Below are 72089 nucleotides of genomic sequence, written 5' to 3'. Positions count from 1 at the left end.
CGGCCATCCGGACACCCCCTAATCCAGGACTCCCTCAGCCTGCAACAAGTATCAGGAGGTTACAGACATTAACATCGAGAAGGAGTTGTGAACAACTCGTGCTCAAGCTCATCGTGACTTCCTCACGAATCCCATCAACATATTTACCGAACCGTGTTGTTTTCCAGAAACATATGGACATAGTCTAAGCAGCACCACCCAACTGTCCTTGACCATGGACACGGCTATTCGAATAGTTTTACACTCTGCAAAGGTTGCACAGTTTACCCACAAGATCCGGGGAACTTCCGTGTCATCCACGACCCGCGGTACCTCAAGTACCCAGGGTAAGCACCCGATCACTATCTTTCCCTAGACGACACTAACAAGGAGTCCACTCGTTGTTCCATATCCTGACGATGTACATCATACGAGACTCACTCGAGATCGTAACATCCGAGAGGGGACACAACGGTGTATCCGGTGCCCTATGAAAACAGTCATGGCCGCCCTACCTGGCACGACCCCATCCCGAGAGAGAGCACCAACTCTCCCCCGTCACTAGTAATGCGGGCTCCAAGTTAGTATCGGCCTAGGTAATCAATAATGCCCTTTCCCATATAAGGGTAGAGTGGTCGCGCATGTTTGGTTGGGACGGTCGACAAATCTTAAATCTAATCCATCTCTGTAAACAACACTTTTATCAAGCCTCAGTACACTACTTCTCCACCAAGTAGTGACCTAGTTCATCATCATCTCCCAGGGGCATTAGTGGCACCCACTGGGTTGTTTGCAAGTATGTCAAACCACACTTGTTTCTTTCCATGCATAACCCTGATCCACTTTCCGTAGCAACTACTTTAGCATCCTATCTACTCCCACCGGCATAACCCTCATAGAAAGGTAGGGTCATGCATCATGCAAGTGTCAACGAGAAAAGCAATGGAGGCACCACCTCAAGTGGCCACCATTTTATCATGACTTCGATGCAAGCAATGAAAGTGTCATATGACATGCACAAAAAGGGTTTCTTAGACATGGTCAAAGGGCTGCTTGCCTGTTTTAATAAAGTCTTCGAGGTCTTCAAATATCTCTGGTCCAACTCCGAGCATTTCGTCTACTTCGTCAACTATCATCGAAAGCAACCATAATAAGCAACACAACAAGGCAGAAAATAAAACTGCTCTAAAAATATTAATTTGACTTTTCTAGGGCATCTCAGGTTATATGAAAAATAACCAGAGTGGTTTCATTGGAATTGGGTCCGTGGATATTTCTTAACATTTTGATATGATGGAATCAAGGGGTTTATGGATTTGCAAGAAGTGTACAGAAATATATTTTTGAAAAATGAGCAAAGGCACCCATTTAACAAAACATGATTTTAGAAGCATCTAGGAGTTGGTTTCACTGGATTTGGGGTTCAAATGAATTCCCTATGAATTGGCAAAGTTGACAGGTATGAAGAAATGGCTCATTATTTTGTGTGGCACTTAGAATCATCTTGGAGCTTCAACAATGGAATTTTGATTAAATATGTGCTCTCTGTGATTTTCTAAAGTTTGGCTCAAAAAAGGAAATATAGGTTTATTTAAATATGTGTGAAGGAAACTTTTCTAGAAAACAGTGAATGTTGTACCATGAGGTAGATCAGGAATTTAGAAGACCCTAGGATTTTGAATCATCAAATTTGGAACTTATTTGAAAATTTGGGAGATTTTACAAGTTTTACAGAAAAGAAAAAGGAAAAGATTTTTACCCGAATGGGCTGGATCTGGGCGGCGACAGCGCGCAGCGGGCGAGATATAGTGCCGAGCGCACTGGGCCTGGCCCAGTCGCTCAGCCGCGCAGAGGGGGGAGTGGCGGCGTCGAAAACGCCCGCCAGGAGTGCGCCTTGGCCGCGAGGAGACGGCTTCCGAAGAAGTCGTGTCCACTTAACTCGTGGGCCCGGCCCTCAGGGACACATGGGGCCCTCAGGGACGGTGCCGGCGTTCTCCCCGGTGGCACCGGCCATATCTGGCGACGCCCAGCAGACCAGCGGGTCCAGGAGACAACGCCGCATCCGCCAAGGTGCGCTGCGACCGCAGGGGTGGTCGGACGCGGGCCCTTCGTCGGTCATGGCGGGTGGGGCCGGAGGTGGAGATGGGGCTCAACTGCATGGTCACGGGAAGGAGGGGAAGTAGCAGGGGAGAGTTCCACGATGGTCGTGGTGATGCGATGGGATGATGAGGCGAGGAGGAGGGGGCTCGGGTGGCGCGAATTTAAGCCGAGGCCGACGGAAGGCTCCGGCCATGCTGGTGGATGGAGGGCACGGGGATCCAGAGGGAGGCCTGGGACGGCTTTATATAGCCGGCATGTGGCTCACCGTGGTCCAGTGCGCCGGGCGAGGCTGTTGCCGTTGCTGCAGGTCACGGGGGCTCATGTGGGCGTGTCCGGGGCGTTAGTGGAGCAGGTCTACGACCAGGGGAAGGGAGATAAGGAGCGGGGAAGTGCCAGGGAATCGCATGTGTTAGGCTGCCCATTGGAGCGCTCGGGCGGCCGGTGCGCGTGGGAGAGGAGGCAGGAGGAGGGAGAAGGAGGAGGGGTACCAGGCCGTGGCATGTTGAGGACGCCGAGGAGCATCGTCAGGCGCATTGGGGAGGCCCGAGGTGGCCGGAGGCGCTTGGCAGGGGGCGGCTACAGTGCGGGAGCGCACTGTAGCGCGCTCCAGAGCGCCCAAATGGCCGGCATGGCCATTTTCTATGCAATGTGGGTTCCTCCAAGCAGGTCCATCTGGTCTAGGAGGGAGTAAAGAAAGGGGGAGGGGCCTTGGATGCCATGGGTGGCCAGTAGGAGAAGAGTGGGGTTGAGAGAGATATGGAAATGGGCTGTCCAGAGGGGTAAATGAGGTGGTTTCACCCCTCAATCATTGAGCTGAGATGCAACCATAGTTACTGGAGGTAGAAGAGGGTCAGGAGTAGCTGTGGAACAAAGTTGAGCCCATGATGATTAGTGGAAGAGGTCAAAAATGGCATTTTGGAAAAGTGTCAGAAGGTGTTTGATGTAGGTTTGGGCAAGCAAATGGACTTCCCTTGTCATGACGCTTGACAGGGTCAAATGGCCTTAGAAAATAAGAGGCTCCACCAAGATTGAGTTCATTTGGGCAAAGTTGCCAATGCAACTTTTGTAAACCCTAGAAATCAACAGAAATGTACTTTCCAAGATTTATTCATGCAAATCTATTCTCCTTGATGCACCACTTAGTGTAGTGTCATAATTTGAGGTTCTGAACATGTGCACAAATGTTGAGATGAAAAGGAGAAAGTTTCCAATGTAAAGTTGTTCAAATTTGGTTCTGGATAGAGAGGGTTTTGGGACACTTTGATCAAGATAACATTCTCTCCAAGTTGTTCCATTTGGTGTAGATGCATTATTACACCATTTGAGAATGTGCACCAAGTTTGAGAGCATTTGGACATGTTTGACAGTGCAAAGTTGTTCAAACTTGAAAAAGGAAAGAAGTGGTTTTGAGAGGTTTTCATGGGGTTATACTATTCTCCATGACATGAGACTTGGAACGATCATCGAACATGTCATATGTGACATGCTAGAATTTTCTTGGAATTTTTGGGGAATATTTCCTTTGTAAATATTTCAAAAGCTTGAAATATCCAGAAAGGGTTTTTGAGGGATTTGACCAATATCTTGAACATGACCATGTGTTGAAACTCTTATATATGGACAATATATGTCCACTGAGTTTCCCTAGGTTTTTCCCAAATATTTTTAAAGTATTAAAATAATTTTAATCTATTAAAGACCATTTCTGGACTTAAGAAAAAGACTTTAAATAAAATAGGAAAGTAACTTTTAAAATTATATTTTTGTGGTTTCTGGGTGTCCTATAGCTAATAGGAAACAAATATATTTTTATAAAGATTTTTACTGCCCTTAATTAAGTACTTGTAGTGCAAATCTCAATTCAGGGGTTTTTGAAAACTAATTTTTGAAAATACTATTTGGCCAAATTATTTTTGTAAGAAATTATTTTTATGTCCTATACACATGGCATGATCATTGGGAAAGGTTTTTGGATCAAGGAGAAGGAGTATAAGAGTTCAAGAATTTATTTGATTTTTAGAGCACTTGCAAACAGCTGTCAAACATTCAATCAAAGCAAAGACAAAACACTCAAAAGTTTTTGTCATACCACATTTTATCATTTTTATTAGATTAAGTGTTGTGGCATGAAAATCAGGGTGTGACAGACCTACCCCCTTACAAGAATCTCGTCCCCGAGATTCCCAGACTAGGCGCGGAAAGGGACAGAGAAACTTGGATCTGGGGTAGTCTTAAAGTCCTCATGTTGCTTCTGCTTCCATGTGGTGCTCCATTGAACTTGAAGTACTTGATGGTGTGGCTTCGTGTATGACGTTCTTCTTGACCCAGGTTGCTAATGGGTAGCTCACGGTAGGTTAGATTGGGCTAGGGGTCGATGGCTCGATGGCCGATGCCCTCGTAGAGATCGGGCTAGTTAGGAAGTTGGAAACACTTCCGAGGTGTGTCGCGTGGAAAAATGCTGTGCACAGTGGGTAACTCGGGTGGTATCTCCAGCTGGTAACTATCTTTTCTTCGTCTCTTAGCGATCTCAGAGGGGGTTGTTAAATCTTGGTGTGAGCTTCCCTTTGACATGGAAATGCTTGGTTCCATTAAGAGAAGTGGCTTGCAAATACACCTGGTCTTCGACGCGGAGGTTTACTTCTTGACGATGGTGGTTGTTGTAGTTCTTCCTTCTTGACATGGCGGTCTTCAAACGTTCCCTAACCAGCTGAACAACTCTTCTTCCGTCTTCAGGTGGACATGTGTGTCCTCAAATAAAGATGATAACTAACTTGCCCAAGTACTCTATGAAGTATATGGGGTACGTAGAGTGGGCTAAGGTATTGGTGGTGGTCACGGTTGAGTATTGACCAAGGTCTTCCAGACCTAGAGTCAAGGCCCAAGGTCATGGTCCGACCATGTTGTGGCTTGGTAGGGCTTAAGGGTTTCAAGGATTCTAGTGTGTGGGTGAACGCTATCATATTATCTTTAAGCATGGTTTCTGAGATGCCAATAGCCTACCTAGTCCTTCAAACAAATCACCTTATACCACCGAAAGCATCATCTCGTATGTGTCAACTCCCGCCATTACTCATGCTATTCATATCCCCAGGACCCTCGAGAGGAGGTCTAACAAAATCGTACATGTCTACGATCCCCAAACTCATATGTAGGGCTACCCCTAAAAATCCATGGGTAGAGCATACAAACTGGACTAAAACACGATAATCCAAGTGATCATCCTATTCTTCCAAAGTCCATGTGACTGCATCTCTATCCTAAGGAAACACGTCGTATGCCACTCCAAAATCTTGTTTCATTCCTATGAATCAAATCCAACAACCCGTTAACTTCCATTGATCACTACATAATCCATTAATTCTACAAATCCAATGTATATGGTGTTCCACACGATCTTCTAATGTCCTATAATCCTCAAATACTTGAAAAGGGTCATCTTTACTATAGTCAGTCCACCAATTCCCATTATCGGGGTCAAGTAACTTCCAACCTCAAGCTTATATAGATCCTTAAATCAACTCCAATCTCCTAGTTTATTGTCCATCGAGAAACATGGTATCACGATCAAGATCATCAGTCCAAATCCAGTTTACTCCGAACCATGTAGACTTACTCCGCATCTATACTCAACTAGAATCACCTACTTAAATCCAAATCTCATGTCCAACGAAAATCCATACATGTTTCCCCCAAGTCATTATCGTAATATCAACTGTCTCCTATCAATATCATCTGATCAAGTCAAATCCTTGCACCTCCAAGAATCTCAGCTTGCGATCATAATTGTTCTACAAAATCCAATTTACTCAGGGGTAATGAAAGTTATGCTACTCCATTAATACGATCCCACCAAGTTCAACATGAAATCCTTATAATCCACCAAAGAGTCTCAGATAATTCCTCAGGGTCACTGATATAAACCCATCAAGTCATTTGTCCTCTATTCCTTTATCCTCAGATCGGTCTCCCCTATGGCATCGTCAGTTCTTGTGCTATATTAGGATGATAATGTGCTCGTTCACTATGTCCACTAGTTCCATAATGAACCCAGTGATAAGCAAGGTTACGGAGGCTTAACCAGTTCTCTTGCAATTATGTGGGTTAAGCACATTGTCGGTGTCAAAACCGGCGGATCTCGGGTAGGGGGTCCCGAACTATGCGTCTAGGCCGGATGGTAACAGGAGGTACGGGACACGAAGTTTTACCCAGGTTCGGGCCCTCTCGATGGAGGTAAAACCCTACGTCCTGCTTGATTAATATTGATGATATGGGTAATACAAGAGTTGATCTACCACAAGATCAGAGAGGCTAAACCCTAGAAGCTAGCCTATGGTATGATTGTTGATGTGTATGTTGTCCTACAGACTAAAACCCTCCAGTTTATATAGACATCGGATAGGGTTAGGGTTACATAGAGTCGGTTACAATGGTAGGAGATCTAAACATCCGCATCTTCAAGCTTGCCTTCCACGCCAAGGAAAGTCCCTTCCGGACACGGGACGAAGTCTTCAATCTTGTATCTTCATAGTCCAGGAGTCCGGCTTGAAGGTATAGTTCGGCTATCCGAACACCCCCTAATCCAGGACTCCCTCAGTAGCCCTTGAACCAGGCTTCAATGACGACGAGTTCGGCGCGCAAATTGTCTTCGGCATTGCAAGGCGGGTTCCTCCTCCAAGTACTTCATAGAAGATTTTGAACACAAAGATAGTGTCCGGCTCTGCAAAATAAGTTTCCACATATTGCCATAGAGAGAATAATAATATTAACACAAATCTAATCTGCTGACGTATTCCATGGTGCGACACGCCACGGCCAAGCCTTTACCCAAATCGTTTCATTATCCCACCTCAGCGCGTTATGCGAGGCGGTTTCCTTGGCACGCCTTGTCAAAGCAGAGATCGTTTCCCTTCATTCCGGGATTCTCATCAATATGGGTGTGGGTAACCCAACCGCGCCTTTGATTACGGCGCTTGGAGATAAGCAAGTTTTACTAGGCTGGTGGGGACTCATAACCGCGTCCACCCATATAAGGGGATAAGGATCCACCTTTTCACCCACGCCTTCTTCCTCCTCCGCCTATCCATTGTTGCGCACTCGAGCTCCAGCACTCAAGTTCGCACTACCACCTCAACCTTCTCCGGTCATGTCCGGAGCGGGAGGCAAGTGGATGTCTCCTCTGTCACGGAGGGACACATAAAAAAGCTGAGGAAGGCCGGATACCTGGCCAGCGACATCGCGCACCGACTCCTCGAGAAGGGGCAGCTCATCCCCACTCCTAGGCCCCATGAGAGGGTGGTATTTCTCCCCCATTTCCTCCGCGGACTGGGCTTCCCTCTGCATCCATTTGTCTGGGGGCTCATGTTCTACTACGGCCTGGATTTCCATGATCTGGCCCCGAACTTCGTCCTCAACATCTCGGCATTTATCGTCGTGTGCGAGGCTTTCCTCCGCATCCGCCCTCATTTCGGCTTATGGCTAAAGACCTTCAATGTCAAGCCAAAGGTGGTGCGCGGCAGCCAGGCAGAGTGCGGCGGTGCCATGGTTGGCAAGATGGCCAACGTCCTGTGGCTTGAGGGCTCCTTTGTGGAGACCCTGAAGGGGTGGCAATTGGGGTGGTTCTACATCACCGAGCCGTGCGACCCCGAATGGGTCGCAGCCCCCGAGTTTCGGTCCGGACCCCCTACGCGGCTCACCTCCTGGAAGGAGACCGGCCTGTCGTGGGGTAAAAAAGGAGAGCTGACCGGACTCCAAACATGCATCCAAACCCTGGTGGACAAGAAGCTCAAGCTTGTCAACATAGTCCAGGTTATGCTCATCCGCCTGATCCTCCCGTGTCAACGACGGGCCTTCAACCTGTGGGAGTTCGACCCGGCGCAGCATCAAACTCTAAACAGGCTCTTTGACACGACGTACGAAGATGCCTGGAGGATGCTTTTCAAGGGCGCCGAGGCTCCCGCATCCGCTGCCGAGGATCGCGGATTCAGTACTCAGCATCACGCTCATGCGGTAAGCCGTTTTTGTCCGTTTACAGGGTATCAGTTTTCATAGTTTGACTCTATGCGGGATCTGAGTTCCCTTATCTTTGATAGGATTGGGTGGCGACGCCCGGACAGATCAACTGTCCGGCTCCTCTGCCCGAAGGCCCAGCGGACGCTCACTTGGCGAAGCTGCTGATTCTGGTGCCCTATGTGGTGCCGGAGAAGAAGGCCACAAAAAGGGCCACGGGGACTCGAAAGAGTGCCCGGCGCCAGGAGGTGTCGGACTCCTCATCCGACGGTCCCGAAGCGCCTTCCTCTCATGAAGACAAGGAGGAAGAAGAACAGACCTCTCCCCCTCCAGCGGGAGGAGAGAAGAAAAGGAAGGCCGCCCTCTGTGAGGAGGCTGGAGGGTCCAAGAAGGGGAAAACCCTTCCTCCGGACTGCTCCACCGATGCTGGCGACGGCGAAGAGGAGTGGCAGCCCAGGGCCAAGCCCCTGGCGAAATCGTAAGTATCCGGATACCGGAGTGACTCATAGTATTTGTTATTGCACAACTTTCCCTTATGTCGAATGTGTTTATGCAGCCCACCCAAAGACCGGCTCGACGCATCGTCGAGCGGTTCACTGGACTCGTCGGAGGTGAACTCGCTTCCGACGGCTTCCTCCCCACGCCCTATGGGCGACACCGAAGTGTTGTCCCAACAGGTTCCAAGCAGGGAGGAGGTGGTCCTGGAGGCGCCGCAAGGCGACCTCCCGGACTCCAGGAGTAAAGGGGAGGAAACCCCCCAGGGCTCCAAGTCCGGCTTAAGGCCGGACACAGCTCCGGAATCTTCAAGGGTTCCAGAGTCCGGCGGGCGACCTCCTTCCAAGAGGAGCAAGCCTACCGTGCCGGTGACCTCCGTCCAACCGGAGGCGCCGGGCAATATGTTGGAGGCGCTCCAAGGTGCCTCCATCGACGAGGGGCACCGCACTATTATGAGTGCGGTGATCTAGAAGGTTCAGTACGCCAAAAGCGGACTGACTAAAGCTTGTACAAGCCTTTTAACAGGCTTTGAGGTAAGTACAGAATGTTCAAATAATGTTACCGCATAGACAGTAGCCCCTGATGCTCTGTTGGGCGTTCGGGAAGAAAAGCCGAATAGAGGATCAAAGAATTCACAGGAGTCTAACAAAAGGAGTCAATATGCGTATGCAGGCTTCTCTGCTAGCGTCCGCCGCACTGACTGCGGAAGTGGACGTGCTGAAGCAGAGCCTCGAGAAGTCTGAGCAAGAGCACGGGCGTGCCAAGAAGCAACTCGAGGAGAAGGAAGGTAAGAGATATCCTGTTTGAATATGTATATAATAAAGGTGCAATTGGAAAAAATGACAGGATTGACATGGCTATTGTAGGGGCCATGTCTGAGGTGGCGACCCTTAAGCAATCGCTGCTCGAGGCCGAGAAGAGTGCGGCCGTGGAGCGCACCAAGCGGGAGAGGTATGAGGCTGAGGTTGGCAAGGTGCGGCAAGAGCTTCAGGCTCTCATGGAAAAAAATGAGAGTTTGGAGCGTGACTCGAAGACGCAAGCGTCCGAGCTTGCGGTGGCTATTGAAAATGCCAAATCTGCCAAGGCCGAGTCCCAGAAGACCCTCCAGGAGTTGGATAAGGCGAAGAAGATTACGGCGGGTAAGGCATTCTTTATGCAAAGCAGACACATAAACGTGAGTTACCTGTTACTTACCCGAATCCGGAGCTCTCCAGGAGCATTCGCAGATCTTCCCCGGAGTGTATCCGATGCCGCCGCATTCTATCGAGCCGAGGAGGGCAGCTCGACGGAGAAGGTGTTCTGGTCTCAGTACGCTGAGGCCGGACACCCCGTGCCCCTGAGCGACCGACTGAAGCAACTGGTCGAGCTCCACAAGGCGGCCGAACAGGCCATGAAGGGCCTCCTAGTTCGGCTATGGCCTGGAGAGGCTCTGCCTGGGAGCTACTTCGGGCTGGTGCGGCGGCTGGTGGAGGCCTGTCCGAGGCTTGAAGACATCAAGCGCTCCGTCTGCATTGAGGGTGCCCGTAGGGCCCTTGCCCGTGCTAAGGTGCACTGGGGCAAGCTGGATGCGGAGAAGCTTGTGAAGGACGGGCCGCCGCCGGGGAAAGAGCATCGCAAGCCTGAGAATTATTATAAGGATGTTCTGAAGGGTGCCCGCCTTGTTGCGGATGAATGTACCAAGGATGTATTTTTTGAGTAAAACCCGCTCGTGTTATCCTCTGTGCTGAAAACTTGTTCATATGCGCTAAGCAATGCTGCTTGAATTTAAAATATTACCTTCTATGCGGCTGTTTATCAATACTGAGAGATGGCGAGTCGTCGGCTTCTGCCCCCTTGCCGCTAGTGCTGGGGTGTTCGGGGATAAACCTGGGCGCTCTTTTTCCCATGTTTGGGTCCTTCGAGGGAGGTGCTCAGCCCAACGAACGAGGCAATCGGACTATAATGCGTGAACACTCTCACTTAGCCATAGAATTCTATAATTTTAAATTTCGGCGAAGCCCCTAGTATTCGGAAGACCGAGTTCGGGGCGCTATCCACGCCTTGGCCGGACATAGCCGACTCGTCGCCCTAAGCGGTATAAGTCTTTAAGGACTCGAAAAGACCTCTCGAACAGCGACTAGCTCTCGCCTCATCATGACGGTCAGTTTTAGCTTTCTCCACTGAGGTGCTCAACCCAGCTTAACTAGGGCACAATCGCAGTGGTTCTCCTAGTGCTACCTTAGCTGATATAGCAGAACGTAAGGCACCAAAACATAGGAGTCGGGCAAACCCAACTATTGACCCAAGACATGATTCGGAGCCGATGTATATAATGCTATAAGTTCGGGGTGCCGCACTTGTTAAAGTGTTCGGACTTCTTACACCGTGTTGAGGGGTACTGAAGCCCCTGGCGTATTTTGGCTGTACCAAAGTGTACGGGTGCAACATGTCATTAAGGAACATATATATATATATATAAAGGTAATGCAAAAAAATAGACAAAGGCTGTGCATTGTTCATTAAAATAGCTGCGATCAAAGCAGAACGATACAAGTAATGTGATAAACGAAAAGTTGGACTATTTAACATGTCTGCTCCAGGGGCAAGCTGCGGAATAGTATGCGAAACAGGTATACTGCTCGTGATAGAGACCACCTGTGATTTCCGTAATGCGGCATGGCTTGTCTGCTTCCCTGGTTCTTGCATCGTTTGTGTGGCAATTAAACTGCCGAACAAGCCTTCCGAAGAGTAGAGTCCTAGAAGTAAGAGAAAAGTAAAAAAAATCGGCAGCCCCTGGTGCGGTTTAAGCCGTGTTTTGGGCGTGCCGTAATGGTGCCCCTCCCCCTATGCCCATGGTATTTCCAGAGCGTAGTTATGGACGCGAAGTACTGGCATCGCCTTTTTACGGGGGTTGGGGTTGGGGCCGCATTGCTACACCTGCTCGGAACGTGCCAGGCGGTCTTGTTGTAGGTTACTCCGGGCGCGCTTGACTGTGTCCGGACGTTTAATGGCCGGACTGGAGAACTGCCTGGAGAGGCTGCTTTGTACTTCTGCTGCAAGGGCCGCCGTGTGCTCCTCCGTTCGGAGGGAGTGTTCGGTGTTTCCATTGACCGTAATTACTCCTCGAGGGCCTGGCATCTTGAGCTTAAGGTATGCGTAGTGCGGTACCGCATTGAACTTGGCGAATGCGGTTCGCCCAAGCAGTGCGTGATAACCACTGCGGAACGGGACTATGTCGAAGATTAACTCCTCGCTTCAGAAATTATTCGGAGATCCGAAGACCACTTCAAGTGTGACCGAGCCTGTGCAGATGGCCTCTACACCTGGTATTACGCCTTTAAAGGTCATTTTGGTGGGCTTAATCCTCGAGGGATCTATGCCCATTTACCGCACTGTATCCTGGTAAAGCAGGTTCAGGATACTACCGCCGTCCATAAGGACTCTAGTGAGATGAAATCCGTCAATGATTGGGTCGAGAACCAATGCGGAGAATCCACCATGATGGATGCTAGTGGGATGGTCTCGTCGATCAAAGGTGATCGGGCAGGAGGACCATGGGTTGAACTTTGGGGCGACTGGCTCTATCGTTTATACGTCTCTTAACGCGCGCTTCCGCTCCCTTTTGGGGACGTGGGTGGCGTATATCATGTTCACCGTCCGCACTTGTGGGGGAAAACCCTTCTTTCCATTGTTGTTCGGCGGCCGGGGCTCCTCGTCGTCATCGCTATGCAGCCCCTTGTCTTCATTGTCGGCACTTAATCTGCCTGCCTGCTTGAACACCCAATAGTCCCTGTTGGTGTGATTGGACGGCTTTTCGGGGGTGCCATGTATTTGGCACAAGCGGTAGAGTATTCGGTCCAAGATGGACGGGCCCCTAGGATTCCTTTTGAATGAATTTTTCCACTGACCGGATTTGGAGCCTCTGAATCCAGCATTAACTACCGTATCCTTAGCATTGTCGCCGTTGATGCGGCGCTTCTGCTGGTTGCAACGCGACCTGCCACTAATGTCCCTGGTGTCCGAATGACCAGGGTTCTTGGTCATATTGTTGCTACGAGCAAGCCAGTTGTCTTCCCCCGCGCAAAAGCGGGTCATGAGTGCCATGAGTGCTGCCATAGATTTCGGCTTCTCCTATCCTAGGTGCCGGGCAAGCCATTCGTCACGGATATTATGCTTGAAGGGTGCTAAGGCCTCTGCGTTCGGATAGTCGAGTATTTGATTTTTCTTTGTTAGGAACCATGTCCAGAATTTCCTGGTCGATTCATCTGGCTGCTGAATTACGTGGCTTAGGTCGTCAGCGTCTGGGGGTCGCACATAAGTGCCCTAGAAATTGTCGAGGAATGCGGCTTCCAGGTCCTCCCAACAGCTGATTGACCCTGTTGGCAGGTTGTTAAGCCACTGTCTGGCTGGTCCTTTAAGCTTGAGTGGGAGGTATTTGATGGCGTGGAAATCATCGCTGCGGGCCATGTGGATATGAAGGAGATAATCCTCGATCCATACCGCGGGATCTGTTGAGCCATCATATGATTCGATGTTTACGGGTTTGAAACCCTCGGGGATTTGATGATCCATTATTTCGTCTATGAAGCACAATGGGTGTGCAGCGCCTCTGTAACTGGGCGATATCATGACGTAGCTCCAATGAGCTTTGTCTACTGTGTTCGGCCCTGCCGAATGTGTGGCCGGCGTGACGGTTATCATCTCGAGCCGTGGGGCGCCTACGCGATCCGTAGATCGACCTTGTTTGCCTTGCCTTGTCCTCCAACATGTCTCGTAAATCCGGCGCATATTCCCGTGCCTTGGTACGGGGTGCGGCTTGGGTGGAGGGCCATGGGGACTCTCTGTCGCGGCCACAAGGTGGCCTGTCAGCCGCGTCGAGTGCTTCCTCCTCTAATCGGGGTAGCAACCTGCGCTTCGGGTAGTACTTAGAGGGGCGTTCGGGTTTATGCTCTTCGGCCGCAAGGACTTCAGTCCATCTATCGACTAGCCGATCTTGATCGGCTTTAAGCTGTTGCTGTTTTTTCTTGAGGCTTCTTGCTGTGGCCATAAGCCTGCGTTGAAAACGCTCTTGTTTGACGGGATCCTCCGGCACGGCGAATTCGTCGTCGTCGAGGCTTGCCTCGTCTTCGGAGGGAGGCATACAATTATCGTCCTCAACCTCTCTGTCAGCCGCTCTCTCATGAGGGCTGGTTTCTCCATCCTCCTATGCTAAATCTTGCTCGGGGGGATGTTCTTCGGCGCTTTTCGGGGTATTATTATCTCCCATGCTGGAATCGCCATTTTTGTGTTGGCGGGATTTTGAGCGGCGCCGTTGACGCCGACGCTTTTGCTGTTTCTTGGAGGGGTCATCCTCCGCAGTTCCATCGCCCTCTCCCTTTTTTGGGGTGTCCACCATGTATATGTCATATGACGAGGTGGCTTTCCAGGGCCTAGTAGGCACTGGTTCTTCATCATCTCCTTCATCGGTGTCCATACCGTCGATGTCTTCAGAGTCGAAGTCGAGCATGTCGGTTAAGTTGTCGACAGTGGCTACAAAGTGGGTGGTGGGTGGGTTTTGAATTTCTTCATCATCCGTACCCCAACCTTGCTGACCGTAGTCCGGCCAGGGCTCTCCTGGCAAAGAGAGAGACTTTAATGATTTCAAGATATCACCGAAAGGCGAGTGCTGAAAGACGTCCGCGGCCGTGAACTCCATGATCGGCGCCCAATCGGATTCGCTCGGCAGGGGCGCGGAGAGTTCGGAGTCCAGAGAAGAATCCAGCTCCATGGAGTCACGAGTCTTGCATAGTACGGGGCTGGTGTTCGGCTCAACCGCTGTTGGGATCACAGCCCCCGAGGTGGCATCCAACCGCCCGTCCTCGATCGACGCGGCCGGCTCCGAACTAGGGGTCAGAGCCGATGCGGGTGCGGCCTCCAGGGCTTTGTTCGGCGGTAGAGCTAGATCATGCTCGTCGTGACAGTGTGGCGCGCTTGGCAGTGGTTCGAATCCGTCTAAGATCAAGTCCCCGTGGATGTCGGCCGTGTAGTTTAAACTTCCGAATCTGACTTCACGGCCAGGGGCGTAGCTTTCGATCTGCTCTAGATGGCCAAGTGAATCGGCCCGCGGTGCAAAGCCGCCAAAGACGAAGATCTGTCCGGGAAGGAAGGTCTCACCCTGGACTGCATCGCCATTGATGATCGTAGGAGCCATCGGGCCTGACAGCGACGGCACAGAGGAACTCTCAATGAAAGCACCAATGTCCGTGTCAAAACCGGCGGATCTCGGGTAGGGGGTCCCAAACTATGCGTCTAGGCCGGATGGTAACAGGAGGCAGGGGACACGAAGTTTTACCCAGGTTCGGGCCCTCTCGATGGAGGTAAAACCCTACGTCCTGCTTGATTAATATTGATGATATGGGTAATACAAGAGTTGATCTACCACGAGATCAGAGAGGCTAATCCCTAGAAGCTAGCCTATGGTATGATTGTTGATGTGTATGTTGTCCTACGGACTAAAACCCTCCGGTTTATATAGACACCGGATAGAGTTAGGGTTACATAGAGTTGGTTACAATGGTAGGAGATCTGAACATCCGCATCTTCAAGCTTGCCTTCCACGCCAAGGAAAGTCCCTTCCAGACACGGGACGGAGTCTTCAATCTTGTATCTTCATAGTCCAGGAGTCCGGCTTGAAGGTATAGTTCGGCTATCCGAACACCCCCTAATCCAGGACTCCCTCACACATGGTAAAGGATTCGAGCTGGGGTATCTTGTGAAGTCTCGAAGGGTCTAGAGATGGATTTCCAGTCTTGAGGTATAAACATACGGGGTTGCACTTGGTCTAGGAGGCTGTAGCAAAAGTCTTCAGTGCTAGTTGGTCACCGAGGTGGAGTCCTTGGTGCATCTTGCCTTGCTGGTCTTCAGTTGAGGAGAGAGAGATGAGAGAGAAAAGTAGCATAGAGGAGGGGGATGCCTAAAGGGGGTTCTATAGTGCAAGTGCAAACAAACAAGTGCCGAAAGGGCCAAACAAAAGAAACAAGGTAAGTAAGGTGATATAGTTGCGTACTTGTTTCCTAGGGCAAAAAGGGCGATTGATATCAGAACACAAACAAATAAAAACAAGCAACACACAATCATGGTTCTATTCGAACCACCATATGGACTCGACTGCGCATAGGGGGTACACGGCTCATCCTGCCCTAGGGGTTCTCGGATTCAATAGTCGTGCTTTGCTTCGTGCCTTGTGCAGTCTTCTGGGTTTCCCTCAGGTGTTTCTACGTCTCTTTGTTCAATGAAACAATCCGGGTTGAGCCTGAAGATTCTTCAACAACTTCTTGCCTGTTGAAGTGGTGGGGTGAAGGTGGCTTCTCGTAGCAGGTATTGACTCGGTCTTCCATTGTCTTCTTAATCATGATGATCCCTTTTGCCTCCTAAGGCGTCGACGGTACCAGGTAGGCAATCCTTTATGCAATGATATCATCAAGGCATAGTAGAGGTCCAATCTGTCGGACACATTGTTGACAATATCGAAACAAAGAGCGGGGGATGAAGAGAACCGTTTTCTTGCTCACTATAGTAAGGCGGACCAAATGGCGAGGTTCTCATCCACCGGTGGTTTCCGATACAACAACGGTAAGGACATGATTGCTCTATTAGCGATGCCTATCATGGTCTTGCATATCTTACACCCAGATCGTCATAGGACAAGGTTGCATCATCCTGGGGCAAATTCTAAGGTGTCACCATCCTCTGGGTCTTCATGTCCTCATTCTTCAAAGGCGTATCTTCTGTTAGCATCGTCTTGTTGTGGTGTCGCCAATCTTGGGTTCAGAAGAGGTGGGTGAGTGTTTGGCAAGGTGTACTCCTTCTAGGCTATCCACGAGGATTACAAGGAATCCCGCGGTCAGGGGCTTGAGGGTGCTAGCGACCGTTTGCAATAGTTTTGAAGGGAAGAGATCGATGGGGAAAGTATACCTTAGTTTTCGAGAAACTGAGAAGGGAAGAGAAGTATAGATAGTTTTGAAAACTTGTAATAGTTTTGGAAATAGTTTTACCCTAACTAACGACCATGCTAACTAGGGCTTCCTACATTCAGGATGGCTTTGATACCAGCTCTATGCGGACCCCGACTCATAAGTTGTGATCACCGATGCACGTGTACAGTGATCCTAGAGATCAATGCTCACTGAACACACAGAAGCTGAATAACAAGAGTCTTACATCCATACATACCGACTTACATAAATTATGACCATTATGGTCAAGTTTTGAGTATAAAATTGCAGCGGAAATCTTCGTCAATAACTTGGACCCATGCCATCTGCCTTAACCCTACAGGCATTCTGACTGGGAAGCATCCTATCTTGCATGTTCGTCACCGAAGTATTCTTCATCATATCCTGTTCTTTCATGCATGGCCAATAAAATAACCAGTGGCAAGCCAATGAGTACTTTGAATGTACTCGCAAGCAACCCAAGGGTGATAACAGAATAATTATGCAAGGCACTACTGCTAAATCGACATTTTTGCGGAAAGCTAATTTTTCTCATGCAAGTAAGATCAACATTTATCAAGGACATGCATGCATCTGCAACAAGTATCAGGAGGTTACAGACATTAACATCGAGAAGGAGTTGTGAACAACTCGTGCTCAAGCTCATCGTGACTTCCTCACGAATCCCATCAACATATTTACCAAACCGTGTTGTTTTCCAGAAACATATGGACGTAGTCTAAGCAGCAGCACCCAACTGTCCTTGACCGTGGACACGGCTATTTGAATAGTTTTGCACTCTGCAGAGGTTGCACACTTTACCCACAAGATCCGGGGAACTTCCGTGTCATCCATGACCCGCGGTACCTCAAGTACCCGGGGTAAGCACCTGATCACTATCTTTCCCTAGACGACACTAACAAGGAGTCCACTCGTTGTTCCATATCCTCACGATGTACATCATACGAGACTCACTCGAGATCGTAACATCCGAGAGGGGACACAACGGTGTATCCGGTGCCCTGTGAAAACAGTCATGGCCGCCCTACCTGGCACGACCCCGTCCCGAAAGAGAGCACCAACTCTCCCCCGTCACTAGTAATGCGGGCCCCAAGTTAGTATCGGCCTAGGTAATCAATAATGCCCTTTCCCATATAAGGGTAGAGTGGTCGCGCATGTTTGGTTGGGACGGTCGAAAAATGTTAAATCTAATCCGTCTCTGTAAACAACACTTTTATCAAGCCTCGGTACACTACTTCTCCACCAAGTAGTGACCTAGTTCATCATCATCTCCCAGGGGCATTAGTGGCACCCACTGGGTTGTTTGCAAGTATGTCAAACCACACTTGTTTCTTTCCATGCATAACCCTGATCCACTTTGTGTAGCAACTACTTTAGCATCCTATCTACTCCCACCGGCATAACCCTCATAGAAAGGTAGGGTCATGCATCATGCAAGTGTCAACGAGAAAAGCAACGGAGGCACCACCTCAAGTGGCCACCATTTTATCATGACTTCGATGCAAGCAATGAAAGTGTCATATGACATGCACAAAAAGGGTTTCTTAGACATGGTCAAAGGGCTGCTTGCCTGTTTTAACAAAGTCTTCGAGGTCTTCAAATATCTCTGGTCCAACTCCGAGCATTTCGTCTACTTCGTCAACTATCGTCGAAAGCAACCATAATAAGCAACACAACAAGGCAGAAAATAAAAGTGCTCTAAAAATATTAATTTGACTTTTCTAGGACATCTCAGGTTATATGAAAAATAACCAAAGTGGTTTCATTGGAATTGGGTCAGTGGATATTTCTTAACATCTTGATATGATGGAATCAAGGGGTTTATGGATTTGCAAGAAGTGTACAGAAATATATTTTTGAAAAATGAGCAAAGGCACCCATTTAACAAAACATGATTTTAGAAGCATCTAGGAGTTGGTTTCACTGGATTTGGGGTTCAAATGAATTCCCTATGAATTGGCAAAGTTGACAGGTATGAAGAAATGGCTCATTATTTTGTGTGGCACAGGAAGTATAAAAAATGTTCATAAACTAAGTTATGAACTTAGAATCATCTTGGAGCTTGAACAATGGAATTTTGATTAAATATGTGCTCTCTGTGATTTTCTAAAGTTTGGCTCAGAAAAGGAAATATAGGTTTATTTAAATATGTGTGAAGGAAACTTTTCTGGAAAACAGTGAATGTTGTACCATGAGGTAGATCAGGAATTTAGAAGACCCTAGGATTTTGAATCATCAAATTTGGAACTTATTTGAAAATTTGGGAGATTTTACAAGTTTTACAGAAAAGAAAAAGGAAAAGATTTTTACCCGAATGGGCTGGATCTGGGCGGCGACAGCGCGTAGCGGGCGAGATATAGTGCCGAGCGCACTGGGCCTGGCCCAGTCGCTCAGCCGCGCAGAGGGGGGGAGTGGCGGCGTCGAAAACGCCCACCAGGAGTGTGCCTTGGCCGCGGGGAGACGGCTTTCGAAGAAGTCGTGTCCACTTAACTCGCGGGCCCGGCCCTCAGGGACACATGGGGCCCACTAGTCGGGTTCATCCCCAACCTCCCGCGCGGGCGCGTCGGGAGACAGAGGAGGCGAGGCCGGACCGTGCCGGTGCTCTCCCCGGTGGCACCGGCCATCTCTGGCGACGCCCAGCAGACCAGCGGGTCTAGGAGACAACGCCGCATCCGCCAAGGTGCACTGCGACTGCAGGGGTGGTCGGACGCGGGCCCTTCGTCGGCCGTGGCGGGCGGGGCGGGCGATGGAGATGGGGCTCAACTACATGGTCACGGGAAGGAGGGGAAGTAGCAGGGGAGAGTTCCATGATGGTCGTGGTGATGCCATGGGATGATGAGGCGAGGAGGAGGGGGCTCGGGTGGCGCGAATTTAAGCCGAGGCCAACGGCAAGGTTCCGGCCATGCTGGTGGATGGAGGGCACGGGGAGAGAGTTGGCTTGGTCCAAGGGGTCACTGGGAGTGAGAGAGGGCGAAGGGGATCCAGAGGGAGGCCTGGGACGGCTTTATATAGCCGGCCCGTGGCTCACCGTGGTCCAGTTCGTCGGCGAGGCTGTTGCCATTGCTGCAGGTCACGGGGGCTCATGTGGGTGTGTCCGGGGCGTTAGTGGAGGAGGTCTACGACCAGGGGAAGGGAGATAAGGAGCGGGGAAGTGCCAGGGCATCGCGCGTGTGAGGCTGCCCATTGCAGCGCTCGGGCGGCCGGTGCGCGTGCGAGAGGAGGCAGGAGGAGGGAGAAGGAGGAGGGGTATCAGGCCGTGGCATGTTGAGGACGCCGAGGAGCATCGTCGGGCGCGCTGGGGACGCCCGAGGTGGCCGGAGACGCTTGGCAGGGGGCGGTTACAGTGCGGGAGCGCACTGTAGCGCGCTCCAGAGCGCCCAAATGGCCGGCTCGGCCATTTTCTATGCAATGTGGGTGCCCCCAAGCATTTCCATCAGGTCTAGGAGGGAGTAAAGAAAGGGGGAAGGGCCTTGGATGCCATGGGTGGCCAGTAGGAGAAGAGTGGGGTTGAGAGAGAGATGGAAATGGGCTGTCGAGAGGGGTAAATGAGGTGGTTTCACCCCTCAATCATTGAGCTGAGATGCAGCCATAGTTACTGGAGGTAGAAGAGGGTCAGGAGCAGCTGTGGAACAAAGTTGAGCCCATGATGATTAGTGGAAGAGGTCAAAATGGCATTTTGGAAAAGTGTCAGAAGGTGTTTGATGTAGGTTTGGGCAAGCAAATGAACTTCCCTTGTCATGAGGCTTGACAGGGTCAAATGGCCTTAGAAAATAAGAGGCTCCACCAAGATTGAGTTCATTTGGGCAAAGTTGCCAATGCAACTTTTGTAAACCCTAGAAATCAACAGAAATGGACTTTCCAAGATTTAGTCATGCAAATCTATTCTCCTTGATGCACCACTTAGTGTAGTGTCATAATTTGAGGTTCTGAACATGTGCACAAATGTTGAGATGAAAAGGAGAAAGTTTCCAATGTAAAGTTGTTCAAATTTGGTTCTGGACAGAGAGGGTTTTGGGGCACTTTGATCAAGATAACATTCTCTCCAACTTGTTCCATTTGGTGTAGATGCATTATTACACCATTTGAGAATGTGCACCAAGTTTGAGAGCATTTGGACATGTTTGACAGTGCAAAGTTGTTCAAACTTGAAAAAGGAAAGAAGTGGTTTTGAGAGGATTTCATGGGGTTATACTATTCTCCATGACATGAGACTTGGCAAGATCATCGAACATGTCATATGTGACATGCTAGAATTTTCTTGGAATTTTTGGGGAATATTTCCTTTGTAAATATTTCAAAAGCTTGAAATATCCAGAAAGGGTTTTTGAAGGATTTGACCAATATCTTGAACATGACCATGTGTTGGAACTCTTATATATGGATAATATATGTCCACTGTGTTTCCCTAGGTTTTTCCCAAATATTTTTAAAGTATTAAAATAATTTTAACCTATTAAAGACCATTTCTAGACTAAAGAAAAAGACTTTAAATAAAATAGGAAAGTAACTTTTAAAATTATATTTTTGTGGTTTCTGGGTGTCCTATAGCTAATAGGAAACAAATATATTTTTATAAAGATTTTTACTGCCCTTAATTAAGTACTTGTAGTGCAAATCTCAATTCAGGGGTTTTTGGAAAACTAATTTTTGAAAATACTATTTGGCCAAATTATTTTTGTAAGAAATTATTTTTATGTCCTATACACATGGCACGATCATTGGGAAAGGTTTTTGGATCAAGGAGAAGGAGTATAAGAGTTGGAGAATTTATTTGATTTTTAGAGCACTTGCAAACAGCTGTCAAACATTCAATCAAAGCAAAGACAAAACAGTCAAAAGTTTTTGTCAGACCACATTTTATCATGTTTATTAGATTAAGTGTTGTGGTATGAAAATCATGGCGTGATAGATTTAAACATGATTGTGATGTTTGGAAAATATCGTTGCCTTGTTCTAATGGAATCTGACAAGTCTCTAGTGATTGAAGGGTATTGGAAAGATGATTTGTACGTGGTAGATTTCTCAGCAGGACCACAGCTTGCCGTATGTCTTCTAGCAAAAGCTTCAGAATGTTGGATCTGGCATCGGAGGCTAGGGCATGCTGGCATGAGGAACTTGCACACTCTTGCAAGAAAGAAGCATGTCATAGGCATCGAGGGCGTCAAGTTCAAGAAGGATCACTTATGTGGTGCCTGTGAAGCAGGAAAGATGACGAGGGCCAAGCATCTCTCGAAGACAATCATGACAACGACTCAACCCTTCGAACTGCTCCACATGGATCTTTTCGGTCCCACTCATTACTCAACTCTTACTACTACTGCTTGTCTCTATGGCTTTGTCATTGTTGATGATTATTCAAGATATACTTGGGTGCATATAATCCTCTACAAGACTGAAGTGCAGGATGTCTTCAGACGCTTCGCCAATCGAGCAATGAACAACTATGGCGTCAAGATAAAGCACATCAGAAGTGACAATGGCACTGAATTCAAGAACACTGGCCTAGATACATATCTTGATACTTTGGGCATCACACATGAATTCTCAGCTCCATACACGCCACAGCAGAATGGCGTCGTCGAACGCAAGAATAGAACACTTATTGAGATGGCTCGGACGATGCTTGATGAATACAAGACTCCAAGAAAATTCTGGCCTGAAGCCATTGATACTGCATGCCATATCATCAACCGTGTCTATCTTCACAAGCTTCTGAACCAGATATCCTATGAGCTCCTTACTGGCAAGAAGCCAAATGTCAGTTACTTCAGAGTATTTGGTGCCAGGTGCTGGATCAAGGATCCACATCACACTTCAAGATTTGCACCAAAAGCACATGAATGTTTTATGCTTGGATATGGAAAGGATTCGCACTCCTACAGAGTCTTCAACCTCTTTCACTATAAAGTGGTTGAAATTGTGGATGTGCGGTTCGATGAGACTAACGGCTCGCAAAGAGAGCACCTGCCAAATGTGCTAGATGAAGTTCCATCCAGTGAATCAATCAAACTTATGGGAACTGGAGAAAGCATACCATCTGAAGCTCAGCCTGAAGAGGAACTTATCATCTCCGCACCTGATCAACTTGAAGACAATGATCAGCCTGAAGACAATCCTTCTAACGATGAAAATGATCAGCAAGAGCAAAATCTTCGTCCTGTACATCCTCGTGTTGCAAATGAAGTGCAGATTGAGAGAATAATTGATAGCATCAATGCACCAGGTCCACTCACTCGTTCAAGGGCAACACAGCTAGCAAATTTCTATGGACACTTCGCATTTGTCTCAATATCTGAACCCAAGAAAGTTGATGAAGCCTTCATGGAACCTGAATGGATTCAAACTATGCAAGAAGAGCTTCAACTGTTTGAGCTGAATAATGTATGGGAACTGGTTAAGCGTCCTGATCCTCGCAAGCACAATATAATAGGCACCAAATGGATATATCGCAACAAGCAAGATGAGCATGGTCAAGTTGTCAGAAACAAAGCTCGTCACATTGCTCAAGGATATACTCAAGTTGAAGGGATTGACTTCGATGAGACATTTGCTCCTGTGACTAGACTTGAAGCCATACGCATACTGCTGGCCTATGCAAATCATTATAACATTCTTCTGCATCAAATGGATGTGAAGAGCGCTTTTCTCAGTGGCAAGATTGACGAAGAAGTGTATGTTGCACAACCGCCTGGCTTTGAAGATCCAAAACATCCTGACATGGTGTACAAGCTCAACAAGGCACTGTATGGCCTCAAACAAGCCCCTAGGGCTTGGTATGACACACTCAAAGACTTCCTGAAGAGCAAAGGCTTCAAACCTGGTTCCCTCGACCCCACTCTCTTCACGAAGACATATGATGGTGAACTGTTTGTGTGCCAAATATATGTGGATGACATTATCTTCGGCTGCACCAATCAGAAATACACTAACGAGTTTGGATATATGATGCAAGAGCAATATCAGATGTCCATCATGGGTGAGCTGAAGTTCTTCCTTGGTCTTCAAATACGTCAGCAACGCAACGGCATCTTTATATATCAAGAGAAATACCTCAAAGATTGCCTGAAGAAATTTGGAATGCAAGATTGCACAGGCTACACGACGCCAATGCCAGCCAAACATCATCTGGGTCCCGACGACAATGATAAAGAGTTCGATCAAAAGGTATGCCGCTCCATGATTGGTTCCTTACTTTATTTATGTGCATCTAGGCCAGATATCATGCTTAGTGTTTGCATGTGTGCCCGGTTCCAAGAGGCACCAAAGGAATCGCATCGCTTAGTTGTGAAGCGAATTCTCACATATTTGGCTCACACCCCAACACTAGGATTATGGTATCCAAAGGGCTCAGAGTTTGATCTAGTTGGATTCTCGGATGTTGATTATGCTGGTGACAAGGTGGATCGCAAGTCTACATCAGGCACATGTCATTTTCTGGGACAATCACTTGTATGTTGGTCTTCAAAGAAGCAGAACTGTGTATCTCTCTCCACTACTGAATCTGAATACATTGCTGCTGGATCTTGCTGCGCTCAGCTTCTATGGATGAAGAAAACACTCAAATACTATGGCATTCACCTGAAGCAAGTACCACTCTACTGCGACAATGAAAGCGCCATCAAGATTGCCAACAACCCAGTTCAGCACTCGAAGACAAAGCACATTGAAATTCGTCATCACTTTCTCAGAGATCATGTTGTGAAGGAAGATATTGATATCATACACATCAACACTGAAGAGCAATTGGCAGATATCTTCACCAAGCCCTTGGATGAGAAGAGGTTTTGCAAGTTACGGTGTGAGCTAAATATCTTGGAATCCTCAAATGTCCTGTGATCAGGCACACATCCTAACACTTATGCATGTTGATGACTTAGATGTGCAACACACGAAGTAAAGTATATCTTCAGTCAATGAAGACTTACATTCTGAATGTGAATACATTAACGTGGAATTTGACTTCAGAGCGCCACGATAATTGTGCACCGTGTCTGGGTCTAATACTTCCTATATGGTGGGTAACGCCACCACCAAATTCTTCTGTTTGAAGTGTTTTACCCATGGCTTTACATGTGCTATGTCTTCACATTTTGTTTGTCTTCATTTTCAACTTGTCTTCATGATTATCTTCACTATGTTGACTTGATTGTCTTCTGATATATACATACTAGTGTTCTGTCCTCTACAGCATTCACTTATAGCTACGTCTTTCTTGTTGAATCTTTTGAACTAAGTGAATGTGATCGGACCCTAATCTCTCTATGCTTTCTATCTCAAACTCTATCTATCCAAATCATATGCATTCTATTGAAACTGTCGAATGTCTTCTCTGCGTCCTAGTCAGCAGAAGATACAGAGACAAACATTAAGTCCATTTTCAATGCTAATTCCTTCACCTGAAACCCGGAGAAGTGGGAACAACCACCCGACAATCCAGGCGTGCGTGGGAACGTGGAACAACCTCCGATATGTTGCATGATGGCCACGTGTCCTTCAGATGTGAATCGCCAGGGGCACCTGTGTAATAACAATGTGCCGTCCCTGTCCCTATAAATACACACCTCACCACAGTCATTATCCTTTCTTCCACTCTTGCAGAAACCCTAGCGCCACCGCTAGCCCTCGACGACGCCGGCGACGAAGCGCTTAGCTGCCCCGACCTCACCGATGCCGTCTTCACGCCGGCCGCGGACATCGTCTTCTCCACCGTCGCCGTAGGTGTCCTCCATCGCCAAGTTAGGGCACGGACGATCGAACTGCTCGGCCTCCTCTCCCACTCCATCTAGCAGTTCTTCGTGTGGTAAATAAAACTTCCTTTTTACGGCCCCTTTGATCCTATAGATTCATCACTTTCTACCACAAGCAGTTTCTGTTCACACAAGTTGGATCTATTTCATACTGCATCTCATAATATGCCTAGTATGTTCACTTATGCTTCACAAAGTAGTTAGATTCCTCACTTGTACTTATTCGTGGATTCGTACAAATCTGGAACCAACTCTCTATCTATGAGTGAATGTCTTCGCACTGTGAGGTCAATGTCTTCTAAACTGATTTATCTTCAAAATCTTCTGAGAATGCATATGACCTCTTCCCCTTTCCTCGCACCTTAATGTTGTCATAGGTACATGTCCGTGGGAGAATCCCTTGGTTCTCATAGTCTGCATTCGTTTGCAGAATTCTTACAGCATCGCATTAACTCTCCCGAAGCCAGTTCCTGTTTGACCAGAAAGCGGAAGCCTTTGAAGCCTTTAAACGTGTTGAAGCCCTTCAGTTTAAGCTTCATGGAACCAGAGAAACCTACAAGAAAGGGTGGCAGACAGCGTCGTGGCAACACCTCAAGAGATTTGCCTCCTGACCTCTATGAGCTATACAAGACAGATCCAGAGGAGGACTACAATCAGCGAAAAACTCGAATCCAATGGATTCAAAGATATTGGGCAGAGCAATGGTTCAAGTACAGGTTTGTGACCCAGGAATATGCCGAGAAGAATGCCATCAAACAACCATGGGGAGACATTCTATATAGAAATCTTCAACCCAAGTCCAGAGCTGAAGACATTGAACAAGGCTTCTATCCTTGCATGGTCCGTGGACCGCAGCCTACGGATGCAGACCCATCTTCATTACTGTGGTGCCGCGATGATAATTTGTTCAAGCGCAACCTTCAATTTGCCAGGAACTCGGCCAAAGAGAACAAGAAGTCACGAGGCTTAGACTTCAATCCAGGCCCCTCTGCTCCTCGTGCTGATGGCACACGCGAAGCTGAACCCAATCTTGTTGGGCCCTTTTACAACCTGGAAGGTATCATCACTCATATCATGGTTCAAGGGACAGCCATGGATGAGCCTGCAGATGATGCTGAATCTGATGAAGCGCCTGCACCGCCGAAGCCAAAGAAACTGAAGAAGCCTAAAGCTTCAAAGCCTGCTCCTGCACCAAAGGTCTTACAGGCGAAGCCTCTGGCCACTGCACCTCCTGAACACAGTGTGCAGTCTAAAGATTTGTCACGCATCTCCAAGCCCTCGAGTGTAAAGATGCCCTTGCAACCCACCAGCCAAGAATTGACTGCTGCTGCTATTCTGCGCAACGACGCCATTGATCTGTCCAGCGATGAAGATCTTGCAGATGACGCTCTTGAGCAACTGATCAAGAGCAAAGAAGAAGCAGAAATCTTCAATGATTTTCCTCTCTTTGACGTAGCAATCCTTCACAACTTCATTGATGAGTGGTTTGAAACCCCCAATCTCAGCTTTGATGATCTGCAACTTCCAATTGGCCTCAGCGTCGCTTTCACTAGCGCCATTGCTTCTAAGCTAGCTCTAGCTCAGCGCATCGTTGAACTGAAGAAAAAGATCGACTATGAGAAAGCTCAGTTCAAGCAGCACATGGCAAAGCTCAGCGTGCAAGATGTCAAGAACTTCAATACTATGCTGCATGAGCTCAAGGAAGCCTTTCTCAAGAAACGTGAAGAAGCTAAAGGTTCTCGTGAGCGCATGAAGAGTCTGGTTGACAAGTGCGTGCAAGCCTACAATGAAGCTGAAAAGCGCGAGGCTCTTGGGCATCCTGGCATCGATCCCAGGATGGCTGCAACGAAGAAGAAGAAGAAGCCAGCTGTGGCCGAACCCGAAGCAACAAGGCAGGAAGCACATCCCATTGTCTTCCCAGCTAGTATGACAGGCTCGAAGCCTAAGGTCCCCATAGTGGCTTCAGAATTAAAGAAGACAAGGGATGCCGAGGCTGAAGCCAGAAAGAGGAAACATCCTGAAGCTTCTGATGTCGCTCCCTCCAAGAAGAAGCGCAAAACCAAGAAAGATCGGGCTGCTCCCACAAAGCCCCTTATTGTTGAGCCCATCTCAGTTGCTCGTCCTGCCTCTTCGCATCAAGAACGACGGATGGTAATTCATGAGCCTGCTTCCACAGAGGCTCCTGAAGACATTCCAGTAGTTGACCCCATCGCTGCTGAAGACATTGGTCACCATGACAATGTTGAAGATGATGAAGTCCTTCCTCAGATCGAGCACCACCTGGTATCATCGCCTGTGCTCACGCACAGCGCACTCATCAGCATTGGTCGTCCTCTGACGCCAACTGCTCAGGATGCATCGTGGGTTGATCACCCACAGAGACAAGACACTCCAAGCTCTCCCCAACCGCAAACTACCCCAACAGTGCAAGATGATGATGAATTTGTGGCCCAGCACACTCCATCTCCACAACCGTCGCCCGCATTACGCAGGCTTCGCAAAGGACCAAGGCCCCAAGTCACTCCCACAATGCACATGTTTGAATCCGAAGCCAAAATGGCTGAAGATGTTCCGGCTGCATCAGCCGATGAAGAAGAAGATGAAGAAGAAGCCCCAAGAGTTGCTACACCCCCGTCTCACCAAGATGTTGTTCTCAAGGAGAATGTGACCGACCCTCCAGCTTCTGAAGTGGAGGTCAACAATCCTGAGGCTACCACCACTAACACCACTGAAGCCAATGACATGGTCATGGCTGAAGACACCGTGGAGCCTGCACCTAACACTGTGCCAGAGGCCAATGAAGCCAATGATGCACCTGCAACAGATGTGCAGCCTGACACCTCTGTTGATGCCAATACTCATGTTCCGCCACCAAGGCCACATACTATTGAGCAAGCATACAACTATGGTTAGCTCATAACTGTCAAATGGCCTCTTCTTGTTCCTCCACCTGCTGTTGGTCACCAATTTGACTATCACGTCAAGCGCAGGCCTCAGGTTCAGAAGCCAATGCCAAGGTTGCCTAGGTTTCCAGGCACTGCATCTGCACCCGGATCGTTCAATATCAATGTCTTCAAAGCACACAACACCTTCTTCAATAGAGCCAAGAACCCCTACTCAAAGGCAAGAATATCTTCTGATCGGTTCTGGAGCTATCAGCAGCGCAGTTATTACTCATGCATCTTGTACAATCAAGGTCGCATTTTTTCCCATATGCGTCTTGACACTGAAACCATAACTGGTCTGCCCTGTTTGGAAGAAGCGCTGGATTGCTTCAGAGAATCTGGTTTGTTACAGTTCGTCACTGACAAGGAGCACTGGAACGAAGAATTGCTGCTCCAATTCTATGCCACTCTTCATATTCGTGGCTACAACAGGGATCCGAAGACTTGGGTCCTTGAGTGGATGACAAGAAATGTTCATCACGAAGCCAAAGCCTTTGATATCATTGAGCTCACCAGCCTGCCCACTCCAGGAGATCTTTATGAACCTGGTTGTCAGCTTCACAGTGCAGCTATGGAAAGCATTTTTCACAAGCCTGAACCCAACATGAGTCAGATGCTTAGCATGATGAAGCCTTTGCCTCCAGATGCTGAATATCCTAAGGAGTTCTTTGTTGAAGACCTTGAGTATCTGCCACGCACTATCTATCACATCATAAGGCGAACTCTCTGGCCCATCAAAGGACATTCTCCACATGCAAAGCTGGAAGGTGCAATGAAGACTTTGGTCTTCCATATTCTTCACGGAAAAACCTTCAATGCACAAGACTTCTTCATCCGCCAACTTGCTGCATCCGGATCTGATCTCTTTGGCTTGAAGTTTTACGCCCCATGGATTATGCGTCTGATCAAACTACACTCAGCTGTCACCTATCAGCCCTCTGCTCGCAATCATCGGATTTTTCTGCCTGACATCGACATGTCAGTTGAAGCCATCTATCCAGAAGCTGTCAAGGAGCCCCTTAGTCTTCAGAATGCTGATAAGCAAAGTTTCTCTCAACACATTGAAGGCGACCCAGCAGTCACTCGTGTTTATCCTCTGGCTGGTACTACCCGTGCACCTCATCGTGCCCTCACTGAAGCCACTGAAAGCACCATTGCACAACGGCCCAAGAAGCAATCCCATGTTCTCAATGACTGAGAGCTTCTGGTTGCCCTTCATCAGAAACAGGATAAGCATCATGATTGGCTGAAGCGCCAAATACAAAGCCTCTTGGTGGACGTAAATAGGATTCGCAACCTTGCCACCAAGAATGCCTTTGTCGCCCATGAAACTTGTCGGCGTACATGGAAAGGGCTGACGCTTATGTGTTCTGAAGATGATCTTCAAGAGGATGATTTCTCTGAATGCTTCAAGTTTGACTCAACACATCCAAGAAGGACCTTGCTGCGGCGTACTCCGTCTCTTGAAGACTCTGAGTTCTCCTCCTCTGCTGCAACAGCGAATGCATGATGCTACTTCACCACCTTCGGCGCGAATCACCACTGCACTGAGTTCGTCTGCACTGCCAACCAACTCCGACGACCCTGCTGCTTCACCAACTCCTCATGGGAACGAGTAGGTGCTCTATGTCTTCAAACCTTTTTGGTCCTTACTGACAAAAGGGGGAGAAGCATATGAGTTTGATAGTCTTCAAGCGGGTCCATATGGGTGATGGTTTTATATTTTGCCAAGTGCTTACAACTCTCGTTTTCGATACATTTGGTTCTTTGAGTTTGAGGGAGTCCTGAATTAGGGGGTGTCCGGATGGCCGGACTATACCTTCGGCCGGACTCCTGGACTATGAAGATACAAGATTGAAGACTTCGTCACGTGTTCGGAAGGGACTTTCCTTGGCGTGGAAGGCAAGCTTGGCGATACGGATATGTAGATCTCCTACCATTGTAACCGACTCTGTGTAACCCTAGCCCTCTCCGGTGTCTATATAAACCAGAGAGTTTTAGTCCGTAGCACGAACAATCATACCATAGGCTAGCTTCTAGGGTTTAGCCTCCTTGATCTCGTGGTAGATCTACTCTTGTACTACCCATATCATCAATATTAATCAAGCAAGACGTAGGGTTTTACCTCCATTAAGAGGGCCCGAACCTGGGTAAAACATTGTGTCCCCTGCCTCCTGTTACCATCCGGCCTAGACGCACAGTTCGGGACCCCCTACCAGAGATCCGCTGGTTTTGACACTGACATTGGTGCTTTCATTGAGAGTTCCTCTGTGTCGTCACTTTTAGGCCCGATGGCTTCTCTGATCATCAGCAGCGATCGATCCAGGGTGAGACTTCTCTCCCTGGACAGATCTTCGTATTTAGCGGCTTTGCACTGCGGGCCAATTCGCTTGGTCATCTGGAGCAGATCGAAAGTTACGCCCCTCGCCATCAGGTCAGATTTTGAAGTTTGAACTACACGGCCGACCTCCGCGGAGACTTGATCTTCGGCGGATTCGAGCCACAGCCGAGCGCGCCGCACTGTCACGATGGGCATGATTTAGCTCTGCCGCCGAACAGTGCCCTGGAAGCCGCACCTGTGTCCGCTCCAACCCCTAGCTCGGAGCCTATCACACCAATCGAGGATGGGTGGTTAGACACCGCCTCGGGGGTTGCAATCTCTACGGCGATCGAGCCGAACACCAGCCCTATTCTCTGCGAAGCCCGTGACTCCAAGGAGCCGGACTCCTCTCCAGACTCCGAGCCCTCCGCGCCCCGACCGATCGAACCCGATTGGGCGCCGATCATGGAGTTCACCGCCGCGGACATCTTTCAGCACTCGCCCTTCGGCGATATTCTAAATTCACTAAAGTCTCTCTCTTTATCAGGAGAGTCCTGGCCGGACTATGGTCAACAAGGTTGGGATGCGGATGATGAAGAAATTCAAAGCCCACCCACCACCCACTTCGTAGCCACTGTCGATAATTTAAACGACGTGCTCAACTTCGACTCCGAAGACATCGACGGTATGGACGACGATGTAGGAGATGAACATGAACCAACGCTTATAAGGCACTGGACAGCCACCTCATCTCATGATGTATACATGGTGGACACACCCAAAGGAAGCGACGACGAGGAACACACGGATGCAACGAGGGATCGTTCACTCGAAATGCAATCAACAACGCCGCTCCAAGCCCCGCCTCGACAGAGACAGCAGCCATACAGACCCAGCCATAGAGTAGGACGAGCCGGCGGACGACGAACATGCCTTCGAGCAAGCGTCCGAACAGGGAAACTTGGATAAACAAACCGAACACCCCGTCCCCGGCGAAAACAACAGTCCGGACGACCTTACGCCGGATAAACTCATGGAGCAGAAGAACCTCCACAAAAGGCTCGTCGCCACTGCGCATAGCCTGAAAAAGCAAAAGCGGAAGCTCAAAACTGCGGAAGATGCACTCAGAATCAGATGGAGCAAAGTACGCAACACCGCAGACAAATACGCCGGCAGTCGCCGCACAAAAATCTATCCAAAGCGAAAGATACTGCCTGAATTTGACGAGGAGGCCTTAGAGCCCCCGCAGTCAAAAAATAGGAAAGCCATCCGGTCGGATGGACGACCACATGGCCAGCATGGAGCGGCAAGAGGCGCCGCACACAAGCCGGCACGCGATCCACCAAAGGATCCGCATCAAAAAGAGGGCCCAGCCAGATCTATATACGGGCCAAGAAAGCAAGCTCTAGTAAGCAATGCAACACAACAAATATCCGAACATCACGGCACACCCAAATACAGGGGTGCCGCACACCCCCTATGTTTCACCGATGAGGTGCTGGACCATGAATTTCCAGCGGGATTCAAGCCCGTAAACATAGAGGCGTACGACGGAACAACAGACCCTGGGGTCTAGATCGAGGATTATATCCTCCACATACACATGGCCAGAGGAGATGACCTCCATGCCATAAAATACTTACCCCTCAAGCTTAAAGGGCCAGCCCGGCATTGGCTCAAAAGCCTTCCCGAAAACACCATTGGAAGTTGGGAAGATCTTGAGGATGCTTTCCGGGCAAATTTTCAAGGGACCTATGTCCGCCCTCTGGATGCAGACGATCTCAGTCACATAACTCAACAGCCCGAAAATTCTGGAACAGATTTCTTACTAAAAAGAATCAGATAGTCGACTGTCCAGACGCTGAAGCCCTAGAAGCTTTTAAGAACAACGTTCGAGACGAATGGCTCACCAGACACCTCGGCCAAGAAAAGCCAAGAACAATGGCCACATTAACAAGCCTAATGACCCGCTTTTGCGCAGGAGAGGACAGCTGGTTGGCAAGATGTAGCACCAGTGACCCAAGTACATCCGAAGTTAGGGATGGAAACGGAAAACCCCGACGTGGCAAGGACCAGCGCCGAAATAAGGGAAACAGCCCAAAGAGCACGGCGGTCAACGCCGGATTCAAAAGCTCGCGGTAGAATCAAAGAAAGCCGCCCCTCAAGGATAACAGGGACGAGCTATCCAACTTAAACAAAATCTTGGACAAGATATGTCAAATACACAGTACTCCCGGGAAGCCTGTGAACCATACCCACATAGATTTTTGGGTTTTCAAGCAAGCCGGCAAACTCAACGCCGAACACAAGGGGCTCGACACACCAAGTGAGGACGACGACGAACCCCACAAGCAGAGCACCAGAAAACAAAAGGATTTCCCACAAGAAGTCAAAACAGTACACTTACTTCACGTGACGAATAGAATGGCGCCACCAGAGATACACGCCATATGGCCTATCCCAAAGGAGTCTCGCCAATGGTTGTTAAAACCAATCACCTTCGACCATCAAGATTACTCTAGAAGTATCCAGAACGCAGGCTGGACTGCCTTGGTATTAGATCTAATAATCGGTGAACTCCATTTTACAAATGTCCTGATGGACGGCGGCAGTGGTCTAAACCTGTTATACCAGGACACAATCCGCAACATGGGGATAGACCCAACAAAAATTCGCCATAGCAAAACATCCTTTCAAGGGGTAACGCCAGGCCCGGATGCCCGTTGCATGGGTTCTCTCCAGCTAGAAGTTATGTTCGGCTCCCCCGATAACTTCCATCGTGAACAGCTAACTTTCCACATCGCCCCATTCTCAAGTAGCTATCAAGCACTGCTGGGACGCGAAGCTTTCGCCCGCTTTAACGCAATACCGCATTATGCATCTCTTACGCTTAAGATGCCCGGTCCACGAGGCATCATCTCATTAAAGGGAAAACATTGAGTGTTCCTCCCGCGCGGAAAATAGTGCGGCTGCCTTGACAGCCCCACAATAAGGCGGCTTCACCAGCCAAAGCATCTAAACAAGTCGTTAAGACCACGGACACGGCTAGACGAGTTCGGCATAAACATACAATTGATAAAGGCTTAATAGCCGTATACCCATGTACTAGGGGCTCCGCGCATATAAAACAAGAGGCAATAAAGCTCAATTTTACCCATTTCGATTTATACTTTGTTTATTTAGTATAACTCATGTTCGGCACGATCTTTCTTTAACTAAGCTCCTCTCTTTTACAGATGAACACCGTGCTACGCCCGTCCATGATACGGCACAACGGAGACACAGGCGCAGACGTGCAGCAGGGACCCGTTCCAAGGATTCTTTTCAGATTAAGACCCTGCGTAAACCTTTTTTACTATCTCTTGTTGATACACATCCCCTGGTTTTTTGGTATAACCAAGGAGGAGGCTGGCGTTTTGGCATGTGGCCACGTCAGAGTTTTGCGTGTACCTGGACACTAGGGGCTTATTACTAAGGGCGTTATCCCGCCCGCCCTCATAAAGACTGAATACCTTAGGGAGTGTTCGGCGTCGCGAGTTTGGCCTTATATGCATCAGCTCTGAATCATGTCTTTGCTCAAATGTTGGGTTTGCCCGGCTCCTATGTTTTGCTGCCTTACGTTCCGCTCTATCGGCTAAGGTGGCACCAGGAGAACTACTACGATTGTGCCCCGGTTCGGCCAGGCGAGCACCTCAGTAGAGAAAGCCGAAAACTAACTGTCATGATATAGCGTGAGACTGGTCAACCACTCGATGACTTACTGGAATCTTTAGGATTCCTCCACATTAACGAAGGGCCGTTTCCCGGCCAGGCACATACGCGCCCCGAGTTCGGGCGAGCGCAGGCGCCACCAGGGGCTATATAAGTAGCCTCAATGTCAAACTCCTATGGCTAAGTGAAAGTGATAAAGCATCATAGTCCGATTGCCTAGTTCGCTGCGCTATCACCTCCTTTGTAGGACCAAGACGTTGGATCAAGTGTGAAAATGCGCCTTCTGCGAACACCCCCGCATTATGTGCGTGGGGGCTGAAGCCGACGACTGCCATCTTTCAGATTATATATACGTATATGTTAAACGGCCGCACAGGAGGTATTATAATACTTGCAGGCACAAGTATAAAAAGCTTCTACAATTTATCAAAATATTGTTTTACAATTATACATGCTATTCGAATATAGCATCCTTCGAGCACTCCGTCTCTATTAAACGAGCGCCTTGCAGAACTTCCTGAAAATAGCGCTCGGCAGGTACTCGGCTTCCATCCGAGTCTGGGGATGCAACAGCGGTGGCTTCCATTTCCGCCCAGTATGTCTTGACACCGGCAAGAGCCATCCGCGCACCCTCTATGCACGCTGACCTCTTCATCGCATTGATATGCGGCGCCGCACCAAGGAACTGCTGCACCAAGTTGAAATAACTTTTCGGCTCTGGCCTCTCTGGCCACAGATGACTCATGACATACTTCATGGCGAGTCCGGACAACCTATTTAGCTCGGCCCATTCGGCCAAACGATCGGCTAATGACAGTGGACGCTCTGGATTGTGGAACTGCGACCAGAAGAGCTTTTCCACTTCGCGATCTTCTTGATCTCGGAAGTGTTCGGCCGCATCTGCGGCACTCGCTACTAAATCCAGATAGGTGTCCGCCGTACTCCACATCTGGTCTAACGGAGCATGTTTAGGATCACAGAACTTCCTCCGCAGCATAAAGGGCTTTCCAGCTGCGATCTCTCCGACCTAACGCAGCTCCTTCATAGCTCTCATCGCAGAGCGAGCATCCTTGGCATCGGCAACGGCCTTCTTCAGGTCCGTCTGTTCCGCCCGATCTTCTTTTTCAAGAAGCTTGCAATGGTCAGCAGCGTTCTTCAGCTTCACGGCCATCTCGGCCATTTCCTTCTTGCTTCGGCAGTGAGCAGCCCGTTCGGCTTTCAACTCTTCAATTGCCTTTCTGGCAGCCGCATCACTTTTCCTGGCTTGCTCCTTGGCTCGGGCAAGTTCCGCCCGAAGATTCTCCATGGCAGCAGCACCATCTGCATCAAGCGCACACATTGTAAGATACTGGCATAAAGCTCCTCTTACCAGGCGCTGCCGAAGGAATTACATACCTTGTGCCTCGTCAAGCCGCTTGTTGACAAGCGCGATGTCGGCATCTGCCACGTCAAGTTGCCGCTTTAGCTCGGCAAATCCATCAGTCCGGCTGGCCACCGGACACTTCGCCACCTACGTATAAAGGCGGCATATTAGACCTGGGATTATGATCCTCTATGCGCCGTCACTTTTGACAACACACAGAGTCTCAGGGGCTACTATCTACACATGGCGCATCTTATTTATGCGCAACTGTCCAAAAAGGGTACATTATTTCGCGTACCTCAAAACCTGTCAGTAAACTCCTAACGGCCTCGTGCAATCCGCTCTCCGCGGATGAAATCCTCTCAATCACTGTACCCATCAATGCACGGTGCTCCTCTAAGATAGATGCTCGCCCTAGCAGATCCTTCAGCTCCTCCGACTGCGCACCAGACGGCGCCAGACTCGTCCGATGGCCCTTTTCGAAGGCCGGACGCGAAGGGCTTTGGGGGGCCATATGACTACCTTCCGGCCCCGCCGGATTCGGAGAAACCCTCCACGACGATACCTCAGGGTCGCCTGCCTCGCAAGGCTGTACGGCAGGGGGAGGCGTTCCGCTCTCCGTCATCTCCGGAAGAAGATCCCCCAAAGACGAGCTCTGCTGAGAAGGGCTAAGGTCCGAGCTACAAGGTAAATTTTCGATTACTTTTCTCAGATATAAAGCAGGGATTTCTCTCGTTTCTTAAAAAGAAAACTCCTCTCTACTTACGGCTCGATGGAGGGCTGATCCCCTTGAGGGCATAATTCGGCCGAAGTATCCCCCAGCATAGGACCCTCTGGCGAAGATTTCTTCCCCTGCTTTAAGGCCATGGTCTCCGGGTCTTCAGAGGCGGTCCTCTTCTTCCCCTGAGGAGAGGAATTTTTAATTCCTCCCTTCCGGACAACCTCCTTTGAGGAGGCTGTAGCTTCCTTGTCCCCTCCCTCGCTTCCCTTTGAAGGCACAACCTCCAACATCCTGACTAGCACGGGACCCGGCGTGGTCTCGGGGAGGGGGGCCGGACACCTGATTAGCTTTGCTTTCCCTATCCACTCCTGTTTAAAGGACAGCTCTTTTAGGGGCAATTTTATGATAAATATATGGATAGCGAGTCCGGGCACAAGGCTACTTACTTGAGTATCCGGACGATTGTAGCTCAGACCTGCGTCCTCCGTAGAATCCGGACACACTACTTGTGGTCTGAAGAACAATTTGTACATCTCCATGGGCGTCATGCCAAGAAAATGTTGGAGAACTCGTGGTCCCTCCGGGTTGAACTCCCACAGGCGGAGGGGGCGACGTTTGCAGGGCAGAACTCGGCGAATTAACATAACCTGCGTCACCACGACCAGACTGATGTCTCTTTCTAGGAGATCTCGGATGTGGCCCTGCAACAAGGGCACGTCCTTTGCCGGCCCCCAGTCCAGCCCCGTATTGACCCATGACGCCAGTCGTGGCGGGGGACCCGAGCGAAAGGCAGGTGGCGCCACCCACTTAGGGGCCCTGGGAGCGGTAATATAAAACCACTCTCGTTGCCATAAGCTGGACTCCTCTTGAAAAGAGCCCTTGGGCCATGGAGTACTAGCATTCTTGCTTATAAAAGCACCTTCGCACTCCGCGTGCCATCCCTTGATCATCTTCGGCTCTACTTTGAAGGTCTTGAGCCATAGTCCGAAGTGAGGAGTGATACGGAGGAAGGCTTCACGCACGACGATGAATGAGGAAATATGGAGGATGGACTCCGGGGCTAAGTCATGAAATTCCATCCCATAATAATACATGAGCCCCCTCACGAAGGGATCCGTCGGGAAGCCTAGCCCCCGAAGGAAGTGAGACACGAACACCACACTCTCACCGGGCTTGGGAGTGGGAATGACCTGCCCTTGAGCAGGCAGCCTATGCGAGATTTCACCGGTCAAGAACCTGGCCTCTCTCAACTTTAGCACGTCCTCCTCCGTGACGGAGGAGGGCATCCATCGGCCTCGAAGGTCGGAACCGGACATTGTCGAAGGTCCGAAGCGCTTGAAATCTGGAGCCTTGGGTGTTGGAACTCGAGGCGAAGGGCGAACTCGTTTGAGACTGAAAGAAAGGAGTAAGGCCTTGGTCTCTTTATAAGAGGTTGAATAAAGGGCCTTCCCCGTGACCGTTTGGGACTCGCCTTTGATCGAGAAAATATACCAACGGGTACGGTTGGGTTACCCACACCCATATTGATGAGAATCCCGGAATAAGGGGACACGATCTCTGCTTTAACAAGACGTGCCAAGGAAACCGCCTCGCTAAACGCGCTGAGGTGGGACGGTAAAACGATTCGAATAAAGACTTGGCCATGGTGTGATGTCACGCTACGGAATACGTCAGCAGATTAGATTTGTGTAAATATTATTCTCTCTATGGCAATATGTGGAAACTTATTTTGCAGAGCCGGACACTACCTTTGTGTTCAAAATCTTCTATGAAGTATTTGGAGGAGGAACCCGCCTTGCAATGCCGAAGACAATCTGCGCGCCGGACTCGACGTCATTGAAGCCTGGTTCAGGGGCTACTGAGGGAGCCCTAGATTAGGGGGTGTCCGGATGGCCGGACTATACCTTCGGCCGGACTCCTGGACTATGAAGATACAAGATTGAAGACTTCGTCCCGTGTCCGGAAGGGACTTTCCTTGGCATGGAAGGCAAGCTTGGCGATACAGATATGTAGATCTCCTACCATTGTAACTGACTCTGTGTAACCCTAGCCCTCTTCGGTGTCTATATAAACCGGAGAGTTTTAGTCCGTAGCACGAACAATCATACCATAGGCTAGCTTCTAGGGTTTAGCCTCCTTGATCTCGTGGTAGATCTACTCTTGTACTACCCATATCATCAATATTAATCAAGCAGGACGTAGGGTTTTACCTCCATCAAGAGGGCCTGAACCTGGGTAAAACATCGTGTCCCCTGCCTCTTGTTACCATCCGTCCTAGACGCACAGTTCGGGACCCCCTACCTGAGATCCGCCGATTTTGACACCGACAGAGTTGTAACACTTAAACTCGATGGTCGTCTACTACTTATTTGCTATTCTGTGATGCGATGATAAATTCCGCATGTGCGACGATAAATTATGCACTTAGATCATTTTGCAGACGTCCATTTTTCATTATGCATGTCATTATCTTCACATACTTTTCTTGCATGATGAATTGTCATCATAAGTTGAAGAGGATCTCCACAAGTACAACCTGCCATGTGCATTTTCATACCAAAAGCAAATTACTTATATGCACATCTTTAGGGGGAGCCTTTGCCACTTATGATGACAATCCCCTATCCTTTACAATTTCACATATTTTATTCCCCGTTGAAAACTTCAACTAGTTTGTCATCAATCACCAAAAAGGGGGAGATTGTAAGTGCATCTAGTGCCACCCCTAGTTGGTTTTGGAGTATTGACGACAAACCTAGTTGAGGGACTAATGTGTTTGTGAGAATTGCAGGATAACACAGGTAGAAGTCCCTCATTGATTCGGTTTTCCTACCAGAGATGACCCCTAAAAATGTAAGAAGACATTGAAGTCAAAGGTGGTATGTGAAGACATTCACATTGAAGACTATGATGAGAGAAGACATCGCGTGAAGACTATGGAGCGCGAAGACTTAGCAGTTTCGTCGTTCTGTGTTTTTCCTTGTTGAGTCATAGGAACCACCGTACTGTTAAGTGGGGTCCAAGTGAACCAGTCAAAATGACTGAAGTGATGCTTAACCAAAATCCTATGTCTTCGAGTGAAGACTATGAGAGAAAATCTTATCCAGAGTTGGATAAGTCAGCTTTGCTTGTAGCCCAAGTAAAGTTGCCGTGTGTGTTTGAAATATGACCGTTGGAACACATGTCAGTTCCTTAGTGACCAAGGGTCATTTCGGACAAATCAAGTCGGGTTGCCTAGTGGCTATAAATAGCCCACCCCCTACAACCATAAAAGGTTGGCTGCTCAGAGTTAGTACACGGCTTTTGTCGTTTGAGAGCAACCCACCTCGAAGCCTTTGAGAGAGAATTCCTTGCGAGGATAAAGCCCTAAACACCCAGAGCCAAAGAGTGTTAGGCATCACTTAAGTCTTCCTGTCTGTGTGATCTAAAGACTTATTACACTTGAGGACTGTGAATCCTCCAGCCGGTTAGGCGTCGCATTCTGAGCATCCAAGAGTCATTGTCGATCGCCGGTGAACGAAGTCTGTGAAGGTTTGGAAGCCTACCTTGAAGACTTACCAGAGTGATTGGGCGAGGACTGGGTGTCCTTAGCTCAAGGGGAATAAGGTGAAGACGAGGTCTTCTGAGTTGAATCTCAGCCTCCCTAACCAGACGTATAGTTGTCACAGCAACTGGAACTGGTCCAACAAATCATTGTCTTCAACGAGTCACTGGTTTCATCCTTCCCTTTTCTTACTGATGGTCCTTGTGAAGTCATTGTACGATTGCTTTATCTTTTGTCTTCACTGAGTGACTGCTTGTTCTGATTGGCTTCACAATATCTTCCTACCTGATCTTTACTGCCTGGCTGCTATTAGTCATTGTGCTTTCACTCCATTGAATACTTGACTATGGTTTGCCTAGTATAGTCTACCTTCCGCTGCAGGGTAATAGGTTTATTTCTATCGTTTGTCTTCAAAACTTCCATGTTTTGAAGACTTTCATAAAAATCGCCTATTCACCCCCCCTCTAGTCGATCACTAGCACTTTCAATTGGTATCAGAGCAAGGTACTCTCTTGTTCTGTGTGATTCGGTTTAACCACCTGGAGTTTTAGCTATGTCGACTGCAGGGATAATTAAAGTCTCCGCTGCGTACCCCTTCTTCGATGGAACTGAATATCCCTACTGGAAGAATAAGATGCGCATGCATCTTGAAGCCATTGATGTCGACCTATGGTATGTCGTCAAGAATGGCGTTCCCAAGGCTGGTGAAGGTGTCACCGCTGCTGATGTCAAGAAGTTCGTTCAACTGGACTCCACTGCCAAGAACATCATCTGTGGTCATCTGACCAAAGGATAGTATGGCCGCGTGAGTGCTTTGGAAACATCTAAGCTAGTCTGGGACTGGCTCTCCAAGGTCAACAAAGGCATCTCAACCCAGAGAGATCAGAGAATCAGTGTCCTTCGCAACCTCTTCAACCGCTTCAAGAGAAATGACAATGAGAATGTCCAGCTCACGTTTGATCGACTCACTGACATCACAAATGAGCTTCAAGCCCTCGGCGCTACTGAGATCACCAAGCATGAAGTCGTCAAGACACTCCTGAGATCACTTGACAGCTTGTTTGACATCCTAGCCCTGATGATTCAAGAACGTCCTGACTTCAAAACACTCGATCTGTCTGACATACTTGAGAGGCTCAACACACACGAGTTTCAGCTTTCTGAGAAAAGAGACATCTACGGTCCCAACTATGGGCAAACTCGTGCCTTGAAGGCAAAAGCTGTCTCCTCATCTGAAGAAGAGTCTGACAGCAGTTCTGATGATCCTGAAGACATTGGAAAGGAGCTTGCTATGCTTATGAAGAAGTTCCAAAAATTCACCAAGAAGAAAGGCTTCAGAAAGTCCTCACGATCAAGCTCAAGGAATGACGAAGCTTCTGCTCATGACTACAAGAAGAGAACATGCCACAAGTGCAAGAAACCTGGCCACTACATCTCTGAGTGTCCGCAGTGCGACAATGAGAACAAGAAGAAAAAGAAGAGCAAGGAGTATGATTCTGACGACAAGAAGAAGAAGAAATACTCAAAGTCTTCTTCCAAGTCCTCCTCAAAGTCTTCATCACACAAGAAGAGCTCATCTAGCAAGGCACGTGCGTTTGTTGGCAAGGAAATGGATTCAGAGGAGGAGTCCGCTTCTGAGGAGGCGGAGGTGGAGTCTGAGGAGGAGTTCGATTCTGGTGTGGCAAGTCTGGCTACAGCCTACGTTGCCAAGTCCATCTTCAACATTGAAGACAATGTCACCAACGCCGATGCTAATGACAAGGACGACTCCACTCCCACCTACTGCTTCATGGCACGCGGTGCCAAGGTAAACTCACGCACCACTCACTATCAAACATCAAGTGAAGATGACTCTGATTGTGGTTCCAAACCCAGCTACAAAACACTTGCTAAAATTGCAACTGAACAACAGAAAGCTATGGAACATATTCAAAAATTATTAGACAAAAGTGATGACCTGTTGGACGCTGAAATGACTCGATCTCAGTCCTTAATTGAAGACATAAAAAATCTTCATGTTAAGTATGAGGAACTTGAAAGTCGTCATGAAACGCTCTCAACATCTCATGAAAAGCTTTCCTATGATTATCTTCAAAGGAAGCAAGACCTTGAAAAATTGAGAGCGGCTCATGAAGATCTTCAAAAGGAAAACGAGTCACTTCGCGCCAAACAGATCAATTCCGCTCAAGAAGGTTTTGAACCACCATGTCTTAAATGCATTGAGCGTGATAACACTACTTCTATTGCTGAATGTTCTACTGCTGCTACTGTTGCAATATCTTCAACTGTTGATGTGATAACTAACCCCTCTGCTGAGGATGCCACTGCTATTGCTGATGAGAATGCTAGGTTGAAGACATTGCTTGAAACAGGGATGTTCAAAAGTCTCAAAGGGCATCAGACACTATGTGATGTCCTCAAAAGGCAGATCCTGAACCGAAACCCTAGGAAAGAGGGTGTCGGGTTCGAAAGGAAAATGAATGCTGATGGCTCTTACTGGAAACCTGAGCAGTACCCCAAAACCACATGGGTTGCTGCAAAGGGACCTTTAGTGGATCCATCCACCCTATCTGGCTTCACTTGTGCTAATCCCATTGTTATTGATGAATCCTTTGATGCAAACTATAAACTGTTTAAGAATCAGAATGGTGAAGTGTTTGCCAGGTATATTGGACCTAACTGCAGGAATGGACCGCCTATGAAGAAGGTCTGGGTGCCGAAAAGGTGTTTGGAGAATCTTCCTGTGAATGTCATCATGACACCACAGGTGAAGAAGACAAACCCCAGACCACAGGCTTCATACGGTCCAAAGGCTTCATATAGACAGAGGACTCACCTGAGTCGCACTAACGCAAATGTTTTGCAGGGAAGCCATACTCAGGCCTGTGAATATGAGCATGTTTCATCAAACCGCCATGTTCATGAGACCAAGAACTATTCTACTTATTCTTATGAGTACTATTGTCCACCTGCAAGACTTTTTGCTAGGGCTCCAAAGCCAAAGTTCTCAGATGCTGCACTTAGACTCATTGCTTGGAAGCCACCCTTGAAGATGTGGGTGGCTAAGAAAGCTTAACTCTCTTTTGCAGGGAAAGGTCTCCAGCCGAAAACCAAAATCGTCTGAAGCTATTGCTGGGGACCTTAAACATCTTGTAGGGCGCAAGATCAAATGCCCAAATGGTCTTATTATGTACTTTGTTCCTGAGTCGCTTGCTACTTGCCCTATCAGTCCTAATCTCGATCTAAGCTTTCATAATCCACTGGCTTGTCAAATGTTTTTGCTTCACAATTCTCTTCGTGAAGCCTATCCCCCTAACTGCACTGTAGGGTACGACACCAACTGCTTCAGAATGGATTATTGATAGTGGGTGTACCAATCACATGACTGGCAAGCGAAGCCTTCTTATGGACTCAACCTTACGTCCATCTGACAAAAGTCACATCACATTTGCTGACACTGGTAAAAGTAAGGTATTGGGTCTAGGTAGAGTTGCAATCTCAAAGGATCAACACATGGATAAAGTCATGCTTGTTGAATCCCTTGGTTTCAACTTAATGTCTGTCTCAATGCTTTGCGATTTTGTGGGGACCCCGACTCATAAGTCATGATCACCGATGCACGTGTACAGTGATCCCAGAGATCAATGCTCACTGAACACACAAAAGCTGAATAACAAGAGTCTTACATCCGTACATACCGACTTACATAAATTATGACCATTATGGTCAAGTTTTGAGTATAACATTGTAGCGGAAATCTTCGTCAATAACTTGGACCCATGCCATCTGCCTTAACCCTACAGGCATTCTGACTGGGAAGCATCCTAGCTCACAGGTTCGTCACCGAAATATTCTTCATCATATCCTGTTCTTTCATGCCTGGCCAATAAAATAACCAGTGGCAAGCCAATGAGTACTTTGAATGTACTCGCAAGCAACCCAAGGGTGATAACAGAATAATTATGCAAGGCACTACTGCTAAATTGACGTTTTTGCGGAAAGCTAATTTTTCTCATGCAAGTAAGATCAACATTTATCAAGGACATGAATGCATCTGTGTCGGTGTCAAAACCGGCGGATCTCGGGTAGGGGGTCTCGAACTGTGCGTCTAGGCCGGATGGTAACAGGAGGCAAGGGACACGAAGTTTTACCCAGATTCGGGCCCTCTTGATGGAGGTAAAACCCTACGTCCTGCTTGATTAATATTGATGATATGGGTAGTATAAGAGTAGATCTACCACGAGATCGGAGAGGCTAAACCCTAGAAGCTAGCCTACGGTATGATTGTTGTTCTATATGTTGTCCTACGGACTAAAACCCTCCGGTTTATATAGACACCGGAGAGGGTTAGGGTTACACAAAGTCGGTTACAATGGTAGGAGATCTACATATCCGTATCGCCAAGCTTGCCTTCCACGCCAAGGAAAGTCCCTTCCGGACACGGGACGAAGTCTTCAATCTTGTATCTTCATAGTCCAGGAGTCCGGCCAAAGGGTATAGTCCGGCCATCCGGACACCCCCTAATGCAGGACTCCCTTGTGGCCATCCATCTCCATGCCCGAAGGTCTTGGAGAGCTTGCGGAGAAGCTAAAGGGAGCACGGCGGCACTTCCGATTGTGGAAGATAACGGCCTGCCGTCAAGGCGCTAGGGAGGCCTGGGCCATGGTGAAGACGCGGTACACAAAGGTTGACCCCAACCACATGGCCGAGGTCGGTCCTGTGGGGCCTGATGGGAAGGAGATCCCTGTAAGCTTAGTATACGGCCAAGTAGAATTGGCCGCAAAGTATTCCCAGCAGGACTGTAAATTAGATAGCCTGTTAGATGGTATTGAAGAGGAATACAATCAGTCAGAATGACTATGTAATTTAATTGACATTTATGATGCCTTCTAGCCGGATTGTAGATCGTTTGTCATGGCCGACCTTTTTGCTTCAGCGTCGGGACCTGACGGTCCGGAGTGTGTCCGAATTCCCATGCGGTTATATAAGAACCGGGGAATGCATGGAGACCAAGCGTAGGGGTCATTAGTGCATTAACAGACAAGTGCCTGACTAGTTATGTTATATTACATGGTTAGTAAGAAACATCTTCCAGGGAGAATAGTTCCGTTAGGGGTTCCTTTCCCTGGGAGGCATGCCCTAAAGTGCATGCCCATTCTGCGAAAAAAAAGACACAGGAAAAAGCATCTGGGGGCGCATAAATAAATAAATGAAAAGATCATCTTTTAGGTCACCGACCGAATATTCCCTTAAGAACGCTAGCTTTCGGCTTCACCCAGTCTGAGGTACACATCCGGCTGATCCGGCAGTAACAATCGTAGAGGTGCTCCCTTTACCGCCTAGCCGAATAAACGAGAACGTAGGGGTAAGCACAGGAGCCAGGCAACCCAGCTTGGCCAAAACTTAAGTCATATCGATGCATATAATGGTGAAATAAAAGGTACATGCGGAAGTGTAACACATGTGTTGGGCATGAAGCCCGTATAGATAAGCTTCTGTTAAGAGAAGCCCCCAGGTTTAATGAGTGCGAATAGCACGTCATTTGATGAGCCTTTAAAGGCTATAAGAGAAAGGAAGGGGAGAATGAGAGAAATGTAAGACAGACAATATATAAAAAATGGACAGAGGAAGGAGACGAACGCAGAGTCCAGCGCAAGGCATAGAATCTTCGGAGACGGGCTGCGTTCCATGGGTTCGGCTCGAGTCGGTTATCCGATGCATCTCGCAGGCGATACGCTCCACCAGTCAGGACTTGGTCAATTATGAAGGGACCTTCCCACTTGGGCTTGAGTTTGTCCTTTTTCTTGTCCGACAGACGTAGAACTAATTCGCCAACGTTGTAATTTTTGGCCCGTACTTCTCTGCTTTGGTATCTTCGAGCCTGCTGTTGATAGAATGCGGAACGAGCTTTTGCCATGTCACACTCCTTGAGGGAGTCCTGGATTAGGGGGTGTCCGGATGGCCGGTCTATACCTTCAGCCGGACTCCTGGACTATGAAGATACAAGATTGAAGACTTCGTCCCGTGTCCGGAAGGGACTTTCCTTGGCGTGGAAGGCAAGCTTGGTGATACGGATATGTAGATCTCCTACCATTGTAACCGACTTTGTGTAACCCTAACCCTCTCCGGTGTCAATATAAACCGGAGGGTTTTAGTCCGTAGGACAACATATAGAACAACAATCATACCATAGGCTAGCTTCTAGGGTTTAGCCTCTCCGATCTCGTGGTACATCTACTCTTGTACTACCCATATCATCAATATTAATCAAGCAGGACGTAGAGTTTTACCTCCATCAAGAGGGCCCGAACCTGGGAAAACTTCTGTCCCTTGCCTCCTGTTACCATCCGGCCTAGACGCGCAGTTCGGGACCCCCTACCCGAGATCCGCCGATTTTGACACCGACATTGGTGCTTTCATTGAGAGTTCCTCTGTGTCGTCGCCATCAGGAAGGATGCCTTGCCCCGTCTTTAAAGACGACACCGTTGCTAAGGGAGGTTTGGCTATCGGCCAAACCCTCCGGCTAGGTGGTTTTCTTATGACCGCCTGTTCGGCTTCTACGCCGACGATGACCTCTCGAGCCATCGAAAACAATCTTCATGTCAGCTCGAAACTTGCCGAGCAGTTAGATCCAATGGAACTCTCCTCCATAAACAAGCTCTTGGATCGCATCGCCGCCCTGGGAGTCGCTACGGATTATGACCAGATTGGTCCTAAACCCGATCTGAGAGAGATTAACTCTCCCCAAGTCACCCATCACGTTGCCGTGGTAGAGGGACAGTGCGGCGACCCTTCATCTATCTTAAGGACCAGCTACGTCCGGATTCCCGATCCCTCTAAGCGGATACCTGTGGAGGGGAGGATATCACTCAAGACCTGAACTTAGAGTCAGGCGACGGGCTGGATTCATTAGACAACATCCAGGAATCCAAATTTTTGAGTTCGGAAACTCCTCGGCCTTCGAGCCTCAGATTGGGTGAGGCTTCGGATTTAATTCCACCCACCCACCCGAACACAAGCGATCTATCCCAAATCAGGCAAGAGCCCGAAGGAACAATACATCACTACTGGGCTAGATTCCTCTTGGTTAGGAACAGGATAAGGGACTTCCGCAAGGAAGACACAATCTCAATCTTCTGCAATAATTGCACGGACAAGGGAATCCTCAACGCCATAAGTCGCCGTGATATTACACGCTTCGCTGACTTGGCATCCATCGTACGGAAGTACTGTGCGATAGAAAGCGCTTGGAAAACCGAAATAAAATTTTGGGACGATCCTGCCCTGAGTACAAACCCAGTCCGAAATAAAATGGTGCATCATCGCCAGACACCCGGGTCAAACACCAAAAAGCAAAAACCCTCTACAGGGCATGGAACCGTACTGGAAGGATGGCTCAATGGGCCCTGTAAAATTCACAGTACAGAGGATGCCACACCAAGTCAGAGCCTTAGAGCATGTTGGATGCTCCGGTAGGTGGCCAAAATTGGCGAAGATCTCCTAATTCCGGAGGCCACAAAAAGCCACCCCAGAGACACCGATACGGTATTAACAATCTTCGAGACTTTCGCATCAAATAATATGCGAAAAAGGACACTCCGCAGCCTTGCCGAAGTCTACCAAGTAGCAACAATAAACCCATGGAGTGACACGGCTATTACCTTTAACGCCAGCGATGAACCTAAATTCCGAATAGCCCGAGCACCAGCCGCATTGGTCCTCAGTCCAATAGTGGACGGCTTTCGTCTTACCAAGGTACTCATGGACGGCGGCAGCGGATTGAACCTCATTTATGAGGAAACCCTTCAAAAAATGGAAATAGACTGGAACCGCATTGAGCGAAGCAGCACAACCTTTAGAGGAATAATCCCTAGTCGGGAAGCGCGCTGTACAGGAAAAATCACACTAGATGTGGTGTTCGGCACGCCGGATAATTACAGATCTGAAGAGGTCACGTTCCATGTGCCTCCGTTCAGCAGCGGTTATCACGCTCTGCTAGGGCGGGAAGCGTTTACAATCTTCCAAGCAATACCCCATTACGGGTACATGAAGCTCAAGATGCCCGGGCCTAACGGGATCATCACTCTCGCTAGTGATCCGGACATAGCACTCCGCGCCGAAAACAAGACAGCCGCACTGGCCCTTGAGGCACTATCCGAAGCCCTAGCGACTGCGGAACTGACTGTGCTGCGCTCCATGGTGTATAGGGACGATGCGGTACTCGACAAAAGATCCAAGTCCACCTCCTTTAAACCGGCGGATGAAATAGTCAAATTCCAGGTCCATCCAACGGACCCCAATAAAACAGCTTCCATCGGGGCACAGTTAAACCCTGATGTAGACGCCGCACTATGAGAGTTCCTACGAGAGAACTGGGACATTTCGCATGGCACCCTTCCATAGTGCTGCTGCTGGATGGAGTCTTCCCCAACCTCTCCTTCTCCCCTTGCTGGATCAAGGCGTAGGAGACGTCACCGGGCTGTATGTGTGTTGAACGCGGAGGTGCCATCCGTTCGGCACTAGGATCATCGGTGATTTGGATCACGACGAGTACGGCTCCATCAACCCCATCCACTTGAATGCTTCCGCTTAGCGATCTACAAGGGTATGTAGATGCACTCTCCTTCCCTCGTTGCTAGATTACTCCATAGATTGATCTTGGTGATGCGTAGAAAATTTTGAATTTCTGCTACGTTCCCCAATAGTGGTATTAGAGCCAGGTTTATGCGTAGTTACTATGAACGAGTAGAACACAAAGTAGTTGTGGGCATCGATATTGTCAATTTGCTTGCCGTTACTAGTCTTATCTTGATTCAGCGGCATCGTGGGATGAAGCGGCCCGGACCGACCTTACACGTACTCTTACGTGAGATTGGTTCCACCGACTGACATGCACTAGTTGCATAAGGTGGCTAGCGGGTGTCTGTCTCTCCCAGTTTAGTCGGATCGGATTCGATGAAAAGGGTGCTTATGAAGGGTAAATAGAAATTGGCATATCACGTTGTGGTTTTGGCGTAGGTAAGAAACGTTCTTGCTAGAAACCTATAGCAGCCACGTAAAAACTTGCAACAATAATTAGAGGACGTCTAACTTGTTTTTGCAGCATATGCCTTGTGATGTGATATGGCCAAAAGGATGTGATGAATGATATATGTGATGTATGAGATTGATCATGTTCTTGTAATAGGAATCACGACTTGCATGTCGATCAGTATGACAACCGGCAGGAGCCATAGGAGTTGTCTTAATTTATTTATGACCTGCGTGTCAACATAAACGTCATGTAATTACTTTACTTTATTGCTAAAGCGTTAGCCATAGTAGTAGAAGTAATAGATGACGAGACAACTTCAAGAAGACACGATGATGGAGATCATGATGATGGAGATCATGGTGTCATGCCGGTGACAACAATGATCATGGAGCCCCGAAGATGGAGATCAAAAGGAGCAAAATGATATTTGCCATATCATGTCACTATTTGATTACATGTGATGTTTATCATGTTTTACATCTTATTTGCTTAGAACGACGGTAGCTTAAATAAGATGATCCCTCACTAAAATTCAAGAAAAGTGTACCCCCTAACTGTGCACCGTTGCGAAGGTTCGTCGTTTTGAAGCACCACGTGATGATCGGGTGTGATAGATTCTAACGTTCGAATACAACGGGTGTAAGCCAGATTTACACAGCAAAAACACTTAGGTTGACTTGACGAGCCTAGCATGTACAGACATGGCCTGGGAACACGGAAGACCGAAAGGTCGAGCATGAGTCGTATAGAAGATATGATCAACATGAAGATGTTCATCGATGTTGACTAGTCCGTCTCACGTGATGATCGGACACGGCCTAGTTGACTCGGATCATGTTTCACTTAGATGACCAGAGGGATGTCTGTCTGAGTGGGAGTTCATTAAATGAACTCAATTATCATGAACATAGTCTAAATTGTCTTTGCAAATATGTTGTAGATAAATAGCTCACGTTGTAGCTCCCTATTTCAATACGTTCCTAGAGAAAGATTAAGTTGAAAGATATTGTAAGCAATGATGCGGACTGGGTCCGTAGTCCAAGGAGTGTCCTCACTGCTACACAGAAGGCTTACGTCTTTGATACACCGCTCGATGTGCAAACCCCTACAACGTCGTCTGTGGATGTTGTGAACACCTGACAGACACATCCTGATGACTACTTGATAGTTTAGTGTACCATACTTTACGGCGTAGAATCGGGATTCCAATGACGTTTTGAACGCCATAAGACATATGAGATGTTCCAAGAGCTAAAATTGGGATTTCAGGCTCATGCCCGTATTGAGAGGTGTGAGACCTCTGACAAGTTCTTTAGCCAACAAGATGGAGGAGAATAGCTCAGCTAGTGAGCATGTGCTCAGAATGTCTGGGTGCTACAATCACTTAAATAAAGTGGGAGTTAAACTTCCAGATAAGATAGTGATTGATAGAGTTCTCTAGCCACTATCACTAAGCTACTAGATCTTCGTGATGAACTATGACATGCAAGGGATGGAGTTGATCACAGAGCTGTTCGTGGTGCTTAAGACCGCAAAAGGTAGAAATCAAGAAGGAGCATCAAGTGTTGATGGTTTAACAAGACCACTGGTTTCAAGAAGGGCAAGGGCTAGAAGGGAAACTTCAAGGATGGCAAACCAGTTGCCGCTCCAGTGAAGGAACCCAAGGTTGAACCCAAACCCGAGTCTAAGTGCTTCTATTGTAAAGGGAACAGTCACTGGTAGCGGAATTACCGCAAATGCATGGTAGATAAGAAGGCTGGCAACTTCAACAAAATTTATACATGTTATTAATGTGTACCTCACTAGTACTCCTGGTAGCACCTGGGTATTGGATACCGGTTCAGTTACTATTATTGGTGACTTGAAGCAAAAGCTACGGACTAAACGGAGACTAGCTGAGGGCGAGGTGACGATGTGTGTTGGAAGTGTTTCCAAAGTTGATGAGATCACCATCGCACAGTCCATCTGCCTTCGGGATTAGTATTGAACCTAGATAAATGTTATCAGGTGTCTACGTTGAGCATGAATATGATTAGATCATGTTCATTGCAATACGATCATTCATTTAAGGTAGAGAATAATGGTTATTCTGTTTACATGAATGATACATTTCATGGTCATGCACCCTATGTGAATGGTTCATTGAATCTCGATCGTGGTGATACACATGTTCACGCCAAAAGATGAAGAGTTAATAATGATAGTACCACTTTCTCGTGGCACTGCCGCTTAGGTCATATTGGCGTAAGATGCATGAAGAAACTCCATGTCAATGGATGTTTGGAGTCACTTGATTTTGAATCACTTGACACATGCGAGCCATGCCTCATGGGCAAGATCAATAAAACCCCGTTTTCAGGTATAATGAAACGGGCAAGTGACTTGTTGGAAATCATACATGCTGATGCGTGTGATCCAATGAGAATTGAAGCGTGCGGTGGATATCGCTATTTTCTCATCTTCACTGACGATTTGAGTAGATATAGGTATATTTACTTAATGAAGCACAAGTCTGAAACATTTGAAAAGTTCAAGCGATTTCAGAGTGAAGTTAAGAATCATCATAACAAAAAGGATCATGTTCCTACGATCTGATCAAAAGGGGATTTTCTAAGTTATGAGTTTGGCAATCACTTAAGACATTGTGGAATTGTTTCACAGTTGAAGCCACCTGGAACACCACAGAGTAATGGTGTGTCCGGACGTCGTAATCGAACCTTATGAGATATGGTGCGATCTATGATGTCTCTTACCGATCTACCGTTTTCATTTTGAGGTTATGCGTTAGAGACAGCTGCATTCACTTTAGATAGGACACCATCTAAGTCCGTTGAGACGACATCGTATGAACATTGGTTTGGCAAGAAACCAAAGTTGTCGTTTCTTAATGTTTGGGGCTGCGATGCTTAAGGCTTCAGCCGGAGAAGCTCGAACCCAAAGTGGACAAACACATCTTCATAGGATACCTAAAGGTGACAGTAGGGTATACCTTCTATCTCAGATCCGAGGGCAAATTGTTTGTCGCTAAGAACGGGTCCTTTCTCGAGAAGGAGTTTCTCTCGAAAGAATTGAGTGGGAGGGAGATAGAACTTGATGAGGTTGTCGAACCTTTACTTCAACCAGAGAGTGATGCAACACAGAAAGATGTATTCTGTGGCACCTACGTCTGTTGAAGAGGAACTTAATGATAGTGATCATGAAGCTTCAGATCAAGTTGCTATCGAACCTCATAGGTCGACAAGGATATGTACTACTCCTGAGTGGTACAGTAATCCTGTCTCAGATATCATGTTGTTGGACAACAGTGAACCTACGAGCTATGGAGAAGCGATGGTGGGCCCGTATTCCGACAAATGGTTAGAAGCCATGAAATCCGAGATAGGATCCATGTATCAGAACAAAGTATGGACTTTGGTGGACTTGCCTGATGATCGGCAAGCCATTGAGATAAATGGATCTTTAAGAAGAAGACGGACATGGGCGGTAATGTTACCGTCTATGAAGCTCGACTTGTGGGAAAGAGTCTTTTCACAAGTTCAAGGAGTTGACTACGATGAGAATTTCTCACCCGTAGCAATGCTTAAGTCCATCGGAATCATGTTAGCATTAGCTGTATTTTTCAATGAAATCTGACAGATGGATGTCAAAAACAAGTTTTCTTACCAGTTTTCGTAAGAAAGAGTTGTATGTGATACAATCAAAGTTTTGTCGATCCAAAGGATGCTAAAAGGTATGCTGGCTCTAGCAATCCTTCTATGGACTTGAGCAAGCATCTCGGAGTCGGAATATATGCTTTGATGGAGTAATCAAAGCTTTTAGGTTTATACAATGTTTGCTAGAAACTTGTATTTACAAGAAAGTGAGTGGGAGCACTACAACATTTCTGATAAGTATATGTGGATAACATATTGTTGATATGAAATAATGTAGAATTTCTGGAAAGCATAAACGGTTGTTTGAAGAGTGTTTTTCAAAGGAAGACCTGGAAAAAACTGGTTACATATTGGGCATCAAGATCTATAGAGATAGATCAAGACGCCTGATGGTACTTTCAAAGAACGCACACCTTGACATGTTTTTGAAGGAGTTCAAAATAGATCAGTCAAAGAAGGGGTTCTTACCTGAGTTGTAAGGTGTGAAGTTGAGTAAGACTCAAAGCTTGACCATGGCATAAGAAATAGAAAGGACGAAGGTCGTCCCCTATGCTTTTGTCATAGGCTCTATACGGTATGCCATGCTGAAGTACCGCACCTGATGTGTGCCTTGCCACATGTCTGGCAAGAGGGTACAAAGGTGATCTAGGAGTAGATCACCAGATAGCGGTCAAAATTATCCTTAGAGGAATAAGGAAATGTTTCTCGGTTATGGAGGTGATAAAGAGTTCGACGTAAAGAGTTATGTCGATGCAAGCTTAACACCTATCTGGATAGCTCTGAGTAGAGATACCGGATACGTATAATGGAGCAATAATTTGGAATAGCTCCAAGTGGAATGTGGTAGCAGCATCTATGATATAAAGTTTTGCGAAATACATAGGGATCTGAATATGGCAGGACCCGTTGACTACAACCTCTCTCACAAGCATAACATGATCAAACCCAGAACTCTTTGAGTGTTTATCACATAGTGATGTGAACTAGATCATTGAGTCTAGTAGACTCTTGGATGTTGGTCACATGGTGATGTGACCTGTGAGTGTTAATCACATGACGATGTGAACTAGATTATTAACTCTAGTGCAAGTGGGAGACTGTTGGAAATATGCCCTAGAGGCAATAATAAATTAGTTATTATTGTATATATTTCATTGTTCATGATAATCGTTTATTATCCATGCTAGAATTGTATTGATAGGAAACTCAGATACATGTGTGGATACATAGACAACACCATGTCCCTAGTAAGCCTCTAGTTGACTAGCTCGTTGATCAATAGATGGTTACGGTTTCCTGACCATGGACATTGGATGTCGTTCGTAATGGGATCACATCTTTAGGAGAATGATGTGATGGACAAGACCCAATACTAAGCCTAGCACAAAGATCGTGTAGTTCGTATGCTAAAGCTTTTCTAATGTCAAGTATCATTTCCTTAGACCATGAGATTGTGCAACTCCCGGATGCCGTAGGAGTGCTTTGGGTGTGCCAAATGTCACAATGTAACCGGGTGGCTATAAAGGTACACTACAGGTATCTCCGAAACTATCTGTTGGGTTGGCACGAATCGAGACTGGGATTTGTCACTCCGTGTAAACGGAGAGGTATCTCTGGGCCCACTCGGTAGGACATCATCATAATATGCACAATGTGATCAAGGAGTTGATCACGGGATGATGTGTTACGGAACGAGTAAAGAGACTTGCCGGTAACGAGATTGAACAAGGTATCGGGATACCGACGATCGAATCTCGGGCAAGTATCGTACCGCTAGACAAAGGGAATTGTATACGGGATTGATTAAGTCCTTGACATCGTGGTTCATCCGATGAGATCATCGTGGAGCATGTGGGAGCCAACATGGGTATCTAGATCCCGCTATTGGTTATTGACCGGAGAGTTGTCTCAGCCATGTCTGCAAGACTCACGAACCCGTAGGGTCTACACACTTAAGGTTCGATGACGCTAGGGTTATAGGGAAAGTATGTACGCGGTTACCGAATGTTGTTCGAAGTCCTGGATGAGATCCAGGACGTCACGAGGAGTTCCGGAATGGTCTGGAGGTAAAGATTAATATATAGGAAGTATGGTTTTGGCCACCAGAAGTGTTCTGGGCATCACCGGTAGTGTACTGGGACCACCGGAGGGGTTCGGGGGTCCACCAGGTGGGGCCACTAGCCCCGGAGGCCTACATGGGCCAATAGTGGGAAGGGACCAACCCCTAAGTGGGTTGGGGCGCCTCCCCACCAAGGCCCATGCGCCTAAGGGGAAGAGGGGGCAAACCCTAAGGGCAGATGGGCCCTAAGGCCCATGCCTGGTGCGCCTCCCTCTCCCCCTCCACTTGGCCGCCACCCCAGATGGGATCTGGGGGCTGCCGCCACCCCTAGGGAGGGAACCCTAGGTGGGGGCGCAGCCCCTCCCCTCCCCCTATATATACTTGAGGTTTGGGGCTGCCCAACACATGTGATTCAATCACCCTGTTGGCGCAGCCCTACCCCTCTCCCTCCTCGTCTCTCGTAGTGCTTGGCGAAGCCCTGCTGGAGTCCCGCGCTCCTCCACCACCACCACGCCGTCGTGCTGCTGCTGGATGGAGTCTTCCCCAACCTCTCCTTCTCCCCTTGCTGGATCAAGGCGTAGGAGACGTCACCGGGCTGTACGTGTGTTGAGCGCGGAGGTGCCATCCGTTCGGCACTAGGATCATCGGTGATTTGGATCACGACGAGTACGACTCCATCAACCCCGTTCACTTGAACGCTTCCGCTTAGCGATCTACAAGGGTATGTAGATGCACTCTCCTTCCCTCGTTGCTAGATTACTCCATAGATTGATCTTGGTGATGCGTAGAAAATTTTGAATTTCTGCTACGTTCCCCAACGACATGCTCTAAGGCTGTGAGTTGGTGTGGCGTCCTCTGTACTGTCAATTTTACAGGGTCCATTAAGCCATCCTTCCAGTACGGTTCCATGCCCTGTAGAGGGTTTTTGCTTTTTGGTGTTTGACCCGGGTGTCTGGCGATGATGCCCCCTTTTAATTCGGACTGGGTTTGTATTCAGGGCCAGATCGTGCCAAAATTTTATTTTGGTTTTCCAGGCGCTTTCCATCGCATAGTACTTTCGTACAACAGACTCCAAATTAGCGAAGCGTGTAATATCACAGCGACTTATGGAGTTGAGGATTCCCTTGTCCATGCAATTATTGCAGAAGATTGAGATTGCGTCTTCCTTGCGGCAGTCCCTTATCCTGTTCCTAACCAGGAGGAATCTGGCCCAGTAATGATGTACTGTTTCTTCGGGCTCTTTCCTGATTTGGGATAGATTGCTTATGTTCGGGTGGGTGGGTGGAATTAAATCCGAAGCCTCACCCCATCCGAGGCTCAGAGGCCGAGGAATTTCCGAACTCGAAAATTTGGATTCTTGGATGTTGTCCAATGAGTCCAGCCCGTCGCCTGACTCTAAGTTCAGGTCTTGAGTGATATCCTCCCCTCCACGGGTATCCGGCTTGGAGGGATTGGGAATCCGGACGAAGCTAGTCCTTAAGATAGATGAAGGGTCGCCGCACTGTCCCTCTACCACGGCAACGTGATGGGTGACTTGGGGAGAGTTAATCTCTCTCAGATCGGGTTTAGGCCTAATCTGGTCATAATCCGTAGCGACTCCCAGGGCGGCGATGCGATCCAAGAGCTCGTTTATGGAGGAGAGATCCATTGGATCTAACTGCTCGGTAAGTTCCGAGCTGACATGAAGATTGTTTTCGATGGATCGAGAGGTCATCGTCGGCGCAGAAGCCGAACAGGCGGTCATAAGAAAACCACCTAGCCGGAGGGTTTGGCCGACAGCCAAAGCTCCCTTAGCAATGGTGTCGACCTTAAATACGGGGCGAGGTATCCTTCCTGATGGCCACGACACAAAGGAACTCTCAATGAAAGCACCAATGTCGGTGTCAAAACCGGCGGATCTCGGGTAGGGGGTCCCGAACTGTGCGTCTAGGCCGGATGGTAACAGGAGGCAAGGGACACGAAGTTTTACCCAGGTTCGGGCCCTCTTGATGGAGGTAAAACCCTATGTCCTGCTTGATTAATATTGATGATATGGTTAGTACAAGAGTAGATCTACCACGAGATCGGAGAGGCTAAACCCTAGAAGCTAGCCTATGGTATGATTGTTGTTCTATATGCTGTCCTATGGACTAAAACCCTCTGGTTTATATAGACACCGGAGAGGGTTAGGGTTACACAAAGTCGGTTACAATGGTAGGAGATCTACATATCCGTATCGCCAAGATTGCCTTCCACGCCAAGGAAAGTCCCTTCCGGACACGGGACGAAGTCTTCAATCTTGTATCTTCATAGTCGAGGAGTCCAGCCAAATGGTATAGTCCGGCCATCCGGACACCCCCTAATCCAGGACTCCCTCAGCCTGCAACAAGTATCAGGAGGTTACAGACATTAACATCGAGAAGGAGTTGTGAACAACTCGTGCTCAAGCTCATCGTGACTTCCTCACGAATCCCATCAACATATTTACCGAACCGTGTTGTTTTCCAGAAACATATGGACATAGTCTAAGCAGCACCACCCAACTGTCCTTGACCATGGACACGGCTATTCGAATAGTTTTACACTCTGCAAAGGTTGCACAGTTTACCCACAAGATCCGGGGAACTTCCGTGTCATCCACGACCCGCGGTACCTCAAGTACCCAGGGTAAGCACCCGATCACTATCTTTCCCTAGACGACACTAACAAGGAGTCCACTCGTTGTTCCATATCCTGACGATGTACATCATACGAGACTCACTCGAGATCGTAACATCCGAGAGGGGACACAACGGTGTATCCGGTGCCCTATGAAAACAGTCATGGCCGCCCTACCTGGCACGACCCCATCCCGAGAGAGAGCACCAACTCTCCCCCGTCACTAGTAATGCGGGCTCCAAGTTAGTATCGGCCTAGGTAATCAATAATGCCCTTTCCCATATAAGGGTAGAGTGGTCGCGCATGTTTGGTTGGGACGGTCGACAAATCTTAAATCTAATCCATCTCTGTAAACAACACTTTTATCAAGCCTCAGTACACTACTTCTCCACCAAGTAGTGACCTAGTTCATCATCATCTCCCAGGGGCATTAGTGGCACCCACTGGGTTGTTTGCAAGTATGTCAAACCACACTTGTTTCTTTCCATGCATAACCCTGATCCACTTTCCGTAGCAACTACTTTAGCATCCTATCTACTCCCACCGGCATAACCCTCATAGAAAGGTAGGGTCATGCATCATGCAAGTGTCAACGAGAAAAGCAATGGAGGCACCACCTCAAGTGGCCACCATTTTATCATGACTTCGATGCAAGCAATGAAAGTGTCATATGACATGCACAAAAAGGGTTTCTTAGACATGGTCAAAGGGCTGCTTGCCTGTTTTAATAAAGTCTTCGAGGTCTTCAAATATCTCTGGTCCAACTCCGAGCATTTCGTCTACTTCGTCAACTATCATCGAAAGCAACCATAATAAGCAACACAACAAGGCAGAAAATAAAACTGCTCTAAAAATATTAATTTGACTTTTCTAGGGCATCTCAGGTTATATGAAAAATAACCAGAGTGGTTTCATTGGAATTGGGTCCGTGGATATTTCTTAACATTTTGATATGATGGAATCAAGGGGTTTATGGATTTGCAAGAAGTGTACAGAAATATATTTTTGAAAAATGAGCAAAGGCACCCATTTAACAAAACATGATTTTAGAAGCATCTAGGAGTTGGTTTCACTGGATTTGGGGTTCAAATGAATTCCCTATGAATTGGCAAAGTTGACAGGTATGAAGAAATGGCTCATTATTTTGTGTGGCACTTAGAATCATCTTGGAGCTTCAACAATGGAATTTTGATTAAATATGTGCTCTCTGTGATTTTCTAAAGTTTGGCTCAAAAAAGGAAATATAGGTTTATTTAAATATGTGTGAAGGAAACTTTTCTAGAAAACAGTGAATGTTGTACCATGAGGTAGATCAGGAATTTAGAAGACCCTAGGATTTTGAATCATCAAATTTGGAACTTATTTGAAAATTTGGGAGATTTTACAAGTTTTACAGAAAAGAAAAAGGAAAAGATTTTTACCCGAATGGGCTGGATCTGGGCGGCGACAGCGCGCAGCGGGCGAGATATAGTGCCGAGCGCACTGGGCCTGGCCCAGTCGCTCAGCCGCGCAGAGGGGGGAGTGGCGGCGTCGAAAACGCCCGCCAGGAGTGCGCCTTGGCCGCGAGGAGACGGCTTCCGAAGAAGTCGTGTCCACTTAACTCGTGGGCCCGGCCCTCAGGGACACATGGGGCCCTCAGGGACGGTGCCGGCGTTCTCCCCGGTGGCACCGGCCATATCTGGCGACGCCCAGCAGACCAGCGGGTCCAGGAGACAACGCCGCATCCGCCAAGGTGCGCTGCGACCGCAGGGGTGGTCGGACGCGGGCCCTTCGTCGGTCATGGCGGGTGGGGCCGGAGGTGGAGATGGGGCTCAACTGCATGGTCACGGGAAGGAGGGGAAGTAGCAGGGGAGAGTTCCACGATGGTCGTGGTGATGCGATGGGATGATGAGGCGAGGAGGAGGGGGCTCGGGTGGCGCGAATTTAAGCCGAGGCCGACGGAAGGCTCCGGCCATGCTGGTGGATGGAGGGCACGGGGATCCAGAGGGAGGCCTGGGACGGCTTTATATAGCCGGCATGTGGCTCACCGTGGTCCAGTGCGCCGGGCGAGGCTGTTGCCGTTGCTGCAGGTCACGGGGGCTCATGTGGGCGTGTCCGGGGCGTTAGTGGAGCAGGTCTACGACCAGGGGAAGGGAGATAAGGAGCGGGGAAGTGCCAGGGAATCGCATGTGTTAGGCTGCCCATTGGAGCGCTCGGGCGGCCGGTGCGCGTGGGAGAGGAGGCAGGAGGAGGGAGAAGGAGGAGGGGTACCAGGCCGTGGCATGTTGAGGACGCCGAGGAGCATCGTCAGGCGCATTGGGGAGGCCCGAGGTGGCCGGAGGCGCTTGGCAGGGGGCGGCTACAGTGCGGGAGCGCACTGTAGCGCGCTCCAGAGCGCCCAAATGGCCGGCATGGCCATTTTCTATGCAATGTGGGTTCCTCCAAGCAGGTCCATCTGGTCTAGGAGGGAGTAAAGAAAGGGGGAGGGGCCTTGGATGCCATGGGTGGCCAGTAGGAGAAGAGTGGGGTTGAGAGAGATATGGAAATGGGCTGTCCAGAGGGGTAAATGAGGTGGTTTCACCCCTCAATCATTGAGCTGAGATGCAACCATAGTTACTGGAGGTAGAAGAGGGTCAGGAGTAGCTGTGGAACAAAGTTGAGCCCATGATGATTAGTGGAAGAGGTCAAAAATGGCATTTTGGAAAAGTGTCAGAAGGTGTTTGATGTAGGTTTGGGCAAGCAAATGGACTTCCCTTGTCATGACGCTTGACAGGGTCAAATGGCCTTAGAAAATAAGAGGCTCCACCAAGATTGAGTTCATTTGGGCAAAGTTGCCAATGCAACTTTTGTAAACCCTAGAAATCAACAGAAATGTACTTTCCAAGATTTATTCATGCAAATCTATTCTCCTTGATGCACCACTTAGTGTAGTGTCATAATTTGAGGTTCTGAACATGTGCACAAATGTTGAGATGAAAAGGAGAAAGTTTCCAATGTAAAGTTGTTCAAATTTGGTTCTGGATAGAGAGGGTTTTGGGACACTTTGATCAAGATAACATTCTCTCCAAGTTGTTCCATTTGGTGTAGATGCATTATTACACCATTTGAGAATGTGCACCAAGTTTGAGAGCATTTGGACATGTTTGACAGTGCAAAGTTGTTCAAACTTGAAAAAGGAAAGAAGTGGTTTTGAGAGGTTTTCATGGGGTTATACTATTCTCCATGACATGAGACTTGGAACGATCATCGAACATGTCATATGTGACATGCTAGAATTTTCTTGGAATTTTTGGGGAATATTTCCTTTGTAAATATTTCAAAAGCTTGAAATATCCAGAAAGGGTTTTTGAGGGATTTGACCAATATCTTGAACATGACCATGTGTTGAAACTCTTATATATGGACAATATATGTCCACTGAGTTTCCCTAGGTTTTTCCCAAATATTTTTAAAGTATTAAAATAATTTTAATCTATTAAAGACCATTTCTGGACTTAAGAAAAAGACTTTAAATAAAATAGGAAAGTAACTTTTAAAATTATATTTTTGTGGTTTCTGGGTGTCCTATAGCTAATAGGAAACAAATATATTTTTATAAAGATTTTTACTGCCCTTAATTAAGTACTTGTAGTGCAAATCTCAATTCAGGGGTTTTTGAAAACTAATTTTTGAAAATACTATTTGGCCAAATTATTTTTGTAAGAAATTATTTTTATGTCCTATACACATGGCATGATCATTGGGAAAGGTTTTTGGATCAAGGAGAAGGAGTATAAGAGTTCAAGAATTTATTTGATTTTTAGAGCACTTGCAAACAGCTGTCAAACATTCAATCAAAGCAAAGACAAAACACTCAAAAGTTTTTGTCATACCACATTTTATCATTTTTATTAGATTAAGTGTTGTGGCATGAAAATCAGGGTGTGACAGACCTACCCCCTTACAAGAATCTCGTCCCCGAGATTCCCAGACTAGGCGCGGAAAGGGACAGAGAAACTTGGATCTGGGGTAGTCTTAAAGTCCTCATGTTGCTTCTGCTTCCATGTGGTGCTCCATTGAACTTGAAGTACTTGATGGTGTGGCTTCGTGTATGACGTTCTTCTTGACCCAGGTTGCTAATGGGTAGCTCACGGTAGGTTAGATTGGGCTAGGGGTCGATGGCTCGATGGCCGATGCCCTCGTAGAGATCGGGCTAGTTAGGAAGTTGGAAACACTTCCGAGGTGTGTCGCGTGGAAAAATGCTGTGCACAGTGGGTAACTCGGGTGGTATCTCCAGCTGGTAACTATCTTTTCTTCGTCTCTTAGCGATCTCAGAGGGGGTTGTTAAATCTTGGTGTGAGCTTCCCTTTGACATGGAAATGCTTGGTTCCATTAAGAGAAGTGGCTTGCAAATACACCTGGTCTTCGACGCGGAGGTTTACTTCTTGACGATGGTGGTTGTTGTAGTTCTTCCTTCTTGACATGGCGGTCTTCAAACGTTCCCTAACCAGCTGAACAACTCTTCTTCCGTCTTCAGGTGGACATGTGTGTCCTCAAATAAAGATGATAACTAACTTGCCCAAGTACTCTATGAAGTATATGGGGTACGTAGAGTGGGCTAAGGTATTGGTGGTGGTCACGGTTGAGTATTGACCAAGGTCTTCCAGACCTAGAGTCAAGGCCCAAGGTCATGGTCCGACCATGTTGTGGCTTGGTAGGGCTTAAGGGTTTCAAGGATTCTAGTGTGTGGGTGAACGCTATCATATTATCTTTAAGCATGGTTTCTGAGATGCCAATAGCCTACCTAGTCCTTCAAACAAATCACCTTATACCACCGAAAGCATCATCTCGTATGTGTCAACTCCCGCCATTACTCATGCTATTCATATCCCCAGGACCCTCGAGAGGAGGTCTAACAAAATCGTACATGTCTACGATCCCCAAACTCATATGTAGGGCTACCCCTAAAAATCCATGGGTAGAGCATACAAACTGGACTAAAACACGATAATCCAAGTGATCATCCTATTCTTCCAAAGTCCATGTGACTGCATCTCTATCCTAAGGAAACACGTCGTATGCCACTCCAAAATCTTGTTTCATTCCTATGAATCAAATCCAACAACCCGTTAACTTCCATTGATCACTACATAATCCATTAATTCTACAAATCCAATGTATATGGTGTTCCACACGATCTTCTAATGTCCTATAATCCTCAAATACTTGAAAAGGGTCATCTTTACTATAGTCAGTCCACCAATTCCCATTATCGGGGTCAAGTAACTTCCAACCTCAAGCTTATATAGATCCTTAAATCAACTCCAATCTCCTAGTTTATTGTCCATCGAGAAACATGGTATCACGATCAAGATCATCAGTCCAAATCCAGTTTACTCCGAACCATGTAGACTTACTCCGCATCTATACTCAACTAGAATCACCTACTTAAATCCAAATCTCATGTCCAACGAAAATCCATACATGTTTCCCCCAAGTCATTATCGTAATATCAACTGTCTCCTATCAATATCATCTGATCAAGTCAAATCCTTGCACCTCCAAGAATCTCAGCTTGCGATCATAATTGTTCTACAAAATCCAATTTACTCAGGGGTAATGAAAGTTATGCTACTCCATTAATACGATCCCACCAAGTTCAACATGAAATCCTTATAATCCACCAAAGAGTCTCAGATAATTCCTCAGGGTCACTGATATAAACCCATCAAGTCATTTGTCCTCTATTCCTTTATCCTCAGATCGGTCTCCCCTATGGCATCGTCAGTTCTTGTGCTATATTAGGATGATAATGTGCTCGTTCACTATGTCCACTAGTTCCATAATGAACCCAGTGATAAGCAAGGTTACGGAGGCTTAACCAGTTCTCTTGCAATTATGTGGGTTAAGCACATTGTCGGTGTCAAAACCGGCGGATCTCGGGTAGGGGGTCCCGAACTATGCGTCTAGGCCGGATGGTAACAGGAGGTACGGGACACGAAGTTTTACCCAGGTTCGGGCCCTCTCGATGGAGGTAAAACCCTACGTCCTGCTTGATTAATATTGATGATATGGGTAATACAAGAGTTGATCTACCACAAGATCAGAGAGGCTAAACCCTAGAAGCTAGCCTATGGTATGATTGTTGATGTGTATGTTGTCCTACAGACTAAAACCCTCCAGTTTATATAGACATCGGATAGGGTTAGGGTTACATAGAGTCGGTTACAATGGTAGGAGATCTAAACATCCGCATCTTCAAGCTTGCCTTCCACGCCAAGGAAAGTCCCTTCCGGACACGGGACGAAGTCTTCAATCTTGTATCTTCATAGTCCAGGAGTCCGGCTTGAAGGTATAGTTCGGCTATCCGAACACCCCCTAATCCAGGACTCCCTCAGTAGCCCTTGAACCAGGCTTCAATGACGACGAGTTCGGCGCGCAAATTGTCTTCGGCATTGCAAGGCGGGTTCCTCCTCCAAGTACTTCATAGAAGATTTTGAACACAAAGATAGTGTCCGGCTCTGCAAAATAAGTTTCCACATATTGCCATAGAGAGAATAATAATATTAACACAAATCTAATCTGCTGACGTATTCCATGGTGCGACACGCCACGGCCAAGCCTTTACCCAAATCGTTTCATTATCCCACCTCAGCGCGTTATGCGAGGCGGTTTCCTTGGCACGCCTTGTCAAAGCAGAGATCGTTTCCCTTCATTCCGGGATTCTCATCAATATGGGTGTGGGTAACCCAACCGCGCCTTTGATTACGGCGCTTGGAGATAAGCAAGTTTTACTAGGCTGGTGGGGACTCATAACCGCGTCCACCCATATAAGGGGATAAGGATCCACCTTTTCACCCACGCCTTCTTCCTCCTCCGCCTATCCATTGTTGCGCACTCGAGCTCCAGCACTCAAGTTCGCACTACCACCTCAACCTTCTCCGGTCATGTCCGGAGCGGGAGGCAAGTGGATGTCTCCTCTGTCACGGAGGGACACATAAAAAAGCTGAGGAAGGCCGGATACCTGGCCAGCGACATCGCGCACCGACTCCTCGAGAAGGGGCAGCTCATCCCCACTCCTAGGCCCCATGAGAGGGTGGTATTTCTCCCCCATTTCCTCCGCGGACTGGGCTTCCCTCTGCATCCATTTGTCTGGGGGCTCATGTTCTACTACGGCCTGGATTTCCATGATCTGGCCCCGAACTTCGTCCTCAACATCTCGGCATTTATCGTCGTGTGCGAGGCTTTCCTCCGCATCCGCCCTCATTTCGGCTTATGGCTAAAGACCTTCAATGTCAAGCCAAAGGTGGTGCGCGGCAGCCAGGCAGAGTGCGGCGGTGCCATGGTTGGCAAGATGGCCAACGTCCTGTGGCTTGAGGGCTCCTTTGTGGAGACCCTGAAGGGGTGGCAATTGGGGTGGTTCTACATCACCGAGCCGTGCGACCCCGAATGGGTCGCAGCCCCCGAGTTTCGGTCCGGACCCCCTACGCGGCTCACCTCCTGGAAGGAGACCGGCCTGTCGTGGGGTAAAAAAGGAGAGCTGACCGGACTCCAAACATGCATCCAAACCCTGGTGGACAAGAAGCTCAAGCTTGTCAACATAGTCCAGGTTATGCTCATCCGCCTGATCCTCCCGTGTCAACGACGGGCCTTCAACCTGTGGGAGTTCGACCCGGCGCAGCATCAAACTCTAAACAGGCTCTTTGACACGACGTACGAAGATGCCTGGAGGATGCTTTTCAAGGGCGCCGAGGCTCCCGCATCCGCTGCCGAGGATCGCGGATTCAGTACTCAGCATCACGCTCATGCGGTAAGCCGTTTTTGTCCGTTTACAGGGTATCAGTTTTCATAGTTTGACTCTATGCGGGATCTGAGTTCCCTTATCTTTGATAGGATTGGGTGGCGACGCCCGGACAGATCAACTGTCCGGCTCCTCTGCCCGAAGGCCCAGCGGACGCTCACTTGGCGAAGCTGCTGATTCTGGTGCCCTATGTGGTGCCGGAGAAGAAGGCCACAAAAAGGGCCACGGGGACTCGAAAGAGTGCCCGGCGCCAGGAGGTGTCGGACTCCTCATCCGACGGTCCCGAAGCGCCTTCCTCTCATGAAGACAAGGAGGAAGAAGAACAGACCTCTCCCCCTCCAGCGGGAGGAGAGAAGAAAAGGAAGGCCGCCCTCTGTGAGGAGGCTGGAGGGTCCAAGAAGGGGAAAACCCTTCCTCCGGACTGCTCCACCGATGCTGGCGACGGCGAAGAGGAGTGGCAGCCCAGGGCCAAGCCCCTGGCGAAATCGTAAGTATCCGGATACCGGAGTGACTCATAGTATTTGTTATTGCACAACTTTCCCTTATGTCGAATGTGTTTATGCAGCCCACCCAAAGACCGGCTCGACGCATCGTCGAGCGGTTCACTGGACTCGTCGGAGGTGAACTCGCTTCCGACGGCTTCCTCCCCACGCCCTATGGGCGACACCGAAGTGTTGTCCCAACAGGTTCCAAGCAGGGAGGAGGTGGTCCTGGAGGCGCCGCAAGGCGACCTCCCGGACTCCAGGAGTAAAGGGGAGGAAACCCCCCAGGGCTCCAAGTCCGGCTTAAGGCCGGACACAGCTCCGGAATCTTCAAGGGTTCCAGAGTCCGGCGGGCGACCTCCTTCCAAGAGGAGCAAGCCTACCGTGCCGGTGACCTCCGTCCAACCGGAGGCGCCGGGCAATATGTTGGAGGCGCTCCAAGGTGCCTCCATCGACGAGGGGCACCGCACTATTATGAGTGCGGTGATCTAGAAGGTTCAGTACGCCAAAAGCGGACTGACTAAAGCTTGTACAAGCCTTTTAACAGGCTTTGAGGTAAGTACAGAATGTTCAAATAATGTTACCGCATAGACAGTAGCCCCTGATGCTCTGTTGGGCGTTCGGGAAGAAAAGCCGAATAGAGGATCAAAGAATTCACAGGAGTCTAACAAAAGGAGTCAATATGCGTATGCAGGCTTCTCTGCTAGCGTCCGCCGCACTGACTGCGGAAGTGGACGTGCTGAAGCAGAGCCTCGAGAAGTCTGAGCAAGAGCACGGGCGTGCCAAGAAGCAACTCGAGGAGAAGGAAGGTAAGAGATATCCTGTTTGAATATGTATATAATAAAGGTGCAATTGGAAAAAATGACAGGATTGACATGGCTATTGTAGGGGCCATGTCTGAGGTGGCGACCCTTAAGCAATCGCTGCTCGAGGCCGAGAAGAGTGCGGCCGTGGAGCGCACCAAGCGGGAGAGGTATGAGGCTGAGGTTGGCAAGGTGCGGCAAGAGCTTCAGGCTCTCATGGAAAAAAATGAGAGTTTGGAGCGTGACTCGAAGACGCAAGCGTCCGAGCTTGCGGTGGCTATTGAAAATGCCAAATCTGCCAAGGCCGAGTCCCAGAAGACCCTCCAGGAGTTGGATAAGGCGAAGAAGATTACGGCGGGTAAGGCATTCTTTATGCAAAGCAGACACATAAACGTGAGTTACCTGTTACTTACCCGAATCCGGAGCTCTCCAGGAGCATTCGCAGATCTTCCCCGGAGTGTATCCGATGCCGCCGCATTCTATCGAGCCGAGGAGGGCAGCTCGACGGAGAAGGTGTTCTGGTCTCAGTACGCTGAGGCCGGACACCCCGTGCCCCTGAGCGACCGACTGAAGCAACTGGTCGAGCTCCACAAGGCGGCCGAACAGGCCATGAAGGGCCTCCTAGTTCGGCTATGGCCTGGAGAGGCTCTGCCTGGGAGCTACTTCGGGCTGGTGCGGCGGCTGGTGGAGGCCTGTCCGAGGCTTGAAGACATCAAGCGCTCCGTCTGCATTGAGGGTGCCCGTAGGGCCCTTGCCCGTGCTAAGGTGCACTGGGGCAAGCTGGATGCGGAGAAGCTTGTGAAGGACGGGCCGCCGCCGGGGAAAGAGCATCGCAAGCCTGAGAATTATTATAAGGATGTTCTGAAGGGTGCCCGCCTTGTTGCGGATGAATGTACCAAGGATGTATTTTTTGAGTAAAACCCGCTCGTGTTATCCTCTGTGCTGAAAACTTGTTCATATGCGCTAAGCAATGCTGCTTGAATTTAAAATATTACCTTCTATGCGGCTGTTTATCAATACTGAGAGATGGCGAGTCGTCGGCTTCTGCCCCCTTGCCGCTAGTGCTGGGGTGTTCGGGGATAAACCTGGGCGCTCTTTTTCCCATGTTTGGGTCCTTCGAGGGAGGTGCTCAGCCCAACGAACGAGGCAATCGGACTATAATGCGTGAACACTCTCACTTAGCCATAGAATTCTATAATTTTAAATTTCGGCGAAGCCCCTAGTATTCGGAAGACCGAGTTCGGGGCGCTATCCACGCCTTGGCCGGACATAGCCGACTCGTCGCCCTAAGCGGTATAAGTCTTTAAGGACTCGAAAAGACCTCTCGAACAGCGACTAGCTCTCGCCTCATCATGACGGTCAGTTTTAGCTTTCTCCACTGAGGTGCTCAACCCAGCTTAACTAGGGCACAATCGCAGTGGTTCTCCTAGTGCTACCTTAGCTGATATAGCAGAACGTAAGGCACCAAAACATAGGAGTCGGGCAAACCCAACTATTGACCCAAGACATGATTCGGAGCCGATGTATATAATGCTATAAGTTCGGGGTGCCGCACTTGTTAAAGTGTTCGGACTTCTTACACCGTGTTGAGGGGTACTGAAGCCCCTGGCGTATTTTGGCTGTACCAAAGTGTACGGGTGCAACATGTCATTAAGGAACATATATATATATATATAAAGGTAATGCAAAAAAATAGACAAAGGCTGTGCATTGTTCATTAAAATAGCTGCGATCAAAGCAGAACGATACAAGTAATGTGATAAACGAAAAGTTGGACTATTTAACATGTCTGCTCCAGGGGCAAGCTGCGGAATAGTATGCGAAACAGGTATACTGCTCGTGATAGAGACCACCTGTGATTTCCGTAATGCGGCATGGCTTGTCTGCTTCCCTGGTTCTTGCATCGTTTGTGTGGCAATTAAACTGCCGAACAAGCCTTCCGAAGAGTAGAGTCCTAGAAGTAAGAGAAAAGTAAAAAAAATCGGCAGCCCCTGGTGCGGTTTAAGCCGTGTTTTGGGCGTGCCGTAATGGTGCCCCTCCCCCTATGCCCATGGTATTTCCAGAGCGTAGTTATGGACGCGAAGTACTGGCATCGCCTTTTTACGGGGGTTGGGGTTGGGGCCGCATTGCTACACCTGCTCGGAACGTGCCAGGCGGTCTTGTTGTAGGTTACTCCGGGCGCGCTTGACTGTGTCCGGACGTTTAATGGCCGGACTGGAGAACTGCCTGGAGAGGCTGCTTTGTACTTCTGCTGCAAGGGCCGCCGTGTGCTCCTCCGTTCGGAGGGAGTGTTCGGTGTTTCCATTGACCGTAATTACTCCTCGAGGGCCTGGCATCTTGAGCTTAAGGTATGCGTAGTGCGGTACCGCATTGAACTTGGCGAATGCGGTTCGCCCAAGCAGTGCGTGATAACCACTGCGGAACGGGACTATGTCGAAGATTAACTCCTCGCTTCAGAAATTATTCGGAGATCCGAAGACCACTTCAAGTGTGACCGAGCCTGTGCAGATGGCCTCTACACCTGGTATTACGCCTTTAAAGGTCATTTTGGTGGGCTTAATCCTCGAGGGATCTATGCCCATTTACCGCACTGTATCCTGGTAAAGCAGGTTCAGGATACTACCGCCGTCCATAAGGACTCTAGTGAGATGAAATCCGTCAATGATTGGGTCGAGAACCAATGCGGAGAATCCACCATGATGGATGCTAGTGGGATGGTCTCGTCGATCAAAGGTGATCGGGCAGGAGGACCATGGGTTGAACTTTGGGGCGACTGGCTCTATCGTTTATACGTCTCTTAACGCGCGCTTCCGCTCCCTTTTGGGGACGTGGGTGGCGTATATCATGTTCACCGTCCGCACTTGTGGGGGAAAACCCTTCTTTCCATTGTTGTTCGGCGGCCGGGGCTCCTCGTCGTCATCGCTATGCAGCCCCTTGTCTTCATTGTCGGCACTTAATCTGCCTGCCTGCTTGAACACCCAATAGTCCCTGTTGGTGTGATTGGACGGCTTTTCGGGGGTGCCATGTATTTGGCACAAGCGGTAGAGTATTCGGTCCAAGATGGACGGGCCCCTAGGATTCCTTTTGAATGAATTTTTCCACTGACCGGATTTGGAGCCTCTGAATCCAGCATTAACTACCGTATCCTTAGCATTGTCGCCGTTGATGCGGCGCTTCTGCTGGTTGCAACGCGACCTGCCACTAATGTCCCTGGTGTCCGAATGACCAGGGTTCTTGGTCATATTGTTGCTACGAGCAAGCCAGTTGTCTTCCCCCGCGCAAAAGCGGGTCATGAGTGCCATGAGTGCTGCCATAGATTTCGGCTTCTCCTATCCTAGGTGCCGGGCAAGCCATTCGTCACGGATATTATGCTTGAAGGGTGCTAAGGCCTCTGCGTTCGGATAGTCGAGTATTTGATTTTTCTTTGTTAGGAACCATGTCCAGAATTTCCTGGTCGATTCATCTGGCTGCTGAATTACGTGGCTTAGGTCGTCAGCGTCTGGGGGTCGCACATAAGTGCCCTAGAAATTGTCGAGGAATGCGGCTTCCAGGTCCTCCCAACAGCTGATTGACCCTGTTGGCAGGTTGTTAAGCCACTGTCTGGCTGGTCCTTTAAGCTTGAGTGGGAGGTATTTGATGGCGTGGAAATCATCGCTGCGGGCCATGTGGATATGAAGGAGATAATCCTCGATCCATACCGCGGGATCTGTTGAGCCATCATATGATTCGATGTTTACGGGTTTGAAACCCTCGGGGATTTGATGATCCATTATTTCGTCTATGAAGCACAATGGGTGTGCAGCGCCTCTGTAACTGGGCGATATCATGACGTAGCTCCAATGAGCTTTGTCTACTGTGTTCGGCCCTGCCGAATGTGTGGCCGGCGTGACGGTTATCATCTCGAGCCGTGGGGCGCCTACGCGATCCGTAGATCGACCTTGTTTGCCTTGCCTTGTCCTCCAACATGTCTCGTAAATCCGGCGCATATTCCCGTGCCTTGGTACGGGGTGCGGCTTGGGTGGAGGGCCATGGGGACTCTCTGTCGCGGCCACAAGGTGGCCTGTCAGCCGCGTCGAGTGCTTCCTCCTCTAATCGGGGTAGCAACCTGCGCTTCGGGTAGTACTTAGAGGGGCGTTCGGGTTTATGCTCTTCGGCCGCAAGGACTTCAGTCCATCTATCGACTAGCCGATCTTGATCGGCTTTAAGCTGTTGCTGTTTTTTCTTGAGGCTTCTTGCTGTGGCCATAAGCCTGCGTTGAAAACGCTCTTGTTTGACGGGATCCTCCGGCACGGCGAATTCGTCGTCGTCGAGGCTTGCCTCGTCTTCGGAGGGAGGCATACAATTATCGTCCTCAACCTCTCTGTCAGCCGCTCTCTCATGAGGGCTGGTTTCTCCATCCTCCTATGCTAAATCTTGCTCGGGGGGATGTTCTTCGGCGCTTTTCGGGGTATTATTATCTCCCATGCTGGAATCGCCATTTTTGTGTTGGCGGGATTTTGAGCGGCGCCGTTGACGCCGACGCTTTTGCTGTTTCTTGGAGGGGTCATCCTCCGCAGTTCCATCGCCCTCTCCCTTTTTTGGGGTGTCCACCATGTATATGTCATATGACGAGGTGGCTTTCCAGGGCCTAGTAGGCACTGGTTCTTCATCATCTCCTTCATCGGTGTCCATACCGTCGATGTCTTCAGAGTCGAAGTCGAGCATGTCGGTTAAGTTGTCGACAGTGGCTACAAAGTGGGTGGTGGGTGGGTTTTGAATTTCTTCATCATCCGTACCCCAACCTTGCTGACCGTAGTCCGGCCAGGGCTCTCCTGGCAAAGAGAGAGACTTTAATGATTTCAAGATATCACCGAAAGGCGAGTGCTGAAAGACGTCCGCGGCCGTGAACTCCATGATCGGCGCCCAATCGGATTCGCTCGGCAGGGGCGCGGAGAGTTCGGAGTCCAGAGAAGAATCCAGCTCCATGGAGTCACGAGTCTTGCATAGTACGGGGCTGGTGTTCGGCTCAACCGCTGTTGGGATCACAGCCCCCGAGGTGGCATCCAACCGCCCGTCCTCGATCGACGCGGCCGGCTCCGAACTAGGGGTCAGAGCCGATGCGGGTGCGGCCTCCAGGGCTTTGTTCGGCGGTAGAGCTAGATCATGCTCGTCGTGACAGTGTGGCGCGCTTGGCAGTGGTTCGAATCCGTCTAAGATCAAGTCCCCGTGGATGTCGGCCGTGTAGTTTAAACTTCCGAATCTGACTTCACGGCCAGGGGCGTAGCTTTCGATCTGCTCTAGATGGCCAAGTGAATCGGCCCGCGGTGCAAAGCCGCCAAAGACGAAGATCTGTCCGGGAAGGAAGGTCTCACCCTGGACTGCATCGCCATTGATGATCGTAGGAGCCATCGGGCCTGACAGCGACGGCACAGAGGAACTCTCAATGAAAGCACCAATGTCCGTGTCAAAACCGGCGGATCTCGGGTAGGGGGTCCCAAACTATGCGTCTAGGCCGGATGGTAACAGGAGGCAGGGGACACGAAGTTTTACCCAGGTTCGGGCCCTCTCGATGGAGGTAAAACCCTACGTCCTGCTTGATTAATATTGATGATATGGGTAATACAAGAGTTGATCTACCACGAGATCAGAGAGGCTAATCCCTAGAAGCTAGCCTATGGTATGATTGTTGATGTGTATGTTGTCCTACGGACTAAAACCCTCCGGTTTATATAGACACCGGATAGAGTTAGGGTTACATAGAGTTGGTTACAATGGTAGG

The sequence above is a fragment of the Triticum urartu genome, chromosome 1, assembly GCF_003073215.2.
Source record: "Triticum urartu cultivar G1812 chromosome 1, Tu2.1, whole genome shotgun sequence".
NCBI lineage: Eukaryota > Viridiplantae > Streptophyta > Magnoliopsida > Poales > Poaceae > Triticum > Triticum urartu.
The sequence above is the reverse complement of the archived record's forward strand: the minus strand, read 5'-3'. Positions refer to the sequence as shown.